Source organism: Tachypleus tridentatus, chromosome 10, assembly GCF_004210375.1.
Source record: "Tachypleus tridentatus isolate NWPU-2018 chromosome 10, ASM421037v1, whole genome shotgun sequence".
Lineage (NCBI taxonomy): Eukaryota > Metazoa > Arthropoda > Merostomata > Xiphosura > Limulidae > Tachypleus > Tachypleus tridentatus.
In genome coordinates, this window is record NC_134834.1 from 35,013,999 (window position 1) to 35,086,087 (window position 72,089).

Sequence of the window (72,089 nt, forward strand, 5' to 3'; positions counted from 1 at the left end):
TCTCCATTGGCCAGGAATCATCAGAGATGTGAGCAGATTCTGCTGGCCACGTACTATCTGCCAAAGGACAATCAATACCAGGAGGGAGAATGGTTGAGGTGTTACTGGGGGATATTTATTAATTAAATATTAATTAATAATTTGATTAATATATGGTGAAGTGCAAATTTTTAATTAATATCTAAGTAATACTTTATTTAATTAAATGTTAATAAATTAATTAGGTGATGGACATATACGTGATATGCAAAATTAAATTAATTAATATATAAGTTGGAGTAATAACGAAATTTAATATCAATTTTTTTTTCAAATACTTAATGTGAAAACCCGTGTTTTTCCAAAAACGAGGATGTTATCAGGCAGCATAATATGATCATGTCACTAATGTCAGAGGGCAAGCTGCCAGAAGTGATGCCATCACCACAAGACGAAGTGTCAACATTGATCTTTTCATATTATAACACTAGATTTATAGTTTTCGTTTTTAGAGTCACTTTAAAAGTATCTTTTGATTGAAAACAACAACACACTATGATTTTAGTAAATGTAGTTTTACTCTATTGTAAAATAAGACTTCAGATGTATGGCATATTTTACATTTGTAAATACGTTATTTTTTTTGCTTATATAAAACTCTACTATGTTTTATGCAGGTATATGTTAATATGTGTTACTTAAACAATGACTCAATGACTTTCACTTCTATATTTCTGTGGACTTGTAATGCTAGAAAATAAGTTTAGGTAAGCGTGATGGGCAGCCACAGATAGTCCATTGTGTATTTGTGTAGCTAACTTTAAACAAAAATAAACAAACAGTTCGACATTTAATTTGCATGGCCTAGTTTTGCATTTATAACGTTTCATAGGTATAGCACTTATCGATAATAAATTAGTTTACATTTCTGTAATTAATATATTGTATAATATATATTTGTAATAAACACAAAAATAAATCCGAACAAAAATTAAAGACGCTGCACCAATTAAAAGGATCTACAGGATACAGTAAACTGTACTCTAGATTTTGAAGGTGACTGATGACGTAGAACCTACATTGTGGTTGGAAACAGTGACTGATGACGTAGAAATCACATTGTGGTTGGAAACACTGACTGTCAGTTTTAACCTCCACTCGCCAGTCTCACATGAAGAAATTCAAGAGCAATAAAATGATCAAAATCAATTGAAATTAGGAGAGCGAGATGTGGGTATTCGAGCCCATAACGTCCCACATCTACATCACTTTTTACTACCCGCAAACAATTGTGGGAAAGTGACTGCTCTCCAAAGTAAAGAAGAAAAAATCAAAATAATAACATATCACCACTTGGGGGTAAGTAAGATAAACTTACCTCCTGAAATTGGCATTCCAGCCCCAGATATGAAGGTAAGGAACTAATTAGTAGCCTAGCAGACAAGTAATACTAGAGTGAAGGGACCCAACCAGTTATTCAAAATAACTGATATAACTCTGAACCACCATCCACTGTATTGTTTGTTTGTTTTGAATTTCACACAAAGCTACTCGAGGGCTATTTGTGCTAGCCACTAAACAAGCATTTGTAGGTGACAGTGTGTTCTTCCGCATAAAAGTAGGTCGAAGTTGTTTAAATGACCTTATTAATAACTAAAAATACTTATGTTTCTTTGTTTGTTTTTTAAATTTCGCACAAAGCTACTCGAGGACTATCTGTGCTAGCCGTCCCTGATTTAGCAGTGTAAGACTAGAGGGAAGACAGCTGGTGATCACCATCCACAGCCAACTATTGGGCTACTCTTTTACCAACGAATAGTGGAATTGACCGTCGCATTATAACGCCTCCACGGCTGACAGGGCGAGCATGTTTGGTGCGACGGAAAAATACATATGAGAAAGTTTCAGTAAAATTTCCGTAAACTTTAATTCTTTATATTTATATAACACATTCTTATATTCATCAAATAATATTTTTAATAATTTTATTTAGAGTTTCTTTATTTAATTCATTAAATATTAATTTTTGCATCAATAATTCAACATTAATAATAAAATGGAATTTTTACAAAATCATTCTAATTGTGAAGTTAAAATGCTTTTTACAGAAGAATAGGGTACACGACTATTGAAAAAGGTAAACCATATATTTCAAAAGCAAAATATTTTTTCATTAAAATATTTTAGATTGATATAATTATCAATTATTTTGATTTCTAAATCTAAATAATGTGCATCGTAAGATACTGACGTATTTTCAGTTTCTAATTCTACTGTACAAATAGTGTTAATAACATCATTTATCTCAGGATTTTTTCACTAATTAAATTATATCTGTAAGTTAAACAAAAATGCCTGGATTTAGGTAATGTTCAATAAACATTTTCTCATAAAAAATAACTATATAAATTTGCAATACAAGTAAAATAGTTAGCGTCCAATGAAACTCTTATTACTTGTTTGAATTCCTGGTTATTGAAAAAACATATAATTATTATAAATACCGAATTTTAAAATATCTTTTATGCTTTTAAAGTTAAAGTTTCTTTCTTCCGATACTATGAAAGAATAACACAATTGTTCAATTAATGAATTTATAATGGAAATTGAAGCTTTTAACAGAATTGTGGAGAACAATGTAGTAAAGTCAATTGTTGGACCATTCTTTACTTGCACAACATAACTTGACCATTCTAACCACTCACTGTTGTATATACTTACAAAAAAAATCACTTGACCCTTCCAACCCTTTCCGTTGTTTCAATTAACAATAATGTTTTCTTCCTAGAAAATGAGAACCAAACGACAGAAAGATTTAAGGTAAACAAAACCATAACGCTATCTTCAAACCTATTTCTAATAATAGAATAATGCATTACAACAATAATTTAAGTGGATAAAGTCATATCACCTAGTGACCCAGTGTTATGTCTGCGGAATTAAAACGATGGAATCCAGGTTTCAACAGTCAAACGAAACAAAGTCAAATAAAACTTAAATGAACGTCGTAGTTGTAATTGGCATAAAATAATGATACATTAAATATATTTTTATTCATAAATACTTTGAGTTAGTAATTGACTATTGTCGAGAAACTTTTTAGTTAAGCACAAAACTACACAACGTGCTCTGACCATTACATGTATCGAAACCTGCTTTATAGCGTTGTAAATTCTGCAGACATACCACTGTGCTGCAAGGGAATGTGTCGAAAAACAAGTAACTTTTTTCTAGATGCACACAGTGAAACTGTTAATCATTTTTCCCCATATTTGTTGATGTTTAAAGTATATGATTACTTTTCGATGCTAAATGTATAAAATTATTATAGTTTCAATGTTGATGATACAATAGAACTACAGTTCTTTTCAAATCAGACCGTTGGGAACTCGTAACAATCAAATCAATTAAGGAATCGGCGCATTGACGTAGCAAGGTAGCTATAGAAGTAATTAAGATAAAGGAGACACTTGATTGGTGGATTAAGGTCTTTGTGAATCATGAGAGGATCTTAGAGTTCCAAGGCGAGAGTGAATATTTTATACTAGTTATAAAAACACACAAAAATGAAATATTTATTTTTGCTAGTCAAGGTCTTCGTATTATTTGCACCAACAGCAACGTATTAATGACACTTAGTTAAAGGTTTAAATTGCTCATACTCGGTGATGAAGTGAGTAATTATCTAGTCTCGTGGAAACCAGTCTCTCACGTGAGGTTCTAAAAGTAGTAAATGCTTAGAACTGAATCATGTAATAATGTCAACTGGTTTTGTTGCACTTGGTTGAACAAGGTACAAGAATGACCTTTTAGAATAACGTGGCTGCTGCACGTAACACAATCATATTCCTGTTACACCCTTGTGCAAATTAATTGAAACAAATGGTCATTTTACAATATTTTCAGCATGGCGGCCGGTGTAGGCTCGCTGGACCCGCTGATTTCCTTTAATAGTCATTTTTTCAGGAGTTGAGGAATGTTACGCCATTCGAAATTGCGTTAGACTTTCTTCAAAAATGAGGCTATTTGTTTTACTGCTTATCAGTCGTATTTCAATCGTCATACACAATGGGCGTGACTCCTAGAGCGCGTACAAAGATTGTGACACTGCACGAGCACACCGGCATGACTTACAGGGAAATCGCGGACGTTGTTGGTGTTAGCCTATCGACCGTCAGCGGTGTAATCAAGGCCAAGGTGAATACCGGATCTATCAGTCCGAAACGTAAAGAAAGATGTGGCTGTAAAAGGAAAACAACGCCAAGAGACGACGCGTACGTGGTTAGGGAGTGTGTGAAAGATCAACGGAAAAGAAGTGACGCCATAAAAAGAGATTTGGAGGTCAAAGGAATAAAAGTCAGCTCTTCAACGGTTCGTCGTAGGCTTCTTGATGTCGGTCGAAGGGCAAGGAGTTCAGTCAAAAAACAACTTCTTGTCAACTCAATGACGAAACAATGGTATCAATGGGGTCTGAAATACAAGAACTGGACACAAGAACAGTGGAGAAAGGTGTTATTCAGTGACGAGATTAATTTCTTCGTACAGGGTCAAAGAAGTCTGCATGTTCGCAGATCTCCAGGTGAGAAACTTCGAGAATCTCACATCAATCAGTTCGTAAAACATGCGAGAACCACAGTACATCGAAGTTTTGCAGAAAATAGTCGTTTCAGAATTAAAAAAGAGATTTCCAGATGGATCTGGCATTTTTCAGCAAGATCTGGCTGAAACATCGTACAACACATCGAAACTTGTGAAGAATTTTATGACTACAACGCGAATAAAGGTGCTGGACTGGCCTGAAAACTCTCCGGACTTAAATCCTATTGAAAATCTTTGGGCGATTTGTAAAGAAAAACTTCGGGCAAAAGACTGTACTACGAAAGATAAGCTAATTGAGGCCATAATTGAGGTGTGGTACCGCGATCCAAAAATTAGTAAAGATTGTAGTCAACTCGTGGACTCGATACCAAAGCGGATTACTGATCTGCTGAAAAATAAAGGCGGTCATATCATGTATTAATTTGTGAGTAATTCTTGGATTCTCAGAAATAAAATGCAAGGAATTTAAAAAATCGTAAATTTCCGTCTTGTTTCAATTAATTTGCACAAGAGTGTACATTCGTGCAATGTGCAGTCAAATCCTGGCCTTTTAGTTGACCGAAAACCCATACAAAGGGCTGTCGGACAGTCATTGTGACTGACGTAGTTACAAACATACACGAATGTAATACAAGTATTTTCTTTCGGAGAATGAAATTGTCATGAATATTTGGTTATCTACTGTCTCTACTGAGGGGAATTATACCCTGATTTTAGAAATTTAAACCTAAAGGTATACTGCTGTGTCATCGGAGGACATCATGAATATTAATACTTGAACCATAAGAGATTAGATAACAGGAATAATTTTTGATACAGATCAAAAACACTACCTAAAACAATAGCTCACAGTTTTTATTATGTATATTTAGGCCAGTACTGAAATATAGCATTAATATATAAACTTTTGTTAATTTGTGAACAACTTGAAATTTAATAACTGTGTTTATCCTTATGTTTTACCATTTTCCTGTAAATCAAGATCAGTAGTTAACTGATATGAAAATAAACTTTTGTTGTAAACTATGAGTGTTGCCTCATTTTAACACATTAATTACATATTTATCATCAACACATAATATTTCCGAAACTGTAAGTATATATAGCAGCCTGTAGGTGGTGCTTGTTTCATAAAAAATGTGATTATTTGGACAGAATCATGCATTAAAATATATTTACTGGTATATGATCTATAAAATATAAATGTAAATGTATCGTAAGGTTACAATTCAAGCGTTGCCCCGTTAAACAATTAGATCTAGATTCTAGACCTAATGGCCCGACATAACATCATAGTTAGAGCGTTCAATTCGTAATATGAGGAGAATGGATTCGAATCCCCGTCACATCAAACATGTTCGTCCTTTCAGCCGTGGTGGCGTTATAATGTGACGATTAATCCTAATATTCTTTGGTAAAGACTAGCCCAAGAGTTGGCGATGGGTGGTGAAACCCAGCTGTCTTCTCTCTTGTCTTAAACTATTAAATTAGAGACGGCTAGCGTGGATAGCTCTCGTGTAGCTTTGGACGAAATTTCCCCAAACAAACAATAACACTAATATATCTGGTAAACGTTACAAAAAATTTAACAAATAAGTAGTTTTTCTTTAAGTATAGAACAATATCTACCCACATTAAATATTTCTAACTAAGTAAAGGTGGTTATATAGAACTCATGTGTGTTTAACAGTTTTTGTACCAGTTCTTTAACTTCGACTGGATTATGAAAACTAATGCGTCTGACTACGTGCACCCAGCCTGTTACAAGGCCTCTAAACTTTGTGTGCTTTCAAAATTAAACACTGCAAATTAGGTAACTGAAAATATCTGGGTATTATGTGTCGGGTATATCCATAACTGTTTCTATGTAAAAATCGACTGATGAAACAGCAGCTAAATCTGTGGACAGAGCTGACATTATCCTGTACTGACAGTTCAGTTAACTCCTCAGTTAAGGCAGTGAACAAAATGTTTTCATTCACACGAGAAACGTTACAGAATTCCATTTGCTCCAAAAATAGAAAGTAACTTCCTGGGGTTTAAACCAATCATTGTATCTGCCATTGAAGATGATGAAGGTTATGTTTTCATCCCAGTGTGTTTATTTATGTGTGTATGTGTGTTTGTCAGCAGGATCTGTCATGATCGGCTGAATGGATATGGACGAAAATTGGTACACTTTTGGACTATGATCTAACTTAGAAGTGATTGGATTTTGGAGGGTCAAGGTTACAGCCACATCCTTTAACATTGATTTTTATACTATTTTTGCTTTATAACTCAGTCCAAGGTGATCGAATTCTGATGAAACATGGAGGACATATGTAGAATATTATTCCTCATTGTTTTGCCACACTGGTTTGAGTCTGTTGATAACCACGGACATGCGAAGATATTTTCGTATTTTATGAGGGTCGAATTTTATCAATGTGGCAAACTATTTTTCCTAAACTCTCTAAAGCTGTCGCCACCTGTAACTGTCAAAATTCAAGAGCTATGAAGCTTTTAAAATACGAAAATCTGCTAAATCGACTGCTGTTGGCTACTAGGGTTGAAAGGTGTACCTTAGTCATCGAAAATTATGTGAAAATCCAAAAGAGTTGGCGCCGTTTTCGTTACCCCACTTACAAGTCAAATTAAAAAGTTTGGATAACGAAGTGAAGATGTTAGGGAGTATGCACCTTACAACTGATCACCCCCCCACCCTGAAAAACATTCAAACACAATGACATTTAGAAAACCCTTGAAAAACACGGCTATTCATTAAAACTTCATAAAATTATCAAACCACATGTAACATAGAGTCCTGATTATATAATTTTATATCGCTATCAATTTACCTGTGTAACATTTGAGTTCATTTAACTACTTTAAAAGTAATTATTTAAGGCTGGTAATTTTAGCATGAGTAAACCATTATTAGTACGCATGCGTAATCTATTATGCATTTATCCACTACTAAACTATACGGCGCTTTACGTATTTACTTTATAATTAACTCACATAACTCTTCTTAGCCTCCGTCATATACCAGTATTGTTCATAATAATATGGAATGTTTACTTTCCGGTACTCTTTTACAAAGAATGGCTAACTAACTTCATTTTAACTTTGTGTATATTAGAAAATCCTATATGTTATGTAAAAATGCAAAATTCTTTTCGATATGGGGCTTACACTGGCCTACTGTTTGTTCGGAATCGAATTGTAAATATTCAGCAAAGAACACACGACAACCTAGTTACAGAAAGACAAAGAGAAGTCACAACGCCAACTTCGTATTTACAAAATGATTCAATTGGCTGATCGGTCGGTTGTTAAGCGTGCAACTGCCCAATCGATATTGAAGTTCGATTTTTAGCATTGTTACTCTGCTAACTTCTTGTTGAGCCACTGGGGTAAAGGGGGGACAAAATGATTCGAATACCACTTGTGATGATGGCTCGTTTGATGCTGATTTTAGATATTTTGTGGCAACAAACACGCTAAGTTAGCATTGGATCAAAGAACTCTATCCTATCAAATGTCTAAATCCACAATTAACCATCAATCAAATAGTTATACAGTCCGCTTTCTCTACGAATCCAAGTTATAGGCGGAGAAATATGTTTATAAATTGAAAACTTAGTAATAGTATATTTAGACTGGTTGTTGTTTGTTGTTGTTTTTAATTAAGCACAAAGCTACACCACGGGTATTGAAACCCTGTTTTTAGTGTTGTATGTCCGCAGACATACCGCTGAGCCACTGGGGGGGGCGTTTAGATTGGAGGAAGATAATAATGTTTGTTCTGTAAATTGGTTTCGATGTAAAACTGAAAAATAAAATTCCTACTGAGGCTGGAAAAAATATAATATTGTTAGAATTGTGATATAGACCTTAGAGAAAACATTGCTACTGAGGCCGTAAATGGATAATAATGTTGGAATTGTAATGTAGAACTGCTACACAGAAGATTTTTACTGAAAATGGAAAAATATAATATTGTTAAAAGTGTAATATAGAACTGTTTGGTTTGTTGTGAAATTCGCGCAAAGTAACAAGTGGGCTATCTTTGCTAGCTGTCCCTAATGTAGCAGTGGAAGACAAGAGAGAAGGAAGCTAGTTATCACCCTCCACCGTCAACTCTTGGGCTACTCTTTTAACAGTGAATAGTGGAATTGACCATCACACTATATCACCTTAACGATTGAAAGGGTGAGCATGTTCGGTAAACGGGGATTCGAACCCGTAACCTTCAAATTGCGAGTCAAACGCCTTAACATGCCGAGCCATGTGTTGAACTAAAATACAAGAATGGTACTGAGATTGGAAGCATTGTAGTGAAGCACATGAGATGAAAAATAATATATATATAATTATTATTTGTAATATAAGAATTCTTACGTACAACCAAAGTAAAAAGACACTTCATAAATAGATCTTAAAGTGACAATAGCTTTAGAGATATAATCCAAACACATGTCATTACCTAGGCTGCAGAGGAGCCATTAAATCAGACAAGTAAATGTTCAACAATTATTTTTAGGATATGCAGGAAGGACTTGAGGGTGTATGAAGAAACTAACAATAGTTGCTTGACAGAAATAGATAATATAATTAAAGCATTTAAAGCATATAATTTGGGTTCATTGAGTTCAATTGCTTTCTATAAGTAACCAGACCTGCTAATGCAGTGCTGGAAAACAATATTGTTATTGTGACTAAATGAGGTTAATTATGTGAGGACAACTGGAAGGTCACGAAGTGTTGCAAAAGCCGCGCATCATCGTTATGTTTGTTAACTCGTGCCGCTAGAGCTGTTAGAGATGTGCACCGTTGAAATCAATCAATCTTTGGCCCATGTTGCGTTGTTACGGTTGCACGGCCTTTTATAATTAAATGTTTTAAATATTTCAGATTATGAAAGAACTACGTACTTGATGAAGAAAATTTCTTATTTTGTAACAGAATTCTTCTACCGCGTATACGATCTGCCATAGAACCAGTTTCAAACGCAAAAGAAATCTAAGCAATCAAAGATCTTATAGCATACCCACATCACGCTATATGCTGTGTCCACTGATTTTTAGCATTGTCAATGTGAAGACTTATCCTGTTTCACTGGAAGGCAGTCAATACGAGAAAAATATATCTTATTAAAAATGTTTCGTTTTATGAGGAAATTTTATGAAAGAAAGAAAGAAATAACAATAGAAAAAGAGGACTTACTTTGTCGACCAAATGAAAGTAACAGTTTAAAGATGTAATTTTTTTCATGTTGGTATTCTATTCATGCATTATTTTATTGTATCATGTCGGATAAATTGCATTGAGTAAAGTCCCTTTGAAAATTCTTATAGAAACGACAACTGTCAAAAAATTATCACCTCGGTAGAGGTCTCTTCTTGCGCTCAGTAAAATGACAAGAAACAGTGGAATCCAGCTGGAAAATGTACACAACTACTTAGCGAACTTGGGCGCTCTACATTGTGCTGCATGGACCCATTGCTTGAAAACCAAAACATTTTTGCCAACTGCGCAACAGTTGAATTGTTTCAACGAGCACCTGCTAGTTATTATACAAACATCTGTTAGTTAAACATAAACATAATTTTAAAATAATCGTAGTAAAGATGGTACTTGACCAACATTTAGCACCTTATCGTAGAGGATGACTTGTAGTGATGAGGAGGAATTGGAACAAAATAACTCTAAAACCAACTAATTTAAAATATATACAGCAGTTATCACAAAGTTGAAAATTTCGGACACTAAACTTGTTGACAGTATCGTCTCATCTATGTTACGTTCAGTAATGTAAGTTATATCCATAGTAAGTCGTGGCAACTTCTTTTGTCTCCTGTTAAAACAACAAAAAGTATTTATTTATGATAATTTATACAGAAAACATACCTAATTTTTACTAAAAGTCTGCTGCGAAAAGTTACATAAGGGATTGAAAATCCTAAATAATAATTACTTGTACAACATGTAACAAATGGTAGAAAATTACAACAAATTCTTATACTTGTAAAACACGATGAAATATGTTTAATAATTGTAAATGTGTATACGGTCCTGATTAATGAGCGTTTTTAATAATGAATCTTTTTGCCTGCGAAACATAACATTGATCTTTTGTTTAAGTAGATTCAACTTTGGTCATAAATTTAATAGTGCAATGTCGAATGTTTTTTACAGCAATCAATAAAAGTAATATTTGTTGACAAACGCATATTTGCATGGCATGCTAATTGTTATATTATGATATTTTGTCAAAGAAGAAGAAAATAACAGATGAAAAAATTATGAAAAAATTAAAAAGTATTGTTTCAATGGGCGATTTCTATAAAAAATATACTATGATAAAACAGATTGGCCAAGGGTAAGTTTAAATGTAATATGTATACCAGGAGCTTTTTCTACATTTAAAACTTAAAGAAAAGTGTGTTAAATTCTATATGGTAGACACTCTTTGATATGAGGTTCTGTATGTGAGTTGTTCAGAAGACTGAATCCAAAGAATAAGCACTTAACATTTTGTGAAAAGTTGCAAAAGAATGATATAGTGATTTAAATATAAATTTGTACTAAGTAGTAAAATATTAGAGATAAAAAGATAATTTCTGGAACAAAACAATAATTAATAAGCGGGTATTACTTTAAGTATATTACTTCAATAATCAGTTAACTGTTTTTTTTGTATGCTGGTATTTTGTTTATTTTTTGTTTACGTTCATTAGTTTTTAAAAACTTTTCAACTAAATAAGCATAGGACATTAAACTGGTCACTTTTTAAATTTTACATCCCAATTTCTTTGCTTCGCTTTCAAAGGTCCCCCGCTAGTACAGCAGTATGTCACCGGACTTACAACACTAAAATCAGGGGTTCGATTCTTCTCGGTGGGCGGAGCAGATAAGCCGATGTGGCTTTGCTATAAGAAAAACACAAGCACACGCTTTCAAATAATTTCATACAGAGAAAACCTAAGTTCTGCATTATTATCCTGCTGTATTTTCAAACAAGTTAAGTGACTCTCATACACCGGCTACTGAAATGTGGAGAAAGATGTCTTTACACTTTCTGCATAATAATTCCAACTTTGATAGTATTTCACTTCCTTCTTAGGTAGAAAAAAAATAGCAGAGTTGTAAACATGTTAGTAAAAATGAGAAATTTACAAACTCAGACTGAAAACTACCAGTATATTTATTTTATTGGAAGGATGCATCATTAGTACATATTGCAAATGTATACATATTTTATTCATTGCAATGTATATTTTCCGTATATTACCTCCTTTCACTTAAATAGCTTTTGTTTGTTTTTGAACTTCGCGCAAAGTTACTCGAGTGCTATCTGCATTAGCCGTCCTTAATTTTGCAGTGTAAGACTAGAGGGAAGGCAGCTAGTCATCACACCCACCGCCAACTCTTGGGCTACTCTTTTACCAACGAATAGTGTGATTGACTAACACTTATAACGCCCCCACGGCTGAAAGGGCGAAAACGTTTGGTGCGACCGGGATTCGTTCCCGCGACCCTCAGATTACGAATCGAACGCCTTAACACACTTGGTCATGCCGGGCCCCTTAAATAGCTATGCTCATTCATTGCTGCCCTCCATAAGCAAAAAGGTTTTTACGCATACCACAAGTGTCCTACCGCACCTCCATTGGAAATAATTCATTGCAATGAGTCTTTCATGCAAATTACCAGACGAAAACCCTCCACCAATAATAGTGCCACATATTCTTGTCACACATACGACTCCCTCCATTCAATTCTACTAGACTATCATTTTGTTTTTAGCAGAGTTCTTGTTTAGACGGTTGATTTTTTCTTTGGTGTGCTTTTTGATTATAACTTAAATAGTTATACTATTGAAATGGTATTTTTTATTAATCGCTTTTATTATTGTTAATTCATTGTCCAATCTTTATCGTTTTCCCGTTTGTTTGTTTTTCGCACGTTTGTATTCATCTACAAAACAATTTGTTCGATTCACTATTTACCACGAATGTCGAAGTTAATGTTACCAATTTGAGTGTCACACCTCTTACAAAACACTTTTTCATTCGTAACAGGTGGTGTCACCCGTCGTTGGATTTATCTACGACTATTTCCCAAGAGATAGGTACTGTATGGGCCAACTACCTCCACCTTCTCCTGAACTATACCTCGCATCCCCAAGAACATGTCAAACCTATTCGGTTTAACGAAAATTTTGATTACATTTTTCTAACGCTCAATTTTGCCGTACATTCTTATGACTCATCTATGGAATCAGCTAGCCCTTAATGACATATTAAGACATGATTTCTCAGGTTTGTGGTGTTTAATATGTTTCCTCAATTTCTTATGTTCCCTGTCATCCTTATCATTATTATTTACTCTTCCTATCTTATGTGGATATATGATATTTTTAGTGGAGCATTTTACTTCCCAATTGGTTGAGAGTGCCAGCATGTCTTTCCTTTCATGGGCTACCAATCACATTGCTTTTCTCAATTTTGGGCACTCACTGATTTTCTGCAGTGTTTACATCACAGCAAGTTTTTACACACTAGTCTTAACTTTACTACATTCTGACAGTATTTATCTGCAATATATCATTTTTCCCAGGCTATGTATGCACCAAAATCTTGAGGGTTCATTAAGTGACAGCCTCATCTGTCATCCTTGATTCTTGACTTACAAACGTGGTTTCTCTGTTGTTGGGATCTTCTGGGTTTCAGTGTGGCCTTATCTCAGGGTAGTTTGCCACCAATTTATCTCGGAGAATTACATCTTGCCCCTCTCTTTAGTGGTATGTATGTATGTATGTTCCTGACACTTTGAAATCACTTGAGGAATTATTTACCATTTATACCTTTGTAAATTGTTTGTTGTAGTAAAACCATGACAAGCCCCTGTTCCCATTAACTGTTTTAGTCCTCATCAATGCTTACCTGTTCTTTCTTCCAGAAATTCTGTATTTCATCATTTTATTTCATGTATATTGGCACAACGTCAAGAGTATCGGTGACTACTCACTGAAATGTGGTTTGGTGGAAGCTTGATTGTGAGAATTTGTTCTCCTGTGGTGATCTTTTGTCACAGATGAGTGAGATTATTGGATTCTATCAGATGGATCTTTACTACAATCTCTTTCCTCACTTCCTCTGTCAAAGGTACCTATTTCCTTCTCTCAGCCTCAGGACCCTATCACCGACAGGCCATTGAACCTATGACTTATCTCAGGTTTATTCCACGCTGTTTGTTTTCTCTAATAAAAATAAAGACTGGCGGTCTGTCATAGAATTGTTTGACCTCAATCAACTTCTCAGTCTCCCTCGTTTTATCATGAAATTGTTTCTTACTCTCAAACGGTTTTTACTGCAGGTATATGAATGAACAAGACGGATGTCGCGAATACTTCTTACTTATTCAAGTAGCTTTGCAGTCATGACAATATTTTTCGTTTGCCCATCAAAAGATGAGTTATCAATCTTACAAGCTCCTCCTTTCTGTTAAATATTTTCATCTTTTTCTCATCATCGCCATGCTCTTGGGATGCATTTTCATTATTATATGGATAACCGGCTACTATTAACTCATTCTGAACAGAAGTCTACCCATCATAAACTTCAGTTGCTCCAGGAGACGACAGCTTGAGTGGGCTGGTTAATGAAATTTAACTTCCGATTTGCTATGCTTTTGGGGATGTGGTCTTCCTTGGCTACCATGGTGTCTTTTAGTCAGGCTCATATGTGAGCTTTTCATAATTAGTAGACTCGTGCATGGGATCTTATGCAGGATCTTACTACTCTTACTTCTGCTGTAGTCAAAGAACTACTTTGGTGGTTGTCCAGGATCAACACATCGGCAGGAGTCTTTAAAGTGTTGTTTTGCAGCTGAAGATACTTATTGTATCAACACTTTGCAGCTTCAAGCTGTATATCACACTTCAGATCATTTTTTCCATCTGGCCAGACATTGTCTGGTCATGATTCATTCCAGCAACTCCCTGTGCTTTTATGTTTTGTAGCTCATTTTCTGCATCCACATGCAACATATTCATATCATTGTGTATCATGTTCCGGGTGTTTCAATATTGTAATAGATTATCTTTCCCATCCAGACAAAATGTATCCAATGATGTGGTCTGTCAATCCTCTTGTCTTTCAGTGGCTTTGACTTCAGTGGGGTACTCCTCACATCGATGCCTTTACCATATCCTTCTACTGCAAGCTATATCGTTTTTGGTCTCTGGTTCCTCATTCTTTTGCCCTGGCTATCAATGCTTTCAGTCAGGATTGGGTCAACAAATATCTATATGTTAATAACCCCATCCAACTTCTTCATCGAGTGATTTCATTTATCCATACCACTCCATATCAAGTCCTTCTGATTGATCCTAAGTTGCTGGCTCAGCTGTGATTTTTTTAATTATTCTGTATAGTTTCATATCTGGAATGTTCCTCTTGCCTTTCATCCATTAAAGTTTATCAACGTAAATGGAATGTTTTCGTTCATTGGTCTCTGGACCAGATGTTCCACCTGACTGGTCTACTGTTCCTCATGTTGTTGAGTTTCTTGCTTGGCTTTTGATCAAGGATCTTCTGTTTCTTTGGTTTCCAATTATCAGGTGGCTTTGACCCACACTTTCTATTTTTTCCCAATATATTCATATTGATACGTTCCTTCCAGATTCATTGTCCTCTGTTGCGGGCTGCTTCACTGGACTGAGATGCTAATGTGGTCCTCCACTGCCTCTCTCTGTCTCCATTCAAACCGGTTTTCACCTGTTTCTTGTTTTACCTTTCTTTCCCTTAATATTTATTTCCTTCTTCTCTTAACCTGTAGACTTTGACGGCCTAATTTATTTGTTATCACTGTTTAATGTACTCTTTGTCACCTAATATATCTTCTCCTTCAACCGAATCATTATTTCCTTCCACAGTACACAGTGGCTTGGTGGAGAGGGATAACACACTGACTGAACATCCTTCCATTTCTCATCTTTATCAACGTCTTATGTAAAAATAGTTCTATTTCCTGTATGTGTTCTTCAATGTTTTATTTTCCACACAACTTCGTCTGTGGTCCTCGCTCCCCTCTGTCTTTGTCCCCTGGGAACCATCCACTGTTTGTGATATTTCTCCTTCACCAGTTGAGTTTGAGCTTTTGATTCAATTGGTTTATTTCACTCTTTTGTTGTCCCCCCACACTTTGTGCCAAATGAATTTTCATAAAATTTGACGTCTTATCTTTTCTTTGGTATTTCATCTTTGTCATCCCCTGGAGGAAGTTATTCAATTGGGCATGTTGACTACTACTAATACATTCGTTTTTCATTATTTCATTGTATTCTCGTTTTATTCTCTTTGGGCTATCGTCTTCCATCATTAGCTATTTTGCTTTCCATTTTCATGGTAATTACTCATTGTTTGCATACCGCTTGGTTGGAAATTGTGCCTAATTAGGTGTTATTTGACCTTTAAAACCCACACCGCTCAGTCATGTTGACTTGCTTGTTATATTTCATAGCTACATTTAGGGAAGGGATGTTGAAAGTTTTCTTCATAATGGAATTTTTCATAAATATTCTTGTCCTGGACCATATCAGCCATGTACTACATGAGCAAAGAAGGAATGGTTGTCCATCCTTATCATACCTTGTACTAAACAAGTCAATTTAGCCTGCTTCTAAATATAGGGTGTTGGGGTCACCCATTGTATTGTTTAAGATGTTGTCGTTACTCCAGTCTCTCCTCCATGTTTTAGCCAATTAGTTTTCTTCTAGTGGAGTTTAAGAGCCCTTACCTCTTTCCACTTCCAAGCTACTGTGGTGACAGGCCATAGAGGCATCGTCTTTAATGGTTTAATGACATAAGAAATCCACAGGAAAATATCATTCAATGCAGAGTAGAGTTTTAGTGTTCTACTGGTGTAGATGATGTGATCTTCTCTACATAAAGTAGACAGAAACAAAAGGAATAGACATCAAAGTGTAGTTTACACCTTAAATTGGAATATCTTACCTTACTTCCATGTATATGTCAGTTGCCAGTGGCCAGGTTTTGGATTTAGGGTATAATCAATCAACATAAGTCCTCACACATGTATTATGAATGTCTGTATTCCTCATTCAATTATATTCCATCTGTGTCATGGATTACAGTGAAGGTACTTGTGATTGTTATAATTCCTTCTTTTCTTCTCCCTCTTAATGTTATTACACATTCTGAATTTGAGATGAAGACAGTATGCTCCTCATCCTATCCCTGCATGGATTTCAGTTCCCTGTATCATGGTTTTAGATGTAGTTGCCTTGCTGAGTGTGGCCTGTCGTGCCCTAACCACTTTACTCTTGGGAGCAGATCCATATTTTTCTCATACACCACTTGGGTGTGCTCCTCTGTTTTTCATCCACGTGTACCATACCTTTCTGGGACGGACGAAGACTATAACTTGTTGAGACGTGGTGTGGTCTCTCACATCAGTTCTTTGAACCTTATTCTTTTGTGTCCAGGTGTGTCCTTTGTATACTTTCAAATAATGCTTCTGTTACTCCCTTGCACCAGTCCCTTCACCTCTTGAATGTGGAATTATAGCTATTTATGTGAATGCAGGTATAATTTTCATATACTAAATATCTATTTCCGACATACACCTACACATTCCACATTTCCTTCTCATTAAAAATCGATGCTTCCAATTTTTGGGAAAATTCCAAGTGACAGTCGAGTTGAATTGAATGGAAAAAATCGAATGTGTAACCATAGTATGTGGCACTCTCACTGGTTGAGGGTTACGCACTGGAATGTTTTTTTTTTTAGTTTTGCACAAAGCTAGTTATCCATAATTTAACAGTGTGATACCAGAGGGGAGGCAACTAGTCATCATCACTCACTGCTAATTTTTTGGCTACTCTTTTACCAATAAATAGTGGGATTGATCATCATATAATAACGCCCCCATGATTGAAAGGGTGAGCATCTTCAGTGTGATTGGGATTTGAACCTGCAAACCTTAGATTACAAGTCGGACCCCCTAACCAACCAAGTCATTTCTATTGGAGGGGAGGCAGAAAACTTTTGTTATGCGTGAAAAAATGTTTTCATATAAAGGGAAACAATGGATAACAATAGCTATTTATATGGAAGGAGGTAAGTATGGCATGGAAATACATTTTGTGTACAGAAAATTATAACTTTCACAACATTATTACACTATGTGTAATGTAGAGAAAAAGTGTATGTACTGGTTAACCAGTCTGTAGAATGATATTCTTCATGTATTGATAATGTGACTTAAATCAAGAAATATAGAAATGTTCACTATTAGCAACATCTTCCCATTCTCTGACCTACCAAGGAATAAAGAAAATAGAGTTACAAGTGGGCAGTTTGATCCATCTCACACAAATATATCTACTTTATTTTACATCAACAAAAGTTTGTGTTAAAAAATAACCATTTTAGTCACAGCCAAAATATTTGCATAGTTCAGAAAGTTAAAATTTTGAAACTGAATAATTGCACAGTTTGATTAAAAGAGAGTATTTGGCAAATTACGAAAAATGAAATAACAGTGCAGAAAGACATCATTGTGTTGTGAAATTTTAAAGTACATTTGATCACACACAAATTTACAAGATTTATAGAACATAATAATCAATAGTGATATTTATATTATTGTGCTTAAAAGCATATATTTACCCCAATGGATTATTTCACTCATGAATGCTCATCTGAAAAGATTCTAAACCCATCACATTACTAGTACATTTCGATTGAAACAGCTGAAAGCTCTTTCAAAAAGTTACTGATGTTATTTTAAAAAGCAGTGCTTACATGTGTCAATATAACCTGCTGTTTATTTTTTATTGATACTTTATAGTAGTCTTCATATAATGAGATATTTAATAACGTATGATGTTGTATTTCCTGTATAATAAGATAAGCATACAGTTTTATCACCTTGCAAATACTTTAAATAGGTGATATTTCATTGTTCATTTGTTTTTTAAAGCACAATACTTTTATCACCAGAATATGGTAACGTATTTACGTGCCAATATATTACAGATTTTAATGATATTTCTTGTAATGTTTCAGTGATTCAGCAGCTGGAAATAAAGCCACAGAAACCGGGACTGGGTTGAAAGTTGCTGTTAAGCAGATTTATATAACGTAGCAACCTAATACAGAAGAGTTAATCACTGAACTCCAAGTTTTACTGATTTAGTCATTAAAAGATAATGAAAATAGATTGTTTTTTGTTTGTTTGTTTTTTTGCTTTTGAATTTCGCGCTTCAGCTTTACGAGGGCTATCTGCGCTAGTCGTCCCTAATTTTGCAGTGTAAGACTAGTCAGTGTAAGGCAGATAGCCATCACCACCCACCGCCAACTCTCAGGCTACTCTTATACCAACAAATAGTGGGATTGACCGTCCCATTATAACGTCCCCACGGCTGAAAGGGCGAGCATGTTTAGTGCGAGGGGGATTCGAGCCCGCGATCCTCAGATTACGAGTCGAGCTTACGTCTGAGCGACCCTCAGATTACGAGTTTGACGTCCAAATGTTTTGCGTCATTCTCCATTTTAAATTTCATAATATCACATCCAGTGGCCCATTGACAAGAACATCTGTTGTTTTAAATACAACAAGAAAGTTTAAACGTATATATGGTGTTAAATACCCATTCTTAGGTGGAGTAGACAAAACTTTTCTTGAAAAGATGTTTTCAAAATGATGTAAAAATAGATTTGCGTTGAAGTGTAATAAACCATAAAAAATGCAGTTTATTTAAAAGCTAATATTAAAAATTAATGAGTTAAAATTAGTGAAAGAAAACTTTAGCAGCAGTAGCAATTATAAGAAAATTTCAGTATATATTAAGTACATAAGATTGATCGACATAAGAACGCTAACGTTTTGAAACATAATTTAGTATTCGAAGAAAGAAAAAACAACTTTGCGATTTTTGCTCAATGAGTTTATTTTTCATGCCAACCTATCAGTTCAAGATAGGAGATTATCTAGACATACATAATAATCAATGTAACCATTTTATTATAGTTTGCGTTCATTTTATTGTTTGTCCTGTATTTACTTTTTTGGCTTAGCCGTAAAAAAAATATGAAAGTAAAATGATGTTGTATTAGGCTTCCGTTTCTTTAGGTGTAAATATGAACATAATGTTGGGTTATCCACATAACCTGAACATTGTTTTAAATGATATAAAGTCAGTGTTGGCGAGATTACGTGAAATATTCAAAGCTGGTCTGATACTGTTGGTGTCAAGAATTTTTCACCAATAGAAACATAGATATTGATCGGAAGTTGTACTGATAATTGTTTCACTCATCTTGAAAGTTTAAGATATTTTGAAACTCTAACATATAGTTTGAAATATTGGATGGCTTTAGCTGACATTTAATTTCATCTTGTGCGCTTTCACAGTACTCTTAAATACTGTTTTCAAACACATATTATTTAAAAACAATTTATAATTACGCTGATCTTTTAATATGAAGTGCATAACACAATAAACGTAACTAGATTATTTGAAATCTACCCTTCTTTCATAAAATTAGATTCTGCATATCGATACACGTCTTATCGAGTTCTATCAATTGCTGTTCTCACTATTAGTTGAAAGAAAATAAGTTTACTGAATATGTCACGTTGATATTTAATCTCTTGTTTAAAGATTTGAGATTTAGTAACTAACTTCTTAGTTAAAGCTCCTTAGTTATTAAATAAAAAACCTATAACACTAAAATTCTGTTTCCATACCGACGATGGACAAAGCACATACAACCCATTTTGTAGCTTTGGGCTTAACAACAAACCCAAGAAGATCGAAATTAAGTCCACATTACTCTCGGTGGATCAGCGCGACGTTTACTTATTTACAATCCTAAATTCGGAGTTCGATTTTCCGCGGTGGACATATCGTAGATAGCTAATTTGTGCTATCTAAAAATCATATTTTGGTAATACATCTTACAAAATCAAATCAAATGGTGTACGGTCAACACTCTGTGTTGTCTGTTAGCAAGTTCAATCATCGTGCGTTTTCATATTTGTCATTTTCATAAATGTCCCCCAGTGGCATAGCAGTATAACTGCGGACTCACACTGCTAAAATCCGGGTTTTAATACTCGTGATGGGCAGAGCACTGATAGCCCATTGTGTAGTTTTGTGCTTAATTCTAAACACAAACACTTTCGTAATTTGACACCCAACCTCCCATGATCAGGCTATTATCTAAGAAATCACATACAAGTTCAAACAAGTGAACAAACAAAGAGACGGTGCTGAACACCATTTCCGGGATGGATCACACAAATCTTTTGTTTATAAGTATCTGAAAAGTAGTTTAAAAAAATACTCGCGTTGAAGTGCAACTGACGATAGAGAAAAAACAAAACAACGTAGCATGTTTTAAAGTTCATATAAAAAATTAATGAGCAAATAATTTTTATATTATGAGCTCCAAAACTTACATATTAAACTTATCAGAAAACCAGCGTGATCGTTGAGAGGAGTAACAGTTCAATTAAAGTAGCACACATAAGGAACAAGCAGGACATATGTGACGTGCCAGAACAGAATTCTGCAGCTTAATCAAATGAGTCTAGCTGCCAATACAGAAAGACAGTAATGTATCAACAACAGTTGTTCTAGTTCCCAGAGAAAAGATTAATCCATGTCCTCCCAATATATTAACCAGTTCGTGTATTTTGTGTGAAAAGGGGAGGGTGAGATTACGTTTCTTTGTGGTATCATTATGTAACCTTCATTATGGCAGCCTGTTTTGGCAAGTTAGCAACGCACACTGTGGTGACAAAATTTGATACTATGACAACATGGTCACCTGACATGGCGGCATAGCAACTCACCCCTAACTACACTGTGCTAAACTTGGTACTATTGCCTCGTCATCTACGATGATGACGGACAGATGTGGCACCCTGTAATGATAAAACCCTAAAGATGGATTCCTGTACATGATGAGGGGACCTTCCAGAAAACGTTCTGTATTTTCAGTTTACCCCCTCCGGGATCTGAATATCCACTCAACTGTTTGTCGTATGTGAGACTTATCAAGGGGAGAAAAGCTGGCCATGGTCGATGACATCTGACCCTAACACACCACTCTGACATTGAATTCCTGTAGATTGGTGACCCAGGGGCGGCGGCCAGGGTTAATCGGCTGGTCCACACGGGGTAGGATCAACCGAGTACTAATGTTGTCAATTCAACATCTACTCCGGTCGTTTAGAACTATTACTAGACCAATATATGTGTTTCTCATAACTGACTTAAAAATTACGTCTTTATTTTCAGGTATTCCTCTCAGAAGTTTGATGGTTCTTGATGACGAATCTCGACCTGCAGAGCTCCAGGTTTGCTATCCAACAGGAGAAACTAAGTGAGATGATACAGTTTACCCTTGTCTTTTCTCTGAAATTATTGAACGAACCCTTCGATCAATGTTTCTTTTAATTCAAATTTAATATCCGTAGAGAGTTACCGTAAATCGATTAAGAACAGACACAGCTAATGATAACTTTCATACAGGTACCTTTACTAATCTGTTTTCATTAAATCAATCTTAAACGATAATTAGTTTTAGATTTCCTGTGTAGTGGCGTTCATAGAGTTTGCGAACGTGTTTTTTAATTGTAAAAAAATCATTTTGTCGAACCAAAAACAAATGGTGGTATATCATTGCGTTTATTCATGATTGACTACAATATAAAATATTTGTTTGTTTTGAATTTCGCGCACAACTTCTCGAAGGCCATCTGCGCTATACGTCCCTAATTTTGCTGCGTAAGACAACAGAGAAAACAACTAGTCATCACCACACATCGTCGAACAGTAAGATTTACCGTTACATATAACGCTCCCATGGCTGAAAGAACGAGCATGGTTGGTGAGACGGGAATTCGAATCCGCGACCCTCGAATTACGAGTAGAGTGCCGTAACCATCTGGCCATGCCGGGCCACTGTAGAAATTTGCGCACGGCTCTTTAAATTCTGTAGTAGTAGATTTAAAAATAGATGTATTTGCCAAAATTTTTCTAGATAACAATTTTTATACAGAAGTATTTGTAAAGTGTTTTGATTGCAGCATCCTTACTTTGAAACATAACTTATTTCAGTTATAATTGATCAAATTAAAACGCGCATGATCATAAAATCATCTTATTTATTCCTGTGATAAGCGATTTCTTTTGAAATATAATTATTAACATGTAAGTTTTGAGAAACGTATCTTATTACTTTTTATACACAACGTATCTCGTTACGTCCGTTGTGTCGGTTCATTTTGCAGATGAGAAGAGGAGGGCTGGTTAAAATATACGATGGTTGTGTTGTTTGATGACAGAGATAAATTGTTCGTGTTACTTTCTCAGCTTTGATGCAAAGGTTATTTGACGGTAAAACATTAAATATAGAACAAAAAAATCTAAAATGTTTCGAGTGTTTAATAAAGAAAAACTGTACAATTGTTTGGTAAGAGTATTGAAACTTAAACAATGGGATCTAGTTATTTATTTTTTTTTAGTTGTTTTGAAGTTTGCGCAAAGCTACTCGAGGGCTATCTGCGCTAGCCGTCCCTAATTTAGCAGTGTAAGGCTAGAGGGAAGGCAGCTAGTCATCACCACCCACCGCCAACTCTTGGGCTACTCTTTTACTAAAGAATAGTGGGATTGACCGTCACATTATAAAGCCCCTACGGCTGAAAGGGCGAGCATGTTTGGTGCGACAGGGATTCGAACCCGCGACCCTCGGATGACGAGTCAAACGCCTTAACACACTTGGCCATGTCGGGCCAAATGGGATCTACAAGAAACAGTTAAAACTTGCTCATTCGGAGAGTATTATAAACTCAGTCCATTAATTAGTAGCACAAAAGAACAACAATGGACGAAAGTGTTGATATAGAGTTAGAAAAATCACCATTACTGACATACCAATGAAGCTGTTTATAAGATGTTTCTAAGCAAATATGACTTCAAAATTATGACAAGCTCCGGTATCAACTGTCGAATGGCAATATTCTAAAGTTTTACACCGTTCATTTGTACCTTTATTTGATTTTCTTATCATGACTTATAGATACTTTGTAAAAATAATATTTGTAAAGTTTTTACCGTAATATTTTTGATCAATGGATAATTAACACATTTGAGCCGCCTCTCAGTGGCTCAGCGGTATGTCTGAGGATTTACAACTCTAAAAAGCGGGTTTCGATAACCCGAGGTGGGCAGAGCACAGATAGTCTATTGTATAGCTTTGTGCTTAATTCAAAACAACAACTATAACAACAACATTTGAGTCATTCGTTTGTCGAGTGCCTCGAATGTTAGGTTATTTCGTTATTCATATTAATTGCCAATCACAAATATTTTAGTTCCATATGGCAAAAACAAATACTTGTACACTGGTGCCCTAGAAATGATGTTAACAGTGAGTCCAATATTAACACATCTGTTTTACAAAAGTTTAACACCGAATACATAAACTCGTAAATGTTGATAATGAACACAGAAGAATGTAATCTGTTGTATCAATACTTAACACCAGTAACATGCACTTATGTGTGTAAATAATAAGTACAATACTAACTAATCTGTTGTATTGACGTTTTATATCAGTCACATACACTTTTATATGTTAATAATGAACACAATACTAACTCTAGAGATTTATTTTAATTGTAAATTGGCATGGCCAAGTGTGTTATGGCGTTCGACGCGTAATCCGAAGGTCGCGGGTTCGAATCCCGGTCGCACCAAACATGCTCGCCCTTTCAGCCGTGGGGGCGTTATAATTGACGGCCAATTCCACTATTTGTTGGTAAAAGAGTAGCCCAAGAGTTGGCGGTGGGTGGTGATGACTAGCTGCCTTCCCTCTAGTCTTACACTGCTAAATTAGAGACGGCTAGCGCAGATAGCCCTCGAGTAGCTTTGCGCGAAATTAAAAAAAACAATTGTAAATTTAGTTTTTTCACGAACAAATTAGCTTTCATCATGCAGTACATAATGATTAATCTGAGCAAAAACATGAACTTGTAAATAGTAGTTCAGTGAATATGATTTTATTTCGTAACTGTTAACCTCACTTCTTGTTACTCATTGCAGTCTGTTTACAAAAGTCTTTTGGAGTCGAACAGGACAACTGTTGAAGAACTAATACAACTTCTTCTACATTGTTATATTTTCTAGGAAAGGCCTATCTTGTTCTCCCTCTATGAGGTATGTACGAGCAAACACTGTAAGATATCTTCCATACTTTTTTATATATACAACTGATTAAGGTTTATATTTTAAAAAAAAAAATCCTCAATATGGATGAAGAGCGTCATCTATGTTAGTTAACCCTAACGCTATGTATAATTTATGCCCACTGACCCTAACCTTTTATGCTAGCTGATGCTATGTCATGATACATGCTAACATCTTTCCGGCTCCCAGTGGTTCAGCAATAAGTCTGAAGGCTCACAATGCTAAACACCGAGTATCCGTGCTTGAGACGGACACGGCTCAGATTGTCCATTGCGCAGCATTGTGCTTAATTCCAAATAAACTTAATCATTCATATTGAAACAAATTGTAGCTTTCTACTCACTGATCACTTTTTAAATTATGATCACTAGAATATTCTTACCACAAAATAACCTTTTTTATGGAATTATATTTCGAATACGTTTTAGTAATTAGAGTTTCGGACTGATAATCTGAAGGACTTTGGTGTGCCGCATCTTTAGCTACGAGTACGTTATAAGAGTGATATTTTATCATGAAATTTGGTTAACAGTCGCTGATGATTGGTTGCCCCTTCCACTAAGTCTGTCGGTATTAGTTCAACTTACGAATTAGTTTTTCTCGAACTTGTAGTATCTATTTTATCTTTCTAATTTCTGTATCTCTAGGTGTGAAAACATCTTAGTAAACCTTTCCGGTAGGCTTAATATCGGCCTGTCCAATAAGAAGACTAAAGTTCTGACCAAAGGCCAATTAAAGTTTAGTTCTTTAATTAAACCACTGGTCAGATTAGAAAACGTCTTTTAAAACTAAATAACGATGTATACCAAAAACAAGAAGGAATCCTCAACAACCGCCAAACTTTAACTTCTTTCAGACAAGTGTAGAGTAGATTTATTTTTGAACCTTTTTCTTTTCGTTTTTATATGGTTTATACTAGGGTAAAAAGCCGTTCAAAATGAGAGGAAACACTGAAAACCAAATCTATTTTGTATCAAACTAGCGATGCAAATAAAAATGAATAGTAAATATATAAAATTACCTTTCCCAAGAACATGCTACATGTTGTTCTTGAACGTACTACTTATAATTGAACAAATATGATGCATATTGACGCGGCCCGGCATGACCAGGTGGGTTAAGACTGCGACTCGTAATCTGAGGTTCGCATCTCCGTCGCACCAAACATGCTTGCCCGTTCAGCCGTGGGGGCGTTATAATGTGACGTCGAATCCCACTTTTTGTTGGTAAAAGAATAGCCCAAGAGATAGCGGTGGGCGGTGATGACTAGCTGCATTCCACTGCTGAATTAGGGACAGCTAGCGCAGCTGGCCCTCGTGTAGCTTTGCGCAAAATAAAAACAAAACAAAAATATATTGTTGCCTTTGGATAAAGGATTAAAACACACGATGAACGTATGATTACATACACATCTCTTTTTTTTTCTAGAGAGAAGCCGTCCTCTTTCCCACAGATAATTGATAATTTCAGTCTGCTCTAATAAAGGCTTTTAGGTAATAATTCCCAAACACAGGTTTGCCTTAATTTCTTATTTATTTTTAACATGCGTCGATAGAGTGGAAATGCAGTTCAATACTTTCTTTCATAGGAGTAGTTTGGGCTTCTCTATTCGGATCTTACGTATCTTCACGCCACACTGTTGCGTTGTCACACACATAACGCCATATTTGATCTGGCCCTGGGAAATCCTTCTTTGACAGGCTTTTATGTAGGAGAAAAAGTGCCGAAATGTAGGAGATATTTACGTTCCTGTTAGTGAGTAAATACAACTAAAATGGTAACAAGCAATTAAAAGAGGAATTAGACTCGTCTGACTCATGAAAGCCAGAGAAACCAAGCTAACCATCTGATCCTTAGCTTTTACATGTATTCATTTTTATGCGTCAAAAACACTAAGCATGGAACTTGCGTATACACGATTCGATTTTATTACTTATTCGGATTTTTACCAGCCTACCTTCAAATTAAAATTATTATAGGTAGGAGTAGAGTAAATTGATATAGAGATCTTGAGCTTGGTAAAATGCATAAATCTTATACAGTCATGTGAAAAAGTTAGGACACCCTATGAAAGTCTGTGTATTTTTGTAACATTTTTGAATATATAGATATTTAATCTCAATTTCAACATTACTGAGATATTATATTAATATAACTAAACAATTAAAACTGAAAAAAAACTTTTCAAGATCTTCTGTAAATGTCATGCTACAAAAATGCATATTCTAACTGAGGAAAAAGTTAGGACACCCTACCCCCTAATAGCTAGTGTTACCCCCTTTGGCTGGAATAACTGCAGTGAGACGCTTCTTGTAACCATCTACCAGTCTCTGACATCGGTCTGAAGAAAGTTTGCCCCACTTTTCAATGCAGAATTCTTTCAGCTGTGAGATGTTTGAGGGGTTTCTTGCATGCACAGCTCGCTTCAAGTCACCCCACAGCTTCTCAATGGGCTTTGACTGGGCCATTCCAGGACTCTCCATTTCTTAGTTTTCAGCCAGTCTTTGGTGGATTTACTGGTATGTTTTGGGTCATTGTCGTGTTGCAGAGTCCAGTTCCGCTTCAGCTTTAATTTTCGTACAGATGTTCTCACGTGATCCTCAAGCACTCTCTGATACACAGTAGAACTTATGGTCCAAGTCCTGCTGCAGCAAAGCAGCCCCAAACCGTGACACTTTCACCTCCATGCTTCACAGTTGGTATGAGGTTCTTTTCCTGGAATTTGGTGTATGCCAAACATGTCCTCTGTTCTGGTGTCCAAATAATTCAATTTTGGACTCATCTGTGCAAAGAACATTATTCCAGAAGTTCTGGTCTTTGTCTACATTCTCTCTAGCAAACTTCAGTGTGGCCTTGATGTTTCTCTTAGAGAGCAAAGGTTTCCTCCTTGCTTACCTCCCATGCAAGATAAACTTGTGCAGTCTCTTTCTGATTGTAGAGGCATGCACTTTCACATCAACAGTAGCCAAAGCCTGCTGTAGATTTTAATTGTTTAGTTATATTACTTTAATCTCTCAGTATTGTTACAATTGAGATTACATATCCATTTATCCAAAATTGTTACATGTATACACAGGCTTTCATAGGGTGTCCTAATTTTTTTCACCTGACTGTAGGTTGGTCTCTGTATTCGACGAACAGTAACATAATACATGAATATGATTTTATAAATAGCCTATTTTATAAAACTGTAGCTCACTAAATTAAAAGCATGAATAAAACGGTATGACCACTTTAATACGATTACTGTATGAAAGTGACCGTAAAATAGAGATATTATGGAATATTCAAGTATTTGTTTGTTTGTAGTTAAGCACAATGCTATACAGTGGGCTATCTCTTGATAACGAGAAACCCACTTGAAATAAAAATGTATCTCAGAATAGCTAGTATGGGTATTAACACTTTTATTGATAAGGGGTGAAAAACGTTTCGATCTTTCTAGGTCATCTTCAGGTTAAGATAGAGAGAGTATGAATTATATGTGCTCTGCCCAACAGGGGGTGTGGGAACCCGGTTTCTAGTGTTATAAGACCGCAGACATACCGCTGAGCCACTTGGCGTAATATTCAAGGAAAACAACAGGTAACGAATTAAATAGCACGTATTCTGTGTCGCTTTTTGTCTGTACTTGACTTTTAACAAAATTGCTAATGTGATGAACTTTGTTTTCTTTGCCCGTATCTACTCTGTACTTTACTTTTATTATTTATAGTTCATCGGGTAGGTGACAGCATTGCCTTTGTAGTGATCGCTCGGGTTGTTTACATAAATGGTGTTTTGAATATATCTTTAACAGGTCTTCAATACTATATAGTGTTCCCTTTTATAACAATATGTATGTACCGACTGAGTCACAAACTATGGGATGTCTGTAAATATTGTAGTAACACTTTGTATTTCTTATTATTCTACCTGCTTCTTCTTCTTATGACACTTCACTGAGGTTTGTTTTCAAGACTGATGATTTCTTTTATAATTACTGCAAAACAGTAGTACTTATAAAAGTGGATACTCCGTTTGAAACTAGCTTAGTATGGTTACGTGGTTAGGGCATTCGACTCACAACTTGAGGATCGCGGGTTTGAATCTCCTTCGCAAACATGCTCGCCCTTTCAGCCGTGGAGGCGTAATAATGTGACTGTCACTCCCATTATTATTTGTTGGTAAAATAGTCGCCTAAGACTTGGCAGTGTATAGTGATGACAAGCTGCCTTTCACTGCTAAATTAGGGACGGCTAGCACAGATAACCCACGTGTAGTTGTGCACGAAATTCAAAACAAATAAAAACTTATTAAGTTGTGTTCATCTTCTGAGGAATTTATAGTCCTTTCTTGGTGAGTCAACGACAAGTTTATCTAAAATTCGGGTTCATTTTGCTACAGTAGACAAAGTAAAATGACCCAATGTGGTCTTTGTTCTGAAACAAACAAACAAAAACTTTGATTAATTTGATAACATACTCATACGCTATTAAGATTTTAATCCTAAAGATCCCAAATACAAGTATCTAATTGATTTTAAACAGTTTTATCATTAAATGAGTTATAAGTAGACTTTACTTGATAACCATTAGCTGGTTTTATCTACCTATCTATCGACGAGATTGGCTAAGGATAAGAAAAAATAGTACCACAAATTAGGAAATCAAATTAACACCAGACAACGAAATGACCACAGATTGAGTTGGGCCGGGAGAGAACAATCATAAATATACAGGATTGTGGATGGGTACTAAACACTTACATTTTAATGCAGGCTTTGGTTTAGACAGTAATCATTTACCTATCTGGTGTATCTTGGGTCACGAACCTCCATTAGAATATAAACAACATCAATTTAAAAAAGCTCATTGGAAAGAAAATACAAATATCCGGACTCTGTAAGAAATAGAACATAGAAAGAGCATCGGTTATATATAAATACTTCCAAATAACTTCTGTCTTACTAAATCTGCCGACTAAACCAAAACACAATCAATATATAACTCGCAATATATGGCAAAACAATGGACAAATAATAAATATCATGAAAGAACGACGACAGCCAAAAGGAATGTACGTGAGTAACTATTATAGGTTAAAAGAGATACATGATAGACCTAATGGTGGATAGAAAATACTATTAACTGGCTCATGATAAGTATAGTATGATGCATTAGCCATAATAATAATAATAATAATAATATATATATATATATATATTGTGACACAAAACCTATACAATATCTCTAGTTAAATGACGTAAAACAAATATTCTTTGAACAATATACATAAATATTTTATTGCATTTTACACAGTTTAACCACCCCTTCATAAGCTAAAACATTAAAAATGTTGAGTTTACTTCACTAAAGACAAAGCAACAATTCATTTCACAGATTTTCAATACACTTTATGTAATTTGATCTTTGTATCTCAGAACGGCTGGTATAGGTATTAACACTATTTGATAAGCAGAGAACAACGTTTCGACCTTTCTAGGTCATCTTCAGGTTAACAACGAGTTTGCAACTGATTGTTGCTGGACGCAGGGGTACAGGATTGTAGGAGGCGTTGCAGTTGGATGTTAGGTTATCATTTAGTATAGGTATAAAGGTGTTCCCGCATATTGGTTTAATTTTGGTTTTAGTTGCTGTGTAAGTGGGACTTCTTTGATTTTGCGTTTGTTTATTTTTGTTTCCTTACTTAGTATCTGAGAGTTTTCTGTGGTTATGATGTGTTTATTTAATTTTCATTGTTCAAAAAATGTGAAGGTGTTTTCCTGTGTTTTTTTGAATTTAGTTTCCTTTTCTTTTCTTTGCTTGTTTCTCCAGTATAGAAGTCATGGCAGTTGTTGCACTGTATTTTATAAATTATGTTGGTTTTGTGTTTGTCATTGTAGTTTTTACATAATATGGACTTTAATTTTGTACCTGGTTTTTGAATAAATTTGGTGTTCACTGAAATGTTGTGTTTTATTATACGTTTTTATCCAAATGTTGGTTACTTTTTCGCTGGTGTCGGAAACATATGGTACGCAGCAGTCTAAGGTTTTGTAGTTTGTTGCATCATGGGGCTTAATACTGTTTATTTGTTGTTGATCTAGGTGTGTGCGTATAAGTGTTCCACGGGTTTTTGAGGAAATTTGTTGATGTTACTGAAATGCTGTTTTATTTTAGTTTTATCGGGTGAGCATAAATTTGTGGCTGTGTTTATTTGGTTTCTTAGTATGTTGAGTTTTTTCGTTTCATGTGCTGAGTCTCAGGGAAAGTACAATCCAGTATAAGTGATGTTTCACGTCATCAAGAATACGTTGACCTTTGCATATTGCCAGCAAATGTGCAACCACATGTCCCTCCTCTACCCCTACCTATCTGGCATATGTTTTATTCAACTTAAACACATTCTTACATTTGCGAAGTTTTCCTCAGCTGTTGATATGGTACCAGCAAATCTAGTATATTTCCATCATGCTAAACTAAAGAGCATCAACTGGCTTTGAATTTTAGGTACTTGAATTTCATCTTAACATAACCATTTTCCAGTTTGCTGAAATGCACCGATTTTATATTTGTGACAATACTCACTTCTAGGCCCGGCATGGCCAGGTGGATTAAGGCGTTCGACTCGTAATCTTTAAACAAATGATGTAATAAAAGAATGGTGCGTTGAGTTTCACTAAATCCATGTCATGAAACTTATTGTATGTAATTGACAATAACTATTTGATATAGCAAAATTCACTAACTTTATTTGCATGTATGTAGGGGCAGGGGAGTCATTTGGGCAAATTGTTTCCTCGATTCGGGCAAAATAGGAAATAGAGTAATTTTATTTTCAGAGGTTAAGAAGACTAATTTTTAATTAGTACGTTGCAATGTATGCTTTCTATACGATGTACCTGATGGACGGATATCCACTAACACACTTTTCGGTATCAGTACATCTGTGTATATATACGCTTTTAACGGTAAACTAGCAGGTCACATGATTAGTCTTGTGTTTTTTATAAAGACAAAACTTTTGAATAGTCTGTCTGTGCTTTGCCCACCATCTGCTTTAAAACAGGCTTTTAGTGTTATCAGCCTTCAGAATTTCGACTTAACCATTTCGACTGATACATGGTTTGTCAATTTTTTGCACACAAAAAATGAAGTGCTCTACAAATGTGTATGAATAAATAAACACTGTAACACTTACTCTCGTGTATATATATATATATATATATATCAAAATCATTACTTTGGGGTTTACATACTAAGTTTGAAACTATGCCTATTTTATTTCGAGACAGTTTTGTTTAAAATTGAAATTTATCTTTTTTAGGGTTACATGTCTGTTTATTCTTGAAATTCAAACAAATATAAACTTGTTGTTTGTGTAAATAATAAAAAAATGTAGAATAGCTCTTTCTGTGTATATATTTCATTTGTGTATTTTATATATTATTATTCATTATTTTCAAATTTAATTTCAGGATGAGAATACTTAGCAGAGATCTTTAACACTGTTTGCTTTTTGATGTTCCTCTTTACTTGCTTTTCTTCATATCTAGTGAACGTTCATGAGGATATTTTTTTGTTATGACGTTCTATAGAAAATAGTATTACTTTTCAGTTGAAGTCAAAAGTAAATTATATATATATTTTTCTAAATTCGAATAAAAACTTATTTCTCTTTAGAATAAGAAACTTTTTTCTTTACAGATCCATGCCTTTAGATGAACATTATTCAATGTATAATGATTTACCTTAACCTTTGTCCGATTTGATAAAAATCTTTATCTTACTTAACACAATATTCACCTATACTGCCGAAAGCTCGGAAAACTGGATCTGGATATTTCCTTTATACATATAACAGAATGCCTGATGTTGTTGATTCAAATTTGTTCGAGAAAATGTATCTATTATTTGTTGCAGTCCTTAAATTTTCGCTTTAAGTAATGTATCAGAGCAGTTCTTTGAAATATTTGTGGTCGTAATAACAAAATGACAAATCTGGTATATTCTTATTATCTTGTATTCACACTCGACTTTTTTTTACTTTCTAACCCCGAAACTGAAGAAAGTCTTAATTTTTCCTCCTTTAATATTACAATTCAAAATTAAGGATAATCCCTCTAATTGTATAACATGGCTTTCCATTGTCACGCAGGTACCCGTAGATGTTTCGGACCACCACTTATCATCGATACAGTGTCTGTTTAATGCCTTGGCGGACAAATCAGGAGCAAGCGGGTTTTCCAACTTATTATCTATCAACACGTAACGTAATAAGAAGACATTGTGAGAAGTATTATCTAAGTCTGACTAGCTGTACGTAAAAAAATGAATAATAGATATAGCTCCCAACAAAAATTATAATAAGGGTCAACAATGACAATTATTTTTCTGACCTCTACGTCTCTTCCTTTCGTTTCAGTTTGTGTCACTCCAGAAACTTTTATCTCACAAGAGTTAACTTATTGTCAGGGTAACAAAATCTGGGATCTGTTGTATGTCCTCGATACTACAGAATGGATTTTTTGTTGAAATGATGTGGGAAATAACATTTTTGTGGTTCCTCTAAACCAAACGATTTTGGAAACTAACAAGAGTGTGACACCCTCCTAACACAGTTGACTCCCTTTGAATTCAACCATCATTTTGAGATGAGGCAGAAAAAGATGCAATAAAGGAAGGGTGAAAAATGTAACAGGTGAGTATCTATCAGAAATACATTTTCAATCTAAAATACACAACTCATGTATCTTTGCGCGAAATTTACACCAAACAAACGAACCTATATGAAGGTGAAAGAAAACTTTAAGGAACAGAATACTACAGGAAGAACATTCAGTGTACACTTTCGACTCTGACTGGTATGAAAAGACTGACAATAATAGAATATTGCAGATACTTGTAATATGTATATAGAAAACTAAAGTAATGAAAATGGATCATGACATATCATTTTCAGCACACTTAGCTTTAAGATAAGTAAAATATTATTTCGGTTGAATACCAGAAGAAATATTAAAGATTATTATGAACCATGCATAGAATGTGAGAAGAGAAAACTAGGCTCAACTTTAGAATAACTGTTCGGCATGGCCAGATGGCTAAGACGCTCGCTCCTAATCCGATGCTCGTGGATTCGAATACCTGTCACACCAAACATGCTCGCCCTTTCAGCCGTGGGGGCGTTATGACTGACGGTAAACTCCACTCTTCGTTGATAAAAGAGTATTCCAAGAGTTGGTAGTGGGTGGTGATAACTAGCTGCCTTCCCTCTGGTCTTACACTGTTAAATTGTAGATGTCTGGAGCAAGTAATCCTCGTGTAGCTTTGCGCGAAATCCAAAAACAAAGAAGGAAAAAATAATTACAATAACTTAAGGAGAATGTCAAGTCTATCTGTGCCTTTTTAGTTAATGCATGTTATGCATTCCCAAAGTTAAAATAGAAAACACTATAAAGCTGGCGAAATTGTGAAAAGAACCATATAGAATAATAAAACAAACAAGCCCAGTTTGCTTAAAGATGGCAAAATGTTATAAACTGCATCAGTATGAATGTTTAACTGATGAATGATAAACTGACAAATAGGATGAGGATATACAAAATGAACTTTTACACTCCCCAGTGGCACAGCAGGATATGTGCTGATGTACAACGCTATTCGAGTGTGTTGGATTTAGTAATATATTAGATAATATATCTTGTGATATACGATTATGATAACGAAGTAATGTTTGATGACAGTATTATTGCTTTGAGAAACGTTCATCATGTACGAATTGTGTAGTATATTATATTGACGGCATCTAATTTAAAATACGGTTAGTAATGTAAATGAATATTATTATATGACTGATTTAATGAGTTGTGGTAATGAATAAAATATAATATAATATTACGGTGAAATAACTAGTCGTGAAACTGTTATTCGGTCAATATTAAGGTTGGGTTATAGTATGAATCAAATCACTAAATATTTTAGATGGATTAATACAACCGTTGTTCAGTGCAACAAGAAAAGTAAGACACATGGAAGTTTAGAGGTAAAATTTCTATCGATGATAAAAATTTCTGTAAGAAGGAAGAACTGATGCATTTTACACTATTTTCAAATTCCTCAAGAGAAGAAAATCAGAATTTTATAAAATTTCATGTAGGATTTACATACAAGTAATATAAAGAAAAAAAAAAACTGAGCACAGCTAATGAATGCGTACCAGAAGTTGCACAATGATGCTTAACTATTAAAGGAACATATACGCCAAGAATAAAGAAACTGAAACGATATTAAGAAGAAACTGTTTACATCATCTACAAATTGATGCCACAGTGGTAGGAAAAAAGCTGCACGAAAAGTTTATAATAACTTCAATACAACTCGTACATGAGACATTAATCGGAACTTTGACGTTTAGAACGAGAGTTACAAAAAAACAAACTGTCGATTTACCACCTTTCACTGTGATCAATTATTAAAGTATTTTTGTTTCCGAGAATCACAATGAGTTTTCAAAAATCATCTAACCAAGTGTCAGATCTTCATTGGGGGATAGATGTGTACACTATTTCGCAAGTCGTAAGAACATTAAATAAATCTATTTAATAATCAATATTTCTGGGTTAGAAGTCGGTCCCTGTACACGAAGTAAGGAAGTTATTGGAATCGCTTTCGATTATTCAGCTGACCCAACTATAACTGAAACTATGATGTGGTTTGTTTATTTGTTTTTTAATTTCGCGCAAAGCTACACGAGGGCTATCTGCACTAGCCCTCCGTAATTTAGCAGTGTAACAGTACAGGGAAGGCAGCTAGTCATCATCACCCACCGCCAAGTAAAAGATACTCTTTTACCAACGATTAGTGGAATTGAACGTCACATTATAACGCCCCTACGGCTGAAAGGGCGAGCATGTTTGTGTGATAGGAATTCGAACCCGAGACCCTCAGATTACGACTCGAACGCCTTAACCCACCGGGCCGTGCCGGGCCGCATCGATATCTATTATGTTAGCTATGTAGTACATTCTAGAATAACATGTTCTTGGGAAAGGTAATTTTATATATTTACTATTCATTCTTTTGTGCATCGCCAGTTTGATACAAAATAGATTTGGTTTTCAGTGTTTCCTCTCATTTTGAACGGGTTTTTACGCTAGTATAAATAATATAAAAACGAAAAGAAAAATATTCAAAGATAAATTTACTCTACACTTGTCTGAAAGAAGTTAAAGTTTGGCGGTTGTTGAGGATTCCTTCTTGTTTTTGGTATACATCGTTATTTAGTTTTAAAAGACGTTTTCTAATCTAACCAGTGGTTTAATTAAAGAACTAAACTTTAATTGGCCTTTGGTCAGAACTTTAGTCTTCTTATTGGACAGGCCGATATTAAGCCTACCGGAATGGTTTACTAAGATGTTTTCACACCTAGAGATAAAGAAATTAGAAAGATAAAATAGATACTACAAGTTCGAGAAAATCTAATTCGTAAGTTGAACTAATACCGACAGACTTAGTGGAAGGGGCAACCAATCATCAGCGACTGTTAACCAAATTTCATGATAAAATATCGCTCTTATAACGTACTCGTAGCTAAAGATGCGGCACACCAAAGTCCTTCAGATTATCAGTCCGAAACTCTAATTACTAAAACGTATTTGAAATATAATTCCAAAAAAGGCTATTTTGTGGTAAGCCTATTGTAGTGTTCATAATTTAAAAATGATCAGTTAGTAGAAAGCTACAATATGTTTCAATATGAATGATTAAGTTTGTTTAGAATTAAACACAAAGCTACGCAAATCTACTACCACAAATAACAATAAATATATACATATTTCTTTCTCTAAGAAGAGGTTGACGCCCAGACAAGTGAATGACTGTTAGAACAGGTGATGGACCAAATACCTGACTATATAAAACATGCTGTAATTTATCAGTGTAAGACTGTAGGGAAGACATCTAGTTATCATCACCCATCGCCAACTCTTGGAATACTCTTTTACCGACGATTAGTGGGATTGACGGTAACATTATAACGCCCCTACGGCTGAAAGGGCGAGCATGTTTGTGTGATGCGGATTCGAACCCGCAACCTTCTGATTACGAGTCGAGTGCCTTATCCACCTGGCCATGCTGAGCCGAATATATGATGAGAATATCCTACATCGCCCGATCAAATCGTATATAAGTAACTATTTTGTTTCTCAGAATCGAATAACAGTTAAAATTTGGAGGTATAATGCCTGGTATTAAATTTTGTCTGAGGAAATTTCATTCAGTGTAATAACCGGGAACGATTTTTAAATCTTATGTTTAGCTTTACAAGTCGATTTATTACACTAGAGTTTAAAGAAACTATCAAAGAAATAATTATGTTTAATCCACAATACTGTATAAAATAAAACAAAAAAGTATATTCTTGTTTTTATGTAGATATTTTTAGAAATATTTGACTTAAGCTTGTTTCGTGCTGACTAAAACTATTTGCATTTGTACTAAAAGCTCGATATATTCTCATTATCAAAAATTATTTGAACACTACTCTACCTTAGTAATATTCTTACCATTAAACAGTTGCTGTATACTTCATGATCAGTATCAGTAATATATCTATATACGTTGGGGACTCTTTCAGCAATATTGCTGACACTTGAATATAGCTTATAACCAAAAGAGACTTATCAATCATAATATCTAAAGAACCTGAAGTTATAAGTCAAGGTATTATTCCTTCCACATTTTCTATATCCAACACATTTGTGTTTATTGTTGTTGAACACACCTTATTTTAACAATGTGAAATTAGAGACTAGAGAAGGATACTAATGCATTTATTAATAAAACTTTTAAATACACTGTTATTCTATAAACACTTTAGCTCATAAAATACTGGATTAGCTTTCATTCAACTTTTCTACCCTATGCTTTTATTACTGTTTCAGGTAAAGTATATATTTTACATCTGTACAACAACACGAGAAAATAAACAGTAATACATCATACTAAAGATATTTCAACACATAAATAAACGAATAATGGAATCAACACAAACTAAACATGTAAGATTTCACTCTGTCGGCTCAGAAATATTATTTTACTTGTCAAATGTTTTCTCCATATAGTTTTGAAACAATATTACAGTAACGTGTAATCGATTATCTTCCACTTCATTGTAACATCATCAAATATATTAATAACCAGAATGAGTATTTAGTAATTGTACATGATTGTGTAACTAGTCAGTTTTCTCACTTCAATATTTCAATTAAATAACGTTCGCTTCTTGTTATCTTGTGGACTACTTAACTATCGAAATCTATTCTTAATTGAACATAATTGTGCACTACTTCTAAATATATTACAGCGGCTATTTGAATGTATTTTGTCTAATGTAGTTGTTATATAACAGTCAGAAGATATAAAGGCTGTTCTCTATAAAGTCGATTGAAACTATTTGTTGATTCATTCCATCTTGATACTGGAAATTGTAGACGATGTGTACAAGGTAAAAAATTAGTGTTAGTATCACAGTAAACAGATTGATTAAGTACAAGTTTAAAGTGTAACTCAAGTTTAATTTGAATAGAATATTTTTTCTCAGTTTGCTTTTATAAAGCAGAGCAACCTGTTTCCTTTTCGACTGAAGTACCTAAAAATATAGATATATGATGTTAAGTTATTCATAAATAAATAGAAAAATAATGGTTAAAAGGAGTAATATATAAAAAAACTCATTTTTTTAATAACAAATATGAAAGTATATTAAAAGTATATGGGAGTATATGTTGGTTTCATTTTATTTTGAAGTTATCTCTAAATATTAAGATTTATTGCCTTCCCACGACAAACTCCCAATCTCCACTCTGTAATTTAATAATTAGTGATGTTAAAAGGAAATAAAAATCCTTTGTAGCTTTTAACCCCCCATTCTTCCCCTTTGTTTTCAAAATTTGCTGAAACAAGCCATCTTCCTGAAGTTAGTCTTTTTGTCCCAGTATTTAAATACTGATGAAGTATCTAAATATTTTAATGTCAGTAACTTAACCTTGAGTAACTGATGCTAAGTTGTCCACAAGGTAGTTTACATGATTGAGAATTTATTTTTTTATATACCTTCATATTTGTTATTAAAAAATTTTGAGTTTTTTATATATTACTCCTTTTAACCATTATTTTTCTATTTATTTATGAATAACCTGTCACCTCAAACATGCTTACTCTTCAGGCCTGGCATGGCCAAGCGTATTGAGGCGTTCGACTCGTACTCCGAGGGACGTGGGTTCGTACTAAACATGCTCGCCCTTCGGCCGTGGAAGTGGTTTGAAATTATTATGTAATGAATAAAGTAAGTAGTTTAATATACCTTCTGTAATAAAGCAAGTATTTTAAACTCCCTCTGTAATAAATATAGTAAGTAGTTTAAAATCCCTTTGTAATAAATAAGTACTTTAAAATTATTTCTGTAATAAATAAAAAAAGAAGTTGAAAATCCCCTTGTAATAAATAAAGTAGTTTAAAATAATTACTTAATAACTGAAGTAAGAAGTTTAAAATTATTTGCAATAAATAAAGTAAGTAGTTTGAAATTCTTTATCTGAAAATAAAGTAAGTAGTTTAAAATCATTAAATATTAATAAAGTAAGTACTTTAAAGTTTTTATCTGTAATAAATAAAGTAAGTAGTTTAAAATCATTAAGTAATAAATAAAGTAGGGGGTTTAAACTTCTTTCTGTAATAAATAAAATAAGTAGTTAATATCCCTTCTGTAATAAAGAAAGTAGTTTAAAAATCCTCTGTAATAAATAGTGTAAGTAGTTTAAAATCAATAAGTAATAAATAAATTAAGTGGTTTAAAATTCTTTCTGTAATAAATAAAGTAAGTAGTTTAAAATCAATAAGTAATAATTAAGTGGTTTAAAATTCTTTCTGTAATAAATAAAGTAAGTAGTTTAAAATCAATAAGTAATAATTAAGTGGTTTAAAATTCTTTCTGTAATAAATAAAGTAAGTAGTTTAAAATCATTAAGTAATAAATAAAGTACGGGGTTTAAAATCACTTTGTAAAAAATAAGGTAAATAGTTTAAAATTCCTTCTAAAATAAATAAAGTAAGTAGTTTAAAATACATTTGTAATAAATAAAGTAAGTAGTTTAAAATCATTATGCAATAAAGAAAATAAGTAGTTTACAATCATTATGTAATATATAAAGTAAGTAGCTTAAAATCCCTTTGTAATTAATAAGGTAAATAGTGTAAAACACCTTCTGTATTAAATAAAGTAAGTAGTTTAAAATTATTTCTGTAATAAATGAAGTAACTAGTTTGATATCCCTCTGCGATAAATAAAGTAATTAGTTTAAGAACATTATTTAATAAATGAAGTAAGTAGTTTAAAATCATTATGCAATAAATAAAATAAGTAGTATACAATCATTATGTAATATATAAAGTAAGTAGTATACAATCATTATGTAATATATAAAGTAAGTAGTATACAATCATTATGTAATATATAAAGTAAGTAGTATACAATCATTATGTAATATATAAAGTAAGTAGTATACAATCATTATGTAATATATAAAGTAAGTAGTATACAATCATTATGTAATATATAAAGTAAGTAGTATACAATCATTATGTAATATATAAAGTAAGTAGTTTAAATCATTATGTAACAAATAAAGTACCTAGTTTAAAAATATATCTCTAATAAATAAAGCAAGTAGTTTAGTATCCCTTCTGTAATAAAGTAAGTAGTTTAAATCCCTCTGTAATAAATGAAGTAAATTATTGAAAATCCTTTTGCAATAAATAAAGTCAGTAATTTTAAAATAATTATGTAATAAATAGAGTAAGTAGCTAAAAATCCCTCTGTAATAAATAAAGTAAGTAGCTAAAAATCCCTTTGTAATAAATAAAGTAAGTAGTTTGAAATCCCTCTGTAATAAATAAAGTAAGTAGTTTGAAATCATTATGCAATAACTAAAATAAGTAGTTTACAATCATTATGTAATAAATAAAGTCGTTTAAATTCCCTCTGTAATAAACATATAAAGTAGCTTAAAATCCCTTTCTAATAAATAAAGTAAGTAGTTTAAAATAATCATTTACAAATAAAATAACTATTTTAAAAATACATCTGTAATAAATAAATTAAGTAGTTTAAAATCCCTCTTTAATAAATAACGTACATAGTTTAAAATCCCTACTGTAATAAATAAATTAAGAGGTTTAAAATTCTTTTTGTAATAAATAATGTAAGTAGTTTAAAATTATTTCTGTAATAAATAAAAAAGTAGTTTAATATCCCTTCTGTAATAAATAAAGTAAGTAGTTTAAATTCCCTTCTGTAACAAAGTAAGTAGTTTAAATTCCCTATGTAATAAATAAGGTAAATAGTTTAAAATCCCTTCTGTAATAAATAAAGTTAGTAGTTTAAAATCCCTTCTGTAATAAATAAAGTTAGTAGTTTAAAATCCCTTCTGTAATAAATAAAGTTAGTAGTTTAAAATCCCTCTGTAATAAATAAAGTTAGTATTTTGAAATCCCTCTGTAATAAATAAAGTAAGTTGTTTAAAATCCCTTTGTAATAAATAAAGTAATTGAAAATCCCTTTGTAATAAGTAAAGTAAATAGTTTAAAATAACTAACTAATAAATAAAGTAAGTAGTTTAAAATTATTAATTGTGTAATAAATAAAGTAATATAGAATCCCTTTCTAATAAATAAAGTAAGTAGTTTAAAATCATTATGTAACAAATAAAGTAATTAGTTTAAAATCCCTGTGTAATAAATACAAGAAGCCTCTCACTGTAGTTATTTCAGCCAACACTAGTTATTAGGGGGTAGGGTGCCCTAACTTTTTCCTCAGTTCGAATATACATTTTTGTAGCATCACTTTCACAGAAGATCTTGAAAAGTCTTTTCTTCAGTTTTAATTGTTTATTTATATTCCTATAATCTCTCAGTATTGTTAAAATTGATATTAAATATCTATATATCCAAAAATATTCAAAAATACACAGGCTTTCATAGGGTGTTTTAACTTTTTCACATGACTGTATATATATGCATAATTTTTTTTTCATTCTTTAAAATGTATTAGGAAACAAAATTATTAGATTTACATATAAAATGTTGCACTTACTGATTTTTAGAAATAAGAATGAAAGTACATTTATCAAACTGTCATTTTCTTAGTAAATCTACAGTGTATTTTATTTACTTTATAGGATTGCAGAAAGTGCACTTCACTTGAAATTGAAATGGCTAGTTTAGTCAAAGAGCAATACAACATCCTGAAATCTCTTCATCAATCTGAGAGTGAAGTCATCATATTCAAAAAGCTACTTCAGACCACAGAAAATAAGAATAATGAAAATGCTGTAGTTAATAAAAACGAGAAGGTATATTTCATCACACATGTATTTTCTTTTACAATATAATAACTTTGTATTTACATCCCTCAGAATGTCAAAAAGTATTATCTCTTTAAAGATTTGTGGGGAAGGTTTTTGGAAACTGTTCAGAATAACTTTCTTCACCAATTAGTCAAGGAACTGACCAGAAACAATGTTATTTTAGATTTATTGTTGACTTCAAATATAGAAATAATTGAAAGAGTAGAAACAGGGGAATGTCTGAATACAAGTGATTATTTCTCTTATTAGTTTTAATGTTTTGTTGCATATGGAGATAAGAAATAATGTTATTTTAGTTACAAATTTCAAAAAAATCAAAATTTTAAGGCATGCAACAAGAATTATTTGTTGTGAATTAAGCAACTGAGTTATATGAGTTACGTGGAAAATTTTTAAAGATAAGTTTTAAATATTCAAGGTAAACATTTCTTGTAAAAAGAAAAGGGTAGTTGCGAGTAAAAAAAACAGGTTAGCCCAAATGAGTTAAAATTAAAGAGGAACATCATGAATATAAGAAATTTGAATTGACTAGTATGACAGGAAACTTGGAAGATCATAGAGTATCAAGAAAGTTAGTGTGACAGGATTTTAGGACATCAAAAAGATGTATGAGAAAATATGAAAATTAATAGTTAAGATTTCTTTAAATACATTAAAGGTAAACAAAATGTCGGAATGAGGGAAGAACCCTTGAGGGATGGTAAAGAAAGGCTAAGACTAGTATCTGATAATTGTGAGATGGCTGGGTTATTAAATTTTGATTTTTCTTTAGTTTTTACTAATGGAAGTTTAAACAGTATTCCACATCTCGAGCAGTTGATATGTTGAAATGAAATCAAACAAGATGACTGCATTAATTATGAGCTGATTAATTAAAATTTGATATGTTTAGAAAAATGATGAGGTTCCTTGGCCAGATAATATTTCCCAAAAGATATTAAAGATTGGATATGTGAGCCAATTTCTACTATTTTTGTTAGTTCTTGAATAGTGAGCAGGTTCCAAAGGATTAGAAGATGGCTAATGTAAACTCCTCTTTTCAGAGAAGGTGATAAAAATTATTCCAGTAATTGTAGACCAATCAGTTTTACGTCAGTTTTGGGAAAGATTTTGGAAAGTCTGTTAAAAGATGGTTTACAAAGTCATTTAACAAAGTTTAGAATTTTATTGGAATTTTAATAGTCAATAAAGTACTTAAATTTAAGGTTTTGGGATGTTATCTATTTGTTGCATGGTGGTTGTATGACATCACAACTCTTATTGTGAAATTGTGATGACATCATAGTCGAATTTTATGCCTGCTGGGAATGCCACCCTATTTCTACCTGAGTTTTTGCCCATCATGTGTAACAGATTTATTGTTATATGTTTATTTTAGTACATATGTGTGTTTCAGTTTGATGCATGTGATATATCTTGTTGGATATCTATTGTGCAAGTCCTGACGGTTCTCTAAATTTGTAGAAGATTCTTGAGAGTAAGAATCAACAATATTTGTATTATGAAAATACTATTGCATTTGAATTTTGTGAAATTCTCTATTATGTAGTGTGATTCATATGAAAACAACTATCTGAGAGACAGTAATAGAATATTAGTCAGCTACACTCAGAGTGCCATAGGCCTCAGAAGCTATAATTGTGATTAACACCTATTAATTGGAAAACTATAGAATGAGATCAGGAACATTCATAGGTTTCAAACGTTACAAACTATTCAACTTCAGTGAATTAACTTCAAACATTAGTATTTCTAAAAGGACATTAAATATCTTCCTGAGTAAAAGTCAGAGGGATAAGGCCAACCTAGCTAGCTAGTTTAAGCAAGGTGTGACAGTACCAATTCAGAATTAATTTGTTCATTATTTTCCTGAATCACTGATAAAATATTCAGTTCTAGACTAAATACAAGACTCGGTAGTGTCTGTAAGTTTGTAAACCTGTTGTATGTAAGCCATAATTTGTAATAACTATTAGTAATAACCATGATTATAAGTTGTGTTGTTTTATTCATTTTTTTATTTTAAAATATATTTGTGTTAAGAAAGAAAATTGTGTATCAATCTTGTTAGCAAATATCATAAATGTGATATGTATTAACACTTAACTTCAATTTAGATCTAAGTGACATTTTTTGTGTATCATTGATCATGTATTTGTGCTTTCTAACTGAAGAGCTGTAAATTGTATATGTAGGAGCATATTAGTTAATTTACAATTGCTACAGTGTCACTGTAAAATAATGTAAGAAAACTTCAAAATATTTACGTGATATAATTTGATAAATTAGTTTTTTTCTGAATAAACCTTTACTTGTTTTTTGTTATGTAACTTGAATCTTTTAATATTAAAAAACTGTTTTAGTCCATTATGTCCTACATCTCTTTTTCAAATATCTTAGAAAACTAATATTTTTGCTTCTACAATTTATGTTGATATTATAAGAACCTTTCCCTGGGCTTTCTACCTAGCAAATATATATGCAAAATGTGCATGAAAATTAGAAAATGTTACCCGAATATATTTGAATAAAGATATATTCTACACTAGTTGGGAAAGGGTGAAATTTTTACTTATTCTAGCTATTACATTTATTAAAATACAGGTATGTAAAATTTTGTATATACAATGTAAAGGCTCAACCAGACGTTTTACTGAAATTTTTATTCCTGTAGTTACCCAATCATTCTTAATGTATATATTTTCTTGTTTCCCTTTTATTAAGGTATAATGTAAAGTCCTGCTAGTATATTTTGTTTTTACTGAACTTTCTTAATTAAGAAAAATGGGTTATTGTACAATATGCTGATACATTTATACTTACATGTATTCTTTTATAAAGTCAGTACAAAATGAATTTGAACTTTTTCTAATGGCAAATGCAGTTTTTATTTCATAACTGTCCAAGCTCACTTTCATGTACTTACCTTCACCCTGAATAGTAACACGGATTATATTAATACCCACTTCAAAATACTAATACTACACGCAATTATAATATGATATTGCAACTATCAAGTAAAAGCTTTATTCATGTGATTAATGCATGACAGAGTAAGTTCAATACAGTAAGTTCATACCCTTTTTTTTTTATTCACATGTATGTACAGTGAAATACAAAACTAACAATACAGTGAAATATAAAACTAACATAATTTGTCAACAAATATATCATTCAATGAAAATCTAAGGGGAGAAAATAATAAGCTTAAAAGAAAAAGTCATTAGTAAAACAAAAAATAGATATTTAGATAAATATCTAAATATATTTAGATAGGTAATATATAATAAATATTTAGATATTTAACAAACCTTTGTAGCAACATTACAACATTAATAAATAACTTATTTTTAATTAATATATGTTACATCATTAGTTGTGTAGTGTGAAAATGCAACATATCTAATTCTTCCATAGTGTGTTTGTGTGTATATATATCTTACTTCAGAAACATTTTAAATTCTTCCAAGTACTGATTTTGGAAATTTTCACTTATTAACTGGTAAAGAAACGTGCCCACTCTTTCATAAGGTTGTTGAATTCTAAACTTCTTGCCCTTGTGTTTAGGGGATACCTAGCAGCTGTCATATGTAGCAAAGAAATTTCAACACTCCAGTTCCCTTTTCTCATTGTTCATCTGCAACTAAAATGAGTATTGTGAATGTAATTTGGTCCCTTTAAAGGAAATTGAGCTCTTATCCTAATGGAGTCGAAATGTGCTGTTATAGTTTTGTTTTAATACATAAAACACATTAGACTACTGATTCTGTATGTTTCATCATCTTAGGTATACTTGTGATTCACTTTTCCATTTTACTTGTGTTTAAGTGAGTGAAGAATGTTTATTTTATTTTGACTCAATATCATATTTTGACTATTGGAATAAAAGACAAAAATTGCTGTACATTAGATTATCAAACCCCTCATTTTGTGTAGATTAGGTGTGTGCATATATGTTGAATTAGCACAGTTACAATTAAAATTGTTAAACATTTTTTTGTACATTTGAAAATATTATCAACAAAATAACTGTGTATAACAACCACCTGGCATTTGTTTTTATATTATTTTTTATATCTTTTACCTAAACTGTATTACTAGGTTTGTTTTAACAAGTATTTAGTTCCTAAACATTAAAATTTCAGGCTTATAGAATAATGCTTTAAAAGTAGTATGAAAATGATTTTTAACAACTTGCAATTTCCAAGTACTGAATGTGTTTTTAAATATGAAAACGTTATGTTTGCCCGAGTGAGAAGAAACCAAAGAAATCAGAACTTCAATTATTATGGAATAAATGTTTAGGAAATCTTTTTTTCTACCTAAGAGTATGTGTTTAAATGATATTTCACTTCCTTCATTTCAACAGTTTTGCAAGGCTAATTACAAATACCTAAGTGCTGAGAATTACAGGCAGTCATTGGTCTTCCAGAAGAAATATTTGTTAAAACTAATAAATGGATATCACACTACAGATGTTATGACTATAACCATGTTTGCTAAAATTACTGATGAACCCATTGATTACCACCAGACTAGTTTGTCTCCCTTGTCGTTATTTCGGTCTGTGACATATGCTATTATAGCACTTTGTCGTATGCTTTATCTGGTGAACCAATGGAAAAAAGTTGTACATAGCTATTCATGTAACTCTATTCAACCAGCGACAGAGAATGTGCAACAGAAAAGACCACCATATTTCTCACTAAACAAAATGGTAACTTGTATTATTTGTATATCCTTGTTCCATATATCCTTTTGGATTTGTGTTTTAAGAAATAAAAGTAACAGTATACATACACTTATATTGTGTTATCTCTAATCATTGATGAATTTATTTCTGTACACTAGCCAAATCCCTGATTGTAACATCTAATTGTTTGTTTGTAACTCTTGATATTACTATTTCATTTAGACAATTTATTATAAATTTCAATTAATTCTAAGTCCTCTAAATGCTTTAAACACACATAACATAATGACAACATTATATGCAAATAACATATTTACACAAAACAAGTAAAGGATTTAAAAAAAGTGTTTTAGTTTACAATTTTTTCAGATGTGCCACAAAATGTAGAGGCAGGCATGGCATAGTGGCTAGTGTATCATTCTTTGAATCTGTTGATTCACAATTCATATCCCGCTCCACACTTTGGAGCTGTGAGTGTATTGCAAGAATGATGAATAGATCCTACTATTTGATTACAATAGCCCTAAAATTGGCTATGAGTGCTGTTCTCTAGCAACCTTCTCTCTAGTTAACCATTTCAAAATTAGGTACAACTAACATTTAGTGTAGATAACCCTTAGGTAACTTTGTGTAACTTTAGACAAACAAATTGAAAAAAGTAATAAATATGACAGAATGCCTTATACTTAAATAATATTTAATCCATTTTCTATTAATAAGAAGAAAATTTAATGTTAAATGTTTAAACAAGGACAGCGATTTCTAAATGTGAATTGATTTATGAACAAGCTTCTGAATATTCACACACAGCTGGTGATCATCGCAGTCAAGAAAATAACTCTTATGACCACTTTATTAAGCATGTACATACATGTGTATACAAAGTAGAATACCAGGCTGGGGTTAGTTATTTTATAGTAAAAACAAAATAGGTCAGTTGGTGGGCCAGGTATTAACAAAGCTTTTTAAAGCATAAAGCCTCACATAAAATAGTTACAAGTTAGGAAAATAATGATAACAATATAGTAGATATTAAACTAGAAAATGATTTATTTAACAATCGTTCAGCCTGAGCACTTAATAAGATAATACAACATTTGATAATGAATGTACTTTCATTAGTGACTGTTTAAATATCAAATGATGAAAGTTTTTTTTTCAGTTTTGTCATACATTGTCAACTGCAGTATAATAATTTCTATTGCACTAAAAATTATTTACATTTTTTATGAAGTTTGTGAGGGGTTTTATAGCCCTTTTTCTGTAATTACAATATGTTATTTAAAAATAGAGTATAACTATCTTTTTTATCATACTTTCAAGTTCAGTTGCAAGCACAGTAAAACTATATGTCTGTTTTTTTTTCTCTAAATACTCTAATTAGATCCATGGTTACTAAAGGTCCTTAAGTCAGGATTAGTCGTTCATATAACATCTTCACCACCACTGTCCACCCAACCTGTACTGTTTCTGTCTCCCACAGATCCATAAATTTCAAGACTCAGTTTTAGGGCTATCAAAGTTGTTGTTTTTTTATCTGGGGGTAAAGAGAGAGAGAGTCATACCAATTATTTTCAGGTTTTTTTCCCCTTTGATTTTTGGGTCTGAAAAGACAGGACTCTGACATCCAGGAATCAATATAGATGACAAAGATAGATAATCTTCACAAATGACTCATTTCTAAATCTTAGCTGCCATTTTTAATAAGATTGAATATGTTCAGTTTTAATTTTGTCAGCTCCTTTCTGCACATTATCATAGTGGTGGCATCCCACCAGTATCAGTGTTTGTGCACAAGGGTCTGGTACAGTTTAGGGTTCTTACCTTCAAACTATCATTGGTATTACATGGGTTTTGATGAATTGTACCTTTTTGTTCATCACTTTCACTTTTTAGCCCTCTGAATACATTATTCCCTAGATGACTGGTTACTGTTGGTGCAATCTCAACAATTGATTCAGAACATCAACCCAGATTCTACTTTCAGAAACAACCTAGGCAGGCTTCATTTTTAGAGTTCAGACATCTGTTTTTGTTCCAATGTTGCAGTTTTGGTATTTTTATCATTATGTTTACCAGTCTGGCTCAGCTGACTCCCAACTGGCTCCATGCTACGGAACAAGAAGCCTGTCTCTTTCTCACCTGTCCTTCTCTCACTGCCTGGACGGTTCTTTTGCTTTTGGCAATATTAGCATCATTTGAATTCCTCATGACTATGGGACAACCATACAAGAGATCTTTTCAATAGCCATTGTGCAACCACTGGATCATGAAGAACAACTCACTGGATTCCCCAGTTTCCTTATTCAGGATCATTCTCTTTTATCTTGAGAAGCATTTAGATTGGAACAATACCAAGATATAGATTCCTTTGCTGCCACTTTATCCAGTGATATATGTCTTCATGAATGCCTTGCTTTAGTAATGAGGTGCATATCTCAACAGTCAGAAATCTTGTGGTCTACGAATGGACGGTCAAGCTTCCCTACACAACATTTTAGGTCTTCTTGATTTCTAAAAGGCATTATCTCATGATTTGGACTTCATAAGGGAAAAAAGTTTTAAGATTAACTCTAACAGTTAAGTGGCTATCAGAGTAGCATCACTTTATTATACTACTTAAGTAACTTTTCTGGGATTTACTGCTGCTTAAGTACTCAAAAAGTATTTTATTTGTTGATAAAACTTTGTAGAATGAACAACAACAAATTTATCAAATATTTTATTTTGTAGATTTATATAAGTAAAATCAAGAAAAAATTATCTATTTTTACATTACATTTTTTTATAAGACTGTCATTACATTTTTACAAACATTGGATATAATTACACTGATTGCCATGGTTATAGTTTTTATTTACATCAATCAAAGCATGCCCATTCTTTCAAATAAGACAGTCATAAGCAATGCTGCTGAGCAGGAAAAAAAAATTATATCTACTATTGACTGTAATATCCTCGTCCCTCTGTGACCATATGACACAGATACGAGGTCTGTTAAAATACGCGGACTGACGTCATAAAACAAAATGTACTTTATTTAGAAGTTACAGATCTGGGACCCCTTCAAAGTACTCTCCTCCCCAACGCACACACTTATCCCAACGGTGTTTCCACTTGTTGAAACAGTCCTGGTACGCTTCTTTTGTAACGTCCTTCAGCTCTTTCGTCGCATTTGCCTTAATCTCAGGAATCGTCTCAAATCTTCTTCCTTTCAAGGGTCTTTTGAGTTTGGGGAACAAGAAAAAATCGCAAGGAGCAAGGTCAGGTGAGTAGGGGGGTGGGGATAGGGAAGAACAGTGATCGAGTGTTTGGCCAAAAACTCACAAGTTCTGAGGGCTGAATTTCGCAGCAACGCGGTGCATCTTCAATTTTTCGGTCAAAATCTCGTAACAAGATCCAACTGATATCCCACACACTTCAGCAAGCTCCCTGACAGTCAGACGTCGATTTGCCCGCACCAGGGTGTTAATTTTGTCGACGTGTGGGTCGTCAGTTGACGTGGAAGGACGTCCAGGACGCTCATCATCTTCAATGGACTGTCGACCATCCTTAAAACGTTCATGGCACTTGAAACATGCCATACGCTTCATAGCAACATCACCGTAAGCCGTGTTAAGCATAGCAAAAGTTTCAGTCGCAGATTTTCCAAGTTTAACACAAAATTTCACAGCAAGTCGTTGCTCCTTCAGGTCATTCATTCTGAAATCCGCCAAACGAAAAAATCGCACTTCACTTAAAACCACGTAGCTAATACACAAATGAAGAAATCTGCAATCGGGAAATGGCGTCGTAATCAGCTGATCTGTGCGAACCTAGCGACACCAAGCGGATTCCCCTGGAACCAACTGGAGCCGCGCAATTCAAGCAGTCCTCGTATTCATACATGGTCTGACATACTTTCACTGAAAACAATAGTGGGAAATTTACTGAAGTTGCAGCATACAGGTATTTGCTTAATTCAGCAGGGCTCTTGTTCACACTGAGACGAACTAATTTGTCTACTAGATGTGTTAAAAATCAGATACTGCTGAAGCTAAATAATAAGTAGAGTGTGTGAGAAGAGCTATACCATACACAGTAACCCTGATTGTTTTAATAAAAGTAAAGCTTGTTGAGTTAATATTGGGTAGTGCTTTTTGTGGGAATTTAAGTTGAACATAGACTGTTTTCAATAATGTATTTATTCCTTATTTTTGCTAATTCTTTTCACTATATTGTTACTTGAATACTGTATATATTCTGTACTTTTACTTTTTTACTTGAGTAAATATTTTCTAAAATAATAGAACTTTTACTGTTGTAAATATTATCAGTGCTTTACCCACTTCCTAGGTGGTGTCTTGCATTTCCATTCAAAGGGGCGCTTGTCTTTGTCTTTAACCTTGGATCTCCTTTCTCAGGACTACTACTGTCATGTTACCCTACTAGCTTGTCATGTTCCATGGGTGAGGACTCCAGCAGCAGATCAAATTATTTCAACCCAAACAGATTCTCCCAACAAAATAGAATCTGCATTACAAGTTTTTTCTCTTGGACGGACACTCACTTTGAAACACTGATGATTGGTGGGTTGGCCATTCATTGGAACACACAAGTACTGACAATTTGGTCTCCAGTACCTCATCCTTCAGCTCTTGCAGTAGATGCTTTCTATCAGGGTGGAATTGGATTACAACTCTAGCCCTTCCCTGCAATTTGTATGTTACCCATGGTCTTTGCTATTATTCATTCCAATCCATAGTTGGGTACTTTTAATAGCACCAGATACACAGCTAAACCCTGGTTTCTGTTTATGTAGTACTTTCATGAGTACCCTCCTCGTCTACTTTCTCTTTGACCATCACTCTGAAGGCAACCATCTTCTGATGTTGTACACCTAACTATCTGTAAGCTCAAGCTTCAGTCATGTAGATTATGCACTCCTTTACACATTACAGTGTTTAATTTCTAAGATTGCTATATATCTGGATCAACCTTTGCTTAGTTTCTCAATGGATATGTATCAACGAAAATGTCATACATGTTACCATTGATGTATTGAGACGAGGTTGAATCTGCTTTAACCAGAAGTGCTAATCATAACTCATTTTTAACCTGGCTTTATGTCAGGAATTTTACATCTTTCAAAGTTGTCCTGCATAAGGCAGCCTTATTTAACACCTTTAAGTTATAGAGACAAAATATTCTTTGAGTCCCTAGAACTCTCTGAACTGCCTGTTGTTTTGGGTTCTCTCTCCCAAATGACCACTGCATTTACCTAACTGGTATGTAAAAGTGGCATTACATTCCATTTCTCAACATCCATTTAAACCATGTATTACTTGTCCCTAAAGGTTTATTGTTTGTTGCTGCTGACCTACAGACATTGCCAGTTGGAGTAGTTGGCACTGATTATGCACAAGATGCTTTATCTTTCTACCCACATTCTCTGACCAATTCTTCTTACCCAGTACACTGTCAGCAGGAAGGGAGATAATTCCTTTTCACCTGTTTATCTGACCAATATTTCTTGCTTCTATGACCAATCAGATCTTGATATGTTATATCCAGTGATGGTCTTGAAGATTTTGTTACCTGCATTAATACCTTTAGAGATGCTAGACAACAGCTTTTTATTAATTGGAATCATTCAGTTTTCCAGGATTTATACCCAGTTATCTTGACTAGGTGGGTATGAAATTGAGCCATATTGCTTATTCTGGGCTTTCTTTGAAAGTGAGGAAACTTCTGTGAGTCATGTCTAATCAGTACTATGTTACATATTACAAGTTTAAATAGCGTAAAACTTAATTAAATTGCAATTTAAATTTAGAAGTTACATAAATGTTGATGTTTATCCAATTTATGATACTTACCAACAAGGTTGATACACAAACTTTATTTTTACAAATATATTTTAATATACAAACAGTAACACAATTCATAATAATGGTTATTATAAATGATGGTCTGTATAAAAAATTTTTACAAACTTACAAACAATATTTAGTCTTCCATCTTCTCTGGAACTTCCTTGATACTTTATCAAGGGTTCAAACTGAGTAAGTTAATTTCGAGTTACTGTAGATACAATTAATTTAACAGGGAACTAGCTAGCTCTGTATTCTTCTTTTTTTTTTTTTGCTGGCAAATGCCAAGTTTTCTCCATCAGAAATCTTCATAAAAATGCTAATGTCCGATGTGAATCCACTAAACATAAATGATTTGTAATGTTCAATATCTATTAAAATTCACGGTCAAATATCTTAAGTTTACCAATTAATAAGCATTAATCCCAATTATAGCTTCCAAAGCTTATAGTACCCCAACTATAATAAACGAGTAATATATACTGTCTCTTGGTACATCTTGTTGGTTACATTTACAGGCATGAGGAGAATTTTTTAGAAATTTCAGCCTGCACAACAAGATTGGCAATACACTGCTATTTTAGTACACATATATTTTTATTAAAAAATCTTCTGCAATTTGCCACATCATGTCTGCAGTCAATGGGGTAGTGGACAGAGGCTTTTCCTTCAGAGTATTAGATTGAAAAATCCTTCACTATCAATATGAGGCACCAGCCAACATGGGGCTTATTCGTAATACCAGTTCAGGTTTTACACTCAGCTATCTAGAATTGGTTCAGTACATTGTTCATGGAAAAGGGTCCATTGTCTCCTTGAAGCAGAGTGGTCCCATCTTGGGTCTTTGGTTAAGCACAGTTTTTCCACATCCTTCCCATAATTCCAGAGACAAAATGAATTTTCCTTCTCTTTCAGTTGGGAATTAAAGATAGGTGTTCATAATTCCAGTTTAATGTTAAATATCATGATGGCTGCCATCAGTGTTATAATTAACAATATAAATATTTTTACAAGTGTAGTGGCTGATTATGGTTACATTCTAACTGAACTCCCTCTATAGAATATTTCTTTATAAATTTAATTTTAGGTACTTGAAATAAATCTCTAATAAATTGAGTTTATGTATATACATATTTGGTAATTATGGCTACTTGCTTCTTAAGTGTTTTTAACATAAAGCTTTTTTAGACAGACATAGAGGAATTCTTAACTTGTGACTGGCATTGGATTTGTAGCTAAGTGTAAATATCATTGATTTGTTTTTTACAGGGTATCACAAATGCTTATTCTCCTTTTTTTAATTTATTAGCTTCAACTGGAATCAACCAATTTTCTCCTCTTCAAATTTGTCAGATATATCTTAAGCTAATACTTCTGTAGAAATATTATATATTTATACCATTCAAGAATTCAGTTGATTTTTTATTTCTGTGTGCAGAGGTTGTCATTCCCGAAAACCATAATCTTCACAAAAAAACAGAAACAGGAGAACCTGTCCACATAGACAAAAGCGAGCCAGGAGGTTATCTTTCACAATCTCAAGTTGAAAAAAATCTAGAACTTGACACAAATATCAATTGAAAGTATGAATATGGTGTGTTATACATATGTCAGAGAGAGAGTTGGCCTTGTAAAAGTAGAATATTGTTAGTCACCTACAGTCAGAGTGTTATATGCCTCAAAAGGTACAAATGTGATTAGCTCTAACTAATCGGGAAACAACACAATTTGACAAGCAACATTTATAGATTTTTAACATTACAAACCTTTCAACTTCAGTTAATCAACTTTTACGCTATTATTACTTCGAAAATATTAAATATATTCGGCGGAAAAATTCAGCTTGTAAGGATGTGCAGTCTATCAAACTAGCTAGCTTAAACGAGGGGGGTCAGTATTAACATCTGTAAGTTTATAAAACTGTTGTATAGAATCCATCATTTGTAATAACTTTTAGTGATAACCGTTTTCGTAAATTGTAATTTTTCTATTAAAATATATTTGTGTTAAAAAAGAATTTTGTTTGTTTCAATCTTGTTACAAAATATCATAAATTTAATACGTATTAAGATTTATTTAGCTTCTCTTTTCAAGTTCATATTTCTACTGATTTGAATCAGTAATACATAACGTAAGTAACGGAACAAAGAGGAGACTCGTCAAGGATAAAGAATAATACGTAACAAGTTGAATGTTATACAGCCATGTTCTAGAGATCAGATAGAAAAACGTATATATTTAAAAACTGCTTGTATGTGTTAAGAAAATTTTTTTTACAAAGCGGAGCGAACAACGTTTCGACCTTCTTAGGTCATCGTCAGGTTCACAAAGAAAGAAAGAGGTAAGTGACTAATAGCTGACCACATGTTTGATGAGGGTTGTGTAATTGAGTGTAGGAATGTAAAGGGCGTAGTTAGACGTTTGATTTATTTTGGGCTTGAGTTTTCGTACAAGTAAGGCTTCTTAAATTTTGAGTTTCTTTATGTTGGTTTCTTTATTTAGTAATTGAGTGCTTTTTATGGTTATGTTGTTTTTATTTGATTTGCAGTGTTTGAAAACGTGTGAAGGTTAATTTTTGTGTTCTTTTTTAAATACACTGCTGGCCAAAATCTTAAGGCCAATGAACATAAAGACAAAAATATGCATTTTGCGTTGTTAGACTCAACTACTTATTTGAGAAGAACTTCGAAAGATGAAAATAAGAAAAGCAAAAATAAAAATAAAAACTTTTTCAGCATATAATAGGGAAAATGTGAACACTATGAAATTAGTCTAAATACTAGCTGCTCAAAAGTTTAAGATCATACTGAAACGAAGCGTTTATCGGTAAACACGTAACGAAATTTAGTCATTTGTGTTCAAGCATTAGCGTTGTCAACATCTCCCACTGACATCTCCTGTGTTACATTGGGAAAAAAAAACATGGCAAAGGCTGAAAATTTGACAAAGTTTGAAAGTGGCAGAATTGTCGAGCTGCAAAAGCAAGGTCTCTCTCAACGTGCCATTGCTGGTGAGATTGAGCAAAGTAAAACTTTCTGTTGCAAAGACCTTGAGGGATACGGAACGAGAATTTCAAGTGGTCGGCCAGAGAAAACTTCGCCAACGTTGAGCAGGAGGATTCGACGGGTTTTCCGGCAACACACCAGCCGATCGTTGAACCAGATTAAGACCCTTACGTACGCAGAATGCAGCTCAAAAACAATAAGACGGCATTTACGAGGGAATTCTTAATAAACCGTAAACGACATCAAAGGCCACGCCTCCTTCCACACCAGAAAACAGCTCGGTTAAACTTTGCTGAGAAGCACCAAACATGGGTCGTAGAAAAGTGGACAAAGATTTTGTTCTCTGATGAGAAAAAATTAACCTGAATGGTCCAGATGGCTTCAAATGTTACTGTCACTATAAGGATATCCCACCGGAGGCATCTTCTACACGACAAAGTGGAGGAGGTTCCATCATGATCTGGGGTGCTTTCTCCTTCCATGGAACAATGGAACTTCAGGTTATACAAGGGCGTAAAACAGCAGCTGGTCACATTGGCATGTTTGAGAGAGCATCCTTATTGACTGAATGCCCTCGCTTGTGTGGAAATAACTGGATCTTTTAGAAGGACAACGTTAAAATCCACAATACCCGCAGGACAAAGGACTTTTTCATGGCGAATAACGCGATTCTTTTGGACCATCCAGTGTGTTCGCCCGAACTAAACTCCATTGAAATTGTTTGGGGATGGATGGCAAGGAAAGTCTATAGAAATAGACGTAAATTACAAACAGTGCATGATCTTCTTGAAGCCATCTTCACCACTTGGAATAACATTCCAGTCAGCCTTCTGCCAACGCTTATATCGATCATGTCAAAGCAAATGTTTGAAGTTATTCGCAATGACGGCCGTGTAACTACTGAAACCTCTTGTTGGGCATTTCCTACCCTGTTTAGGACTTCTTTTGGTATGGTCTTAAACATCTGACCAGCTGGTATTTAGGCTAATTTCATAGTATTCACATTTTCCCTATTAAATGCTAAAAATGTTTTTTTTCTTTTCTTATTTCCATCTTTCGAAGCTCTACTCAAATAAATGGTTGAGTCTAACAACGCAAAATGCATATTTTTTCTTTGTGTTCATTGGCCTTAAGATTTTGGTCACCAGTGTATATATTTTTCTCTACAAGTGGGTTTTCTCGTCATTAAGAAGATAGAAAAACGATTGACTTTGGTTACACATTCTACAAAATAAAGGTGCTGAAGAAGTTAAGGAAAATAGATACTTATTGTTATTTACGTTTATAAGTATATTAATTACAGTTAGATTAGAGCTTAATGTGCAGAATCGATTGTTAGACACAGTTTTTAACATGGATTACCATGTTTATAAGACCTCAAAGACACTCCTTAATTATGTCTCCGTCATAATTTTGTTTATGAAAAACGTGCTTAATGAAAAGAGAAGCTCTCTTATAGATGAAGTGAAATAACATTGAATGTTTCCTTTTGTAAAGCCAAGGTTACAATGATGTGGTTGATGAAACATAAAATACAAAGGTGTCATAACGAAAAGTGTAATAAATAATCTTGGTATATGTTTGAAGGTTCATAAAAACATAGTGAAGGTATTTTTGTTTGGTTCATAATTTTATCGTAAAGATAAGCAAGGACATTATGAGCTCAGCAGTCTTTTATTTCGAACTAGAGAAAAGACAGCTAGAAAAAGGTATTCATTGCCAACTGTTTGACAAATATCATAATTATTACTGTCCCTCTTGTAGCTGATCCATTTTCCTAAAATGTGATAGAAAGTTATTGACAGCGGGACGCGAATAATGAACCCTCCAGGTACGCTAACACCAGGACGTGCTCTCTCAGTAAAGAAAGAAACGATAGATTAAATAATCGAACTCCGGTTTTGTATTAGTCAACTAAAAAAAATGCACTTCACGAAAGCGCGAGAACATTCTGTTAACCTTGACTTTTTGTCTACTGTGAATTATACATTTGTGGTGAAATTTTGAAAAGTATCTAACGTTAAGACAAATAAAATGGAAAAAAAAAATCATTTCTAGGTTTTTGTTGTTTGATTAGTTTTTCACTCTAAAAAATGATTTTTTCTACAATATATTCTATAATTTACATAAATACCTAGATACATTTATAGCGTGTACAAAAATACAATATATAAAATACAATTTTGAAGCATAATAATAAGATAATTTTGTTCAAGGTAAGTGGAATACGTCGTTATTTGAATATGATTATGTTTTGACTGAAGGTAAGGGAGCAACCTAATTATTTAACTATAAATGATAAACATTTCTAAGAAAGTGGATTACATTATTTTTTGTTTTAAATACAATAATATATTTTTATATTATCAAATTGGACGATATTTTTCAAAATGTTCACAATTTATTAATTGGCCAGGTGGTTAGGACGCTCGTCCCATAATCTGAGGGTCGCATGGTCGAATCAACGTCACACATACTCGCCCTTTCGTCGGAAGGGGGTGTTATGAAGTCATGGTAAATCCCACTATTTATTCTTAAAATAGTAGCCCTACAATAGTCGGTGGGTCTTTAACTGCTATATTAAGGACGGCTAGCGGAAATAGCCCTCGGATAGCTTAGCGCGAAATTCAAACAAAAAATTATTTATCAACTGACATTTTCTGATCAGGCAGTTAATCAATAAAATAGAAGCTCCCTGTTTTACAGTCATTAAATTTGTCCAATATTCCTAACAATTCTCTTAAAAATAGTGAAATTAATATTTAGTCAAATATAAAAATTATTAGAAATAACCATTTTTTTATGAAACATCTGATTTTCTAAATCTATCCTCCTCTGTTTAATAGCACGATGGCAATCTTTGGTAGTTAAAATATTAGAATTATTCTGCACTGTGCATCAGTACTGCTATTAGTTGAAAATTGTTTTCCTGAAAAATGTAGTTCATGAGAGAGTAAAAATCTGAAGTTTTTGTGATTGTGGATATTCTACATCGGATTTAAAAGTGAAAGGACGGTTTAGTTTTAAAATTTCTTTCTCAAACTAATAAAATATTCGTTTTGTCGTGTGATGAATTGTATTAAGTTTTTGTCCTACATATTCTGTCTGACGAATTCATTAAAAACAAACAACCACGAAAAAGAGAATATCTTCGACTCCAGCCACGAGAACAACAACCAAGTTACAGGCAGAGCACGTATATTGAATATGATGACAGTAAAACTGATGATAAGAAAGTTCTAGTTGATTATTAACTTACACTCCAAGGATGTTGCTCAGTCGTAAAATGCTGCATCAAGTTGTATGAAGTCCGACAAGAACAGATTTAAAGCATAGTTGCCTGTTTGCACTTTGATCGACTTTCTAGATGCGCCCAGTCTACAATCATCTAACGGAAACCCTGATTTTGAAAACACGAACTCCCAATGGAAGACTGGCGTCCTTTTCTAGAAAACAAAACATGTCTCCATGTTATCAGATGATGGAAAGAGTCTTGTTCCTTATGCAGATAACACGCTATACGTGCACGTGAAACACGTGAACTACTTAACCATGGTTGATAGTCAGTTAAGCTATCTTTATTCAGAGTTTTAGCACATCTGATGGACACAAAGTAAAAATGTATTTCAACTTTCAGTTTATTGAACTCAGGCATAAATTGTAAAAATCAGTGTGACGCAACCTCTAATAGCTGCACGTCACTCTGAAAGATGGCACATGTCCTAATACTTTAATAACCGAAAATAGTGCATGTAAATTATAACTTAACAGTGCTACACGTTAATCACTGAGTACCATTTGAAAACAATAAAAATAAACTGTAGTAAAGAAATAGAATATGTGATAGTCATATCACAACAATTCTACTGAAAATGTTGTATAACTAATACGTAGTTCAACGTATGCATGTCACAACAATTCTACTGAAAATGTTGTATAACTAATACGTAGTTCAACATATGCATGTCACAACAATTCTACTGAAAATGTTGTATAATTAATGCGTAGTTCAACATAGGCACATCACAACAATTCTACTGAAAATGTTGTATAATTAATACGTAATCCAATATACAGACAAAGCACAGGAAAATTATAAATGTCACAAGCTGATAACAATGTAATAATTGAAGAACCAATACGTGGCTTAATTTAGTAATCAACGTGTAAAACACATTAAACGTAGAAATTGAAGAAGCTCATGTGGATCCTGCGTTTCAGTAAAAAATGTCGCATGTAAATCTTAGTGTATTTTGTTTGTTTGTTTTGGAATTTCGCACAAAGCTACTCGAGGGCTATCTGTGCTAGCCGTCCCTAATTTAGCAGTGTAAGACTAGAGGGAAGGCAGCTAGTCATCACAACCCACCGCCAACTCTTGGGCTACTCTTTTACCAACGAATAGTGGGATTGACCGTCACACTATAACGCCCCCACCGCTGGGAGGGCGAGCATGTTTGGCGCGACTCGGGCGCGAACCCGCGACCCTCAGATTACTAAGCGCACGCCTTAACGCGCTAGGCCATGCCAGGCCAAATCTTAGTGTAACAACTGTGAATCGATGGACGTTTATTATGACAGTCAATATACTTATAGCTGTATTACAAACAATATAAACAGACACACAATTAGTACGGAAATGAGCATTTAATGTATAATAGCTGTTACATTTAAATAGGCGAAAATATGTAAACAAACATTTCAGTACTTTAGGTTTAATATTTTATTCACGTTTTAACATTATATGGTTATAAATAAATACTGCAAAAAAAGGAAATTATAAAAAGTATGAAAAAAACGCTTGTGAATTGTTGAACTAAAGCCTCAGTCTCTTAAATTTAAATAATAGTTATGATAAAATGTTAAAACTTTAAGTTTTCAAAGTTTATATTTAATTTACTTGTACATAAACGTAAATAGTTAAATTACTACGTAAGTTTATGATAAACCAATAATATCAGTGATACCGAATTTAAAAATTTTGTTCAGTTTTGTAAATATCAATTCCATTCGTGTAGCTGTACAGTGTGGAGATTAAAGCAATCTTGATTTCTCTTGACTCTAGAGAGAACATATCAACAATGACGGTTTTATAAATTCGTTTATTAATTCTATTTCGCAGTTTTGAAGAAAAATCAGGTTGGTTTCCGAGCTTTTCCAATGATAAACGTATCTTGGCTGTCAGAATTCTCAATGAGAATAACAACGTTTCCCTTGAGATGTCCTTGTTTACTGTTTGGTTTAATGATAATAAATTCATCATAATTTTTCACATGTCTATGAGACAGAGGTCGCTGGATATATTCTTCAATAATCAGTGATGTCGAGAAACCCACTTGTTGAGAAATTTATATGCAAAAACGGCTCGTTTGGGTTGAGAAAATATTTTACATAGAAGAGCGAACAACGTTTCGACCTCCTTCGGTCATCGTCAGGTTCACAAAGAAAGAGGTAACTGACCGGAAGCTGACCACATGTTTGAAAGGGGTTGTGTAACTGTGTGTCGAAATGTAGAGGGCGGTATTAGATGTTTGAATATATAATTTTATTTATTTTATTATATTAATATAGGTATAAAGGCGTTCCTTTATATTGGTTTACTTTGGGTTTAAGTTGTTGTATAAGTAAGGCTTCTTTAATTTTGCGTTTGTTTATGTTTGTTTCTTTATTTAGTATTTGAGTGTTTTCTATGGTTATGTTGTGTTTATTTGACTTGCAGTGTTCGAAAACGTGTGAAGGCGACTTTTTATGCCACGACTTCTATATTGGAGAAACAAGTAGAAAAATGGAAACCAGATTCAAAGAACATAAAACATCTAATACCGCCCTCTACATTTCGACACACAGTTACATAACCCCTTTCAAACATGTGGTCAGCTTCCGGTCAGTTACCTTTTTCTTTGTGAACCTGACGATGACCGAAGAAGGTCGAAACGTTGTTCGCTCTTCTATGTAAAATATTTTCTCAACCCAAACGAGCCGTTTTTACATATAAATATTCTTCAATAGCTTTTGCTTGTTTTGACGCTGGTGTTCCTCCCTAAAGATGTAGAATATAATTATGTTTAGTGGCGCAACACTCAAAATTTGAGCACACATTTTACTGTAACATGCGTAAAACCAAATAAATGTTTGTACGAAAATTATAAATTATGAAATTGGTTTCAGTTATCTCATAAATGTTTTCTGGAAACTAGGAAAACTAACTCAAACATTGTTTCACGAAGTGAATAAAGAATAATAAAGAACAATAACTTAAATACTATTTTCCATTTATATTTTACACGTTCACAAAGAATAACTAGATTGTTTATATTATTGTCTAGACAAGATGAAAGTACGGTTATAATTAAATCTCAAGTGCTCTACTCAATTTATTGTTGTATAAATTAAACATGAAAAGTTATGTGATCTGAACTACAAATGACTGGTAATTTACTTTATGTTACAGAGAGAAATAGTTTTCAAACTGTCTTTTTTTTTTCAACTTTGGAATAAATCACACACCTTATAGTATTTTCAAATATTCAATAATCTTAGTAAAGTCCAAAAGAAGAGAACTGGATATTTCACTAAATGATCATCAGACCATTGAAAGTTGGCTGACAGTAAAAAAAAAAAAAAAAAAAAATGTCTCAAAGCGTCAAGATATAGTGGAACCACTTGCAACAAAATGCTACAAATACGCTGGTACTTGACTAAGAAGGTCTCAATCCACATTTTAAGGAGGTTACCGTTATATACCGATTATGGGTAACCTGATAAAATCTGAATCACATGTTCAAAGCTCCAACATGACGTCATTTCAGTGTACATCTGGTTAAAAAACGAAATAAACTGAGCAATATGAGCCAAAATGATATATTATGGTGCCACTAATACACAAAATAATTTGCTTTCATTATCAGTAGTGGTAGTATGTATGTGAATGAAAAATTACGAAAGGTCATTCTGATCTTTATGTTTTCCAGATGTTATTAATGCTATGGACATTAGTAAAGACAATGCGTACATCTTACACTATCATATACTGTTACGATTGGTTCTGGCTTCAGTGTGATGAATGGTAATTGTTTTCCAACACGTATTAAGATTAAAGAAGAGTTGATTCACCAGTTTAACTAGCGTATAGACATATTAGACCTCAATGGTATCGAACATATATCGGTCTATTCTGGAGAAAAAAAAATTGCATGTATTCAAACTACTCTGAACTTTAAAGATTCTCTGAACGTATCTTTCTCAGTAGTTGGGGATAACCCAAGGTATTAATAACACTGATTTTAAACATGCAACATCTGTTTGATATTGTACACGTAGTTTGACGTAGTATACATTATATTAAAATGAAATGTTTTTAACTGTAAAAATGTAAATTTACTCGTACCAAATATTAATTATTTTTTGTTACTGTGACATTTCAGTTTTTGAAACGTTCTTTTATATTTCTATAAATGTTTAATTTAATAAATATCATCATAGATACTTCTCTTCGACTTTGAAATGTGTTTTGTGTTAGTAGAGTGATGTCCACATAACTTATGTGTTGTTTTACTTTAATTATCTGTTTGATGAAAGAAGCATAATTTCGAATGAGAGTTTGGTTGTTAGATATCCAGCTTCTCTTATCGCTTCAAACTTCATAGAGCAACAATTTGGCCAAGCTACTACTACTGTCATCAGACTGTCATATAAAGTTCAGGTTTTTTTCTCTGGTGTCTTCAACAGAATGTACTTCGTAATCACGCGAAACCTACTTAAAGTAACAATGTATTTCAATACGGCTAGTGTGGGTATTAAAACTTATTAAAATAAAGTAAACAACAACGCTTCAAACTTCTTAGGTCTTCTTCAGGTAAACAAAGAGAATTTGCATATTTCTGTATTTTCTTTAGATAACACTTTACAACTATGTTTTTGAAGGCTGACTTAATATATTTGTGTCTCCTTCTTTATTCACATACATTTCATAATAATATTTCACCACAAGAAACAAAATAATAAAGCTACACAAGTTGCTAGTTCTATTACCTTCTATAAATACATGATATTTAGACATCACCAAGGTTTTGACATTCCCAATTTTCAGACTTCTTTTTGTTCCTTTATCTTCATCGAACCTGTCGATCATTCATTAAAAAAATCACTCTGATAAGTTGTACCTGAGAATTTGAGACTGGACTTTAAATTGATGTAAATTTTGTTTTAACAATGAAGCTGAGTGTATATACTTTTGATTATTGAATTCATATTGTTATTTGAGAATACACGACTTTAGAATCATGCAATTCACCCAAAACCTAAGATTTTCTGTGATTGGAAATTCGCGCAAAGATAGCCCAGAGCTATCTGTCCTAGACGTCCCTAATATAGCAGTGACATATTATGTGGAATGCAGCCAGTCAACATCATCCACTGACAAATTGTGGGGCTTCTCGTTTACAAAAGAACTGTTGGATTGGCCGTCAATCTTCAAGCTTCCATGGCTGAAAAGGTAATCATGTACGGTTAAGTGGGTCCATACCCTCAGTCCATAGATTACGAGTCGAATGTACTGATTCCCAGGTTATGCAAGGCCCTAAAAACGCAAAATTTAATCTCACAGTCTGTTGGTAGTAACGACAGTTCGGTCAAGTTGTTGCTCATGTGATGATTGTAGCGGTTAGACGAGTCGACTGTTTAACTCAATCAGAATTGTCATATACAGTAGGAATGAAATTATTATTAAAACAATACACGTTTTATAAGTTTATTTGTACAATTGAGCGATATATTATGCTCGTAATGTGATAGGTTGCCATGTCGGATATACCTAGTGATTCAGGTTTAAGAAACGATAATTTTGAATCAGAAACTAACAGAAAGACAATCAGTTCATACCATTTACCACCTGAAGAGTTTTCTTAAAGAAAAAGTGAGATTGGCTGTTACTATTTTAACGCACACATAGCTGAAAGAACGAAGCATGGTTAGTAGCACCGCTTCTCAAACACAAGACCCAAACTAAATAAGACCTTGGTGGCCATTTCAGTCATAAATGCGTTATAATCCAACTTTCAGTTCGTTACGAATAGTCCAAATGTTGGCGGTGATTGGTGTTAACTAGTTGTTTTCCCTCTAATTTATCACTTCAAAATCAGGGTCTCCTGACACAGAGTCATCGCAGAATTAAAACAACCAATGAATTTCATAGGTCTTAGTAGCCGGTATGGATTATGTCGCTTCCTTACAGACCGTTCATATCGAAAACGTAATCCTCTAGAAAACAAAATGCAAGAACACCCAGAGGAAATTACCTATAATAAAACTAGCTATTAAATGTGCTCCAATAAGTGCTCAAGCCGCAGGTGGTGAAAAAAAACCTCTTTCATATTATCTGCCTTTACCAGAAGTCCATTGAGCAGCTCTTCCGCAAACTACCTTTCAACAGGCTGGTGAGAAAAATAACTCAGGACTTCAAGACTGACCTGCATTTCCAGAGCTCCACCGTCACAGTTCTTTAAGTAGCCAGTGTGGCCAACTTTATGGGCCTATTCGAAGACACCAACCTGGGTGTCGTCCATATCAAATTAGCGAGAATCATGCTTTGCGCGAAATTCAAAACAAACTTCTACAAAACATCTCTAAGTTTCATATTTCATCTCCTACTCTAAACTGTGCTAAAGTGAAAGATATCAATATTCATTTTTTTTTTTTTTTAAAGTCGACCAAGTTTTACTGTATCGCCATCTTGTGGTATAGATAAGCAAGAGATTATTTAAATTCTACCAATACTGCACTTGGTGAAAAGACGATCACAGATATAAGACGAAACTAGATTTTTGAGCAAATTAAGCGTATTTCTTTGAGGTTCGGTGTATGGAACAACCTCTATGTCAAGCAAGTATAGGATGTGACGTTTGTAAAGAAATTCTTTGAAGATATTTTTAACTGTCCAATCTACGCTTGGGGTAATGAATGCAACCACAAGTGTGATTTTTATGCTCTTCAAACGCTACAGACGACTCAATGTGGCATAACTTAAGTCACAAACATGTAATAAAGAACTTTACAAAGTTTTCATCACAGTATAACTTATATTACAAAAATACTAAGTTTTAAGATATACTACTCTATTTTAAAAACATATTTACAAAACAAGTGTACCTTACAGACACCAATTTTTTGATATAATATTAGCAATATTTTAATATGACGGATGAGATCAATACATTTCAAGTTTAAAGTCTCTCAATTAGTTGTAACAAGCATATAAGATTAACTTCTAGCTATAAAGATTCGAGACAAATGATGTATTACAAATAAGTTATTGAAACGCAGTAGTGGCACTATGTCAACGCTAAAAGTAAGAAAAACAATGCAGTTTTGGTTAAATATGTTAGTAACCGGATAGATAACAATGTTTTATTGCTCAAAATATTTACTTATACAGCAGGGTAACCTCTGTTTGAGGATCATATTTGTCAATAGCGTCGTTAGGATCATGATAGATATTTAATCCTACAAAATGTTTCATTAAGCTTACATTACCCTTAAAAAAACAGACAAATTACATGTATATGCTCTTCTCCGTAAACAAAAAAGCTAGGGTTATCAATCTGTGTGCGAGAAAAATTCTGTTATCGCACGAGCGATTTTCTAAATTTCAAGTAGCTTTATGAAGTCTGCGGTTAAAGAATAAATAAAACTGCAAATGCAAATAGTACTTAAAAATACTGGTTACTTTTTAAGCAGGATAGAAAGCAAATATGTTTAAGACACATGTTGAGACGATGGTCTTATATTTTGTATTGATCAAACAAGTTAAATTGTTTTAGCTATATCACACGAAAATATTTCAAACTCACCTAGAATGGCGGATATAATGACGTACAGAGGTTTGATTTCCCATCACCTTTTGGTAAACGTTTTTGACGTTTTTAATTGGCTAACAACACTACACATAAAATATTCATCATTCATTAAAAGTCAAAACTCGTGTATTTGACAGATTCTGGTAATGGAGCGTGTTGGTTGAGTCGAACGTAAGCCTATTTTCTTTCAAAATAAAAAGAACAAGTAAAATTTCTGATAAAAACTGTGATAAATCCTAACAGCTTCTTTTTAGTTAATGAATATATTGGTAATCCCAATTAAAAAATTAACTGTCTCAACCTATATACGAACATATTACTGTATGTACGGCGGAGGTGTGGACTGGGGAAGTGCGGAAAGTCCTGGCAGAGTCATAGACCAGAGACCCAAAGTCTAGATTCGATCGAATAAGAGCACGATATATCTTTAGCATAGTATATCTATCTGCTCCTCAAATAGAGGAAGAGAAGATATAGAGGATGTTCAGTGCTTTTGTACATTTGACTCGTAGCTGCTTTATGTGTAGTATAAAGATCAGGTTACGGTTAAAGATGAGCCTCAAAAACTTTGTCTTAAAAACCACGGAAAGCACAACCTCACCAACACGGAGTTCAGGATCGGGGTGAGTACTCGTTTGGCAGTAAAAGTACATGTAAATGGTGTGAAAAATAGAGAGAAATTAAAACCGTTCGCTGTGCTCCACTTCAGTAAACTATTGAGGGAAATCTGTAGTTGACACTCAATAAACGTCATGTTCGACGACTGGCATGAGATGTGAAAGTCGTCGACATAGAGCCCGTTTGTAACAATAAACTGGAGTTGTCCAGTGGTGGCTTTAATCTTTATACTGAAAAGTGTGACACTCAAAACACAGCTCTGAGGGACTCCAAGTTCCTTTAGAAAAAGACTAGAAAGTGTCGAACCCACACGTACTTGGAATCGCCTACCCATAATTTGTTTAAATAAAAATGTGCAAATTGTCACATAAAACACATAAGTAGGGGTCTCGCAAAATGCTATACCTCCACGTTGTATCATAAGCCTTCTCAAGGTCTAAGAATATTGATAGAAGATGTTTTCATTTGAAAAAGGCTTCTCTGATCGACGTGGGCCCGGCATGGCAAAGCGTATTAAGGCGTGCGACTCGTAATCCGAGGGTCACGGGTTCGCATCCCCGTCGCGCTAAACATGCTTGACCTTTCAGCTGTTGGGGCGTTATAATGTTCGGTCAATCCCACTATTCGTTGGTAAAAGAGTAGCCCAAGAATTGACGGTGGGTGGTGATGACTAGCTGCCTTCCCTCTAGTCTTACACTGCTAAATTAGGGACGGCTAGCACAGATAGCCATCGAAACTTTGTGCGAAATTGAAAAAAACAGAAACCGATCGACGTTGATGAAGCGATGTCGTTAGAACTCACGCTGAGTGGGCGAGAGCAAGTTTTTTGATTAGAGGAACCAAAGAAGATGAGCATCAACCATTCTCTCTATGGTCTTACAGAGACAGTTCGTCAAAGTAATTAGATGGGAGTTTGAAGGGATCTTAGGATTCTTCCTAATCTTAAATAAAGGAAGGACAATAGCCTGAGACCATACACCAGGAAAAACATTCCCCTGCCATATCCGGTGAAAAACAACCAGAAAAATAGGAAGAGAAGCAGGATATATACGGCGAAGCATCTTGTAGAGTATATCATCAGGTCTGACCTATGTACCGCCAGACCAAATAAGGGCCAATTTCAGTTCCACCAGTGTAATAGGACGATTATGGTCAGAGATACGATTAGCCCAAAAGGAAAGAAGTGATCAATCATCCTAAGTCGTGATGGCTAAAAAGATGGAGGATAAAGCAAAAGTCCTGGATACCTGGAAAAAGCTTTCACGGGGAGTATCGGCGATGGTCTAGGTATCAGCTATTTCCTAGCCATCACATAGCAAGATCGAATGAAGACAGAATTATACTGCTCACTGACCTTTCAACTCTTGTCCCTTATGAGACGTCTTACCTGCCGAGCATGTGCATGGGTCCGCTGGAAACGATGTGGCTCGAAAATGTGCGGTACCTACGAAAGTTATTCCAAGTCCCATTTTTGAGCTTTTCGTGCTATATGACACGCGGAATTCCATTACGGACAAGGATATCGTTGAAAACGTGTCAAGGATTTGGGAATACATTGAGCAGTTGTCTGTATAATACAGTCAGACACTGCTGTCACGCAGTCGTTTATCGTTGGCTTACAGACGATAGCAGGATCAAGTTCCGCGAGAGCAGCGAAAGAGGGCCAGTTGGATTGATCCAGCTTCTACTGGGGTACGCAGGACGGGTGACATTGACCACGACCAGTCTCTCTCCAAATTATAGGAAAATTATCAATGCATCTTGAGTTACTCTAAAACCTCCATAAAAAGTGGGAGAATAATGAAGGGAAACAAAGTGAGAGATCAATAGCAGTAAAAGACTGAGTGGGTGCATGTAAATATTTATAAAAACCAGTATAAAAACAAAATAAATATAAAACCCCTCATCAATATCGGAACTTCTCCAGACAGGATTATGGTCAATTAAAGTCCCCCAGGATTTTAAAGGTAGACGGCAACCGTTCAAAGAGAACATCAAGGTCTGACTGATCATAGATTTCTTCAAGAGAACAAACAGTGATGGTAGCCCAAGAAAACACAAATGGCTTCGACTTTCAAGAGTGTGTCGAGTGACAACATGCTGAACGACCAACAGTGCTAATCCTCCATGCACTCGTACGTCACGCAACCTGTCATTTCTGTATAAAGAAAACTGCCGAAAGGTGACTGTATCGGCAGGTTTCAGATCTGTTTCCTGTAAGAAAAGACATACAGGATGGTAAGAAGCAATCAGTGCTTTGATGTTATCCAGATTAGAACATAAAACTCGATAGTTCCACTGTATCAAATGTATGACATCCTAATATTAACCTTTGTTTTTAACTTTGACCTTTAGAATCGCGATATTGTAGTTTTATTATGGTTTTGTGTGAATAATTCAGCTCTAAATTACACACTGTCTCACTGCCTCGAATTTCACGTCTTAGCTGCACCTGACTGTCCCCTTCTCCTCATTGGTTCATGCAGGAATTAGGCTGGGTCACTGCCCCAACCTGCACTTTAAAAAAATGAGTTTACCTTCTTTACATATTAGTTTCCTCTGACTGGTTAGAAAGAAATATTTTGACATAAGGTATCTTATGGTACCAAACGTTAACTCTAACTTTTATTGCTAGGAGATTTATCTTTAGTGTCTCGTGACGCTAAGATCAGGTTTTGGTTTTTTCAGGATACTGAACTTGTAGAACAGGTATTATCTAAGAGACTACGAGTACATTATGTAAGGGACTATATATATGTTACCTAAGGGACTACGTGTACATTATATAAGGGATTACATGCACAATATGTAAGGGACTAAATGCATTTTATATAAGGGACTACAAGTACGTTATTTAAGGAACTATATATACATTTATGTAAGGAACTATATATATGTTATCTAAGGGACTACGTGTACATTATGTAAGGGACTATATGTATGTTATCTAAGGGACTACGTGTACGTTATCTAAGGGATTACGTGCACACTATGTAAGGGACTAGATGCACTTTATATAAGGGACTACAAGTACGTTATTTAAGGGACTATATATACATTTATGTAAGGAACTATATATATGTTATCTAAGGGGCTATGTGTATGTTATGTAACGAATTATTAGTAACTAGCTAAAGAAATTGAATATAATGAAATATTCTGTTTGTTATTAGTGTTTGAAAATACAGTTACACATACTGCAAGACACTAACTATTTGTTTTTTTTAATAATAAATGAAACTAAAACCTGAATTAAACTAGTTCTTAAGAATAAATAGCCCCCTCCCGCCAGTTTGCAGAACTGCATAGGCTTTTGAATATTTCAGTTTTTTCTTGTGTGGGCTTACTATTTGTATGTTTTATAATAGTCTGTTGTAGAAAGGTATTTCATATTTAAAAAGTTCTTTATCTCTAGTTAATGCTTATCATGTGTATATATAGCCGTATTCTTACCAAGATAATGTTACTCGTATGTGTACAGTAAACCTTAAAGCACAGTATATATTCCTCCCGTCGTAGGAGTATGTATATACTATATAGTACATACTTATAAAGTCTATATATTACTCATATCTATAAGGATTATATGTATGTATTACCTCTGCATATAAGGACTATATGTTATCCCTATATAAGGATTGCACATTTTGTTTGTTTATAATTAAACACAAAGGTACACAAGGGGCTTCTGTGCTCTGCCCACCACTGGTACCGAAACCCGGATTCAAGCAGTGTAAGTCCGCAGACACACCGCTATGTCACTTGGGGACGGATTGTACATCGCCCCTATCTATATAAGGACTATGTGTTAATCTTCCTTTAGGAGTATATGTTATCCCTACAAGTGTAAGCAAACAATTATGGTTAAATATAAACCCTATGTAAAGGTGGCTTCTGCACGTTGAAAAAAGGAACCAGAGAAGACACGGATGGAAATTGATATATCATTATTTGTTTAATGATCACGTAGCAGATAAGCTGTCTCAACTCTACATGGAGAATAAAATCTCCACTGCGTCCATTACAAGTTTGTATTTGTATAAAATCTTAGATTACAAGTTTGATATTTGTATAGAATCTTAAATTACAAGTTTGGTATTTGTATAAAATCTTAGATTACAAGTTTGATATTTGTATAGAATCTTAAATTACAAGTTTGGTATTTGCATAGAATCTTAGATTACAAGTTTGGTATTTGTATAGAATCTTAAATTACAAGTTTGGTATTTGTATAGAATCTTATCTTAAAAGTTTGGTATTTTTGTAGAATCTCAGATTACAAGTTTGGTATTTGTATAGAATCTTAAATTACAAGTTTGGTATTTGCATAGAATCTTAGATTAAAAGTTTGGTATTTGTATAGAATCTTATATTAAAATTTTGGTGTTTCTATAGAATCTTAGATTAAAAGTTTGGTATTTCTATAGAACCTCAGATTAAAAAATTGGTGTTTATATAGAACCTTAGATTTCATCTTTATACCTTTTCTTCAGTTAACTTTAACATCCTACTTTTACGACTATTGGAAATTCTTGTGCTATTTATTTTGCCAGTAAGGAACGAAAACAACAAATCTTGGTTTTGGCTATTTGCCAGTTTTCAAAGAGAAAGAAATCCAGAAATTCTTTGATACGGACGTCCGTACAATCTCTACATAGAGAGTTCAAGCCCACTTCAAGACACATGTAAGTTGTGTTTAATTAGGTGATGACAGGTAAACATGTTTTATTCTTTGAGGCACTTTCTGACTCTTTCAAACGAGTCACAGAGGATTATCATTAAATATGGTAGTACTTAAAAGTAGG

The 72,089-nt window shown here is 33.7% G+C and overlaps 2 protein-coding genes across 2 annotated transcripts in view; one reads left to right on the top strand and one right to left on the bottom strand.

The window, feature by feature from the left end:
* The window catches only part of LOC143229043 (uncharacterized), a 7,144-nt gene extending 7,070 nt beyond the window's left edge, over window positions 1–74 (bottom strand). Inside the window, exon 1 of the mRNA XM_076460735.1 lies at window positions 1–74. This exon is cut by the window's left edge and continues 665 nt beyond it. The gene's annotated coding sequence lies outside the window, so the exon portion shown is untranslated.
* Window positions 75–39,100: 39,026 nt separating this feature from the next.
* On the top strand, window positions 39,101–54,392 carry LOC143228336 (uncharacterized). The gene is made up of 5 exons (XM_076459606.1): window positions 39,101–39,187; window positions 42,078–42,251; window positions 46,636–46,983; window positions 49,009–49,141; window positions 54,250–54,392. Exons 1-5 carry the CDS (start codon window positions 39,179–39,181, stop codon window positions 54,390–54,392), a joined length of 807 nt encoding a protein of 268 aa, XP_076315721.1. The 5' UTR covers window positions 39,101–39,178.
* The last annotated feature ends 17,697 nt before the right edge of the window (window positions 54,393–72,089 follow it).

Coding starts and splice junctions, on each gene's coding strand:
- LOC143228336 (XM_076459606.1), top strand. Junction 42,252..46,635: donor TAGTTAATAAAAACGAGAAG/GTATATTTCATC, acceptor TCATTTCAACAG/TTTTGCAAGGCTAATTACAA. Junction 46,984..49,008: donor ATTTCTCACTAAACAAAATG/GTAACTTGTATT, acceptor CCAATGTTGCAG/TTTTGGTATTTTTATCATTA.